This window comes from Erpetoichthys calabaricus, chromosome 9 (assembly GCF_900747795.2).
Source record: "Erpetoichthys calabaricus chromosome 9, fErpCal1.3, whole genome shotgun sequence".
Classification (NCBI taxonomy): Eukaryota; Metazoa; Chordata; class Cladistia; order Polypteriformes; family Polypteridae; genus Erpetoichthys; species Erpetoichthys calabaricus.
The window spans coordinates 181,372,510-181,444,598 of record NC_041402.2 but is presented as its reverse complement, the minus strand read 5'-3'; the positions used below and the strand labels follow the sequence as shown (position 1 = coordinate 181,444,598).

General features: G+C 41.6%; 1 protein-coding gene across 1 annotated transcript; it reads right to left on the bottom strand.

Annotated features, from left to right (window-relative positions):
- Nucleotides 1–45,989: 45,989 nt before the first annotated feature.
- On the bottom strand, nt 45,990–70,586 carry LOC114657696 (ATP-binding cassette sub-family G member 4-like). Its single transcript, XM_028809572.2, has 14 exons — nt 70,351–70,586; nt 69,581–69,698; nt 63,849–63,981; nt 63,722–63,772; nt 56,803–56,948; nt 56,592–56,715; nt 56,344–56,458; nt 56,062–56,222; nt 55,875–55,973; nt 51,310–51,478; nt 51,128–51,228; nt 50,884–51,042; nt 46,404–46,522; nt 45,990–46,325 (listed from the first exon to the last, which is right to left on the bottom strand). Exons 1-14 carry the CDS (start codon nt 70,577–70,579, stop codon nt 46,100–46,102), a joined length of 1,950 nt encoding a protein of 649 aa, XP_028665405.2. The 5' UTR covers nt 70,580–70,586; the 3' UTR covers nt 45,990–46,099.
- Between the last annotated feature and the right edge of the window lie 1,503 nt (nt 70,587–72,089).

Below are 72,089 nucleotides of genomic sequence, written 5' to 3'. Positions count from 1 at the left end.
TTACATGGCCCCATTTAAGAGAATCTTCAGGATTGGGACAATTGGCGTCACAGGTGTTTGTGACTTCTCAGGTGGGTTTCATGGCTTCATAAGATACCTCGGCTTGCTTCTACCCTTTGGAGTGTGTAGTTGCCATTGTTCAACACGAGGACAGGAGCTGTGCCAATGAAAGTCAAAGAAGCCATTATGAGGCTGAAAAACAAGAATCAAACCATTAGAGACATCAATGAAACTTTAGGATGACCAAAATCAACTATCTGGAGGAAGGAAGACCTCCAACTGCAGAAAAATGACAGAAAAATCCACACGATGGCAAAGAAAAAGCCCCCAAACACCTGTCTGACAGATTGATGCATCGCCACGGATTATCTTAAAGGGTTTGGACTCCCCCCATCGTAGTTTTACAAAATAGGGGCCCCCAAACAGAATCTGGCATAGACTCTCTAAAAAGCTAGAAACAGCTGTGCAAGTACATGCCGCACCCTGAGTGCACACGTCGCAAGTCAACCATTCCGAGGGAGGAACAGAGGCCTTGGAAAGTCATGGGGCATGTTTCTCTAAAAAAGTACACTTTTGTTTATTAAAGTTTTGAAACATTTATCTTTCATAGCTTGCATATTTTCTGTAATGTTGAAGGTCGTTTGTGGCTTTCAAAGGAGAATTGTCTGGAATCAAAGAGCATTGATATAATTAACCCTAACTATACAGGGAGTTCAGAGCCCCAATACTTTGCTCACCCTTAAATGTCTTTTAGATTTAATTTTAAATTGATCAATTTGCTATTTTTACCCATCAATCTACACTCAGTTTCCCATAATAACAAATTGAAGACATGTTTTCAGAAAGTTTTGCAAGTGTATTCAAAATCAAAAAGTGAAATCTCTCTTTCATAGAAATATTCAGACCCTCAGTTCAGCACTTTGTAGAAGCCCCTTTAGGCGGCAATTCCAGCATGGAGTTGTCTTAGGTAAATCTCCACAAGCTTTACACCCCTAGATTTGTTCAGTTTATCTCATTCTTCCTGGCAGATCCTCTCAAACTGGCATCTTCAGGCCTCTCCACACATGTTCTATGGGATTTAAGTCTGGACTTAATGACACTCAGTGCCACTCACAGACATGTCCTAAAGTCACCCTAGCCAGCATTGTCTTGTTTGTATGCTTCGGGTCATGGTCATGCTGGTCACCCCATTCCGAGGTGGTGTGCTCTCTGAAGTAGGTGTTCTTCAAGGACCTTTCTGTGTTTGATTGCATTCATCCTCAGTTCGGACCTGCTGTGAAGCACCTCCATACCATCAAGCTGTCACTACCATCTGTCATGAACCTCCTGGACTCTTTTGATTTGAGCCAGCACGTTAGTCAGCCAACACACAAAGCAGTGCATATGTTGGACCTAGTAATTAGTAAAGGACTAAAAGTTGATGTGAAGCAGATCATTGATATTGGTTTATCAGACCATTTTCTTTTACTATCTCTCTATTATAAAAAAAAAATCTTTGGGAGGGAGACTAGGGAGACAAGACGTGATCTCCTCTGAAGACAATTTGAAGTCCCACGAGAGACACTTTAACTTGCTTCCAGCTCTTAAAACAATGACAAGCGACAGGCAAAACACGCTCGCCAGCAGCAGAAAGCCAGCAGATGATCCGACCGCTTCACCTTGTGTGCGTTCAGCTACCCTAACCCCACCCTCCCCACCCCCAACGCGAGTGGCAGAGACGGGAAGTGCCAAAAAGACAGCTGTGGTACAGGCTTTGACATGATCGATGGGCAGCGCGGCAGCAGCAGAAAGATGGCAGATGATCCGACAGCATCTCCTTAGCATGCATTCAGCCGCCCCCCCTTCACAAAGCGAGCAGCATTATACGTCCTGTGAGAAAGAGATTTAACCACACCCGGGGCTGGAAATAAAGGACAAGTATTGTTTTTACAACGTCACACGAGACAAGGCAGTGAGACATCATTTAAAACAAGTCCATGGACATCTAACCAAGCAGTTTTTGAATTGCTTTTGGCAGACACGCTTCATGTTCTCCCAGCTCTTAAAACAACGACAAGTGACAAGCAAAACACACAGCTTGCCAGCAGCAGAAAGCCAGCAGATGAACCAACTGCTTCTCCTTAGTGTGCGTTCAGCCACAAAAAAACGGCAGAGACACGAAGTGGCAAAAGAACAGCTGCTGTACAGGCTTTGAAATGATCGGGCAGCAAGACAAGCAGAACAGGCAGCTCGCCAGCAGCAGAAAGACAGCAGATGATCCGATGGCATCTCCTTACCGTGCGTTCAGCCGCCACCCCCTTTGCTACACGAGCAGCATTATATGTTCTGTGAGAAAGAGATGTAACCACTCCCAGTGCCGGAAAAAAAGGACAAGTATTGTTTTTACAAAAGTTTTAAAGTAAAAGTGAAAATAATACATATGTAACAATTCTCATGAAAATAACATCTCTATAAATTGTATATCTGGTAAACCAAACCCAGGGGAGGGCGAGCGAAGCGAGCAGGCCCCCTAGTTTAATATAAAAATAATGATAGAAAAGAATCACGAGAAGCATCAGCAGCTTCAAAGTTTACAAACATTCTAAGCAACCAGTCCATTTGTAGTGCTAACTACAATAGTGAGAATAATGTAAATAGTAAGGTGGAAACTTTTCATACTAAGGTGAGAGCTGCTGCTGACATAGTCACACCTGAAAAGATAGTTAAAAAATCTTCTAGCACTAGTATACCATGGAAAACTCAAAGAGTGTCTGATCTAAAGAGAACATGCCAGAGAGCTGAGCGTAAATGGAGAAAAACTAAACTGATTATCCACTATGAGAAATTGAATGCTAAAATAAGAGAATAGAACAACATAGTCCGTCTTATTTCTCTAGAATTATAAATAACAATGCTAGTAATCCCAGGGTTTTGTTCTCTACAATTGATCATCTGCTAAACTCAGGTCACTCAATGGAATGCCTTCAAAAAACTTCCAGTGAAACTTGTGAGGCTTGTGAGGGGTGGGGGGGGCGACTTGTTTTTCAATCCTATCTTTTGTAAAAATTGATCTATTTGTATGGAATTATTATAATAAAATTAAAAAAAAAAAACTTGTGAGGCTTTTGCTGTATTTTTTAATCACAAAATTAATGATATTAGAAATAATATAGTACATCTCCCCAATAGTGATCCTCCTAAACCCCGTTTCTCCATTATAATCAAATTAAATTCTTTCACCTGGATAGATCTACCTGATTTATATAAAATAATTTCTCAACTGAGACCCTCCACATGCATCCTTGACCCAATACCAACAAGTTTTTTCAAAGAAGTATCCGGCGTGTTAATTGATAGTATTCTTGACATACTGTAGTAAACTCGTCATTAGATACGGGGGTCTTCACAGACTGTCTTAAGACTGCAGTATTTAAACCCCTGCTCAAGAAAAATAATCTCGACTCCTCTGCTCTTGACAAATTTAGACCTATTTCTAATCTGCCTTTCTTAAGTAAAATCCTAGAGAAGGCAGTCATTATGTAGCTAAATGACCACCTCAATAAACATGCTATTCTTGATAAGTTTCAGTCGGGTTTTAGAACAAATCACAGTACAGAAACTGCACTCGTTAAAGTTTTAAATGACTTTTGGATAAATGCAGACAGAGGCTGTTGATCTGTTCTCATCCTCTTAGATCTGAGATCTTGATACCATTGATCACAATATTCTTAGAAATCACCTTTGTCAATGGATGGGCCTCTCTGGCAGTGTCTTAAATTGGTTTGAGTCCTACCTGGCATGTAGAACATTCTTTGTTAATTGTGGTAATTGTACTTGAAAGACACATGATATTCAATATGGTGTTCCACAAGGCTCTATCCTGGGTGCGCTGCTCTTTTCGATCTCCATGCTTCCGTTAGGTCAGATTATTTTGGGGCATAACATGAGCTACCACAGCTATGCTGATGACACACAACTGTATTTATCAAAAGCGCCTGATGACCCCGACTCTTTTGATTCACTGACCCCAAATGTCTCACTTGTGTTTCTGAATGGATGAGTAGAAATTATCTCAATCTAAATAAGGAGAAAACAGAAATTGTAGTGATTGGCAAAAATGGATTTAATGAGGGTATTAGAAATAAACTTGATGCATTAGGATTAAAAGTCAAGACAGAGGTAAAGAATTTAGGGGTAATTATTTACTCTGACCTAAATTTTAAATAACATATTAATCAGATTACTAGGACAGCATTTTATCACTTAAGAAATATAGCAAAAGTTAGAGCTCTTATAACATTACAAGATGCTGAGAAATTAGTTCACGCTTTTGTTTTCAGTCGACTAGATTACTATAATGCACTCCTCTCAGGACCACCAAAAAAAGACATCAATCGATTACAACGAGTGCAGAATGCAGCTGTCAGAATCTTAACTTTGATGTCGCTACATTGGTTACCTGTGTCATTTAGAATTGACTTTAAAATACTGCTTATGGTTTACAAAGCCTTAAATAATCTCGCTCCATCTTATATTTCGGAATGTCTTACACCTTACATTCCAAATTGTAACCTTAGTTCTTCAAATGAGGGTCTGCTAAGAATTCCAAGAGCTAAACTTAAAAGAAGTGGTGAGGCAGCCTTCTGCTGTTATGCACCTAAAATCTGAAATAGCTTATTGATAGAAATTTGCCAGGCTAATACAGTGGAACACTTTAAAAAACTGCTAAAAACTCATCATTATAACATGGCTTTCTCATAGCTACATTTTAGTTTAATCCGGATATTCTGTATATGCATTTAATTATCATTATCAATTATGGTGGCCTCGAAAGCAATACTAACCCCTACTTTCTCTGCTGTTCTTTTTCTAGTTTTCTGTGGTGGCGATCTGCGCCACCACCTCCTAATCAGGGCACCGTGCAGTCCCTACATCGATGGATTGACGGCCAGAGGTCCACATGAGCCTCCATATGAAGCCTGAAAACCCTGAGGACTGATTGACATCATTTATGTTAGGTAGAATGCCTAGAGGGTTAGGCTTAGGGTCTCATGGCATCAGAACCCCTGCAGATTTGATTTTTTTTCCCCAGCCATCTGGAGGTTTTTATTTTTCCATTTTTTCTGTCCTCCCTGGCCATCGGACTTTACTTTATTCTATATTAATTAGTATTGCCTAATTTGATCTTTTGTATATATTTTGTCTTTTTTCTCTTTCTTCATCCTGTAAAGCACTTTGAGCTACATCATTTGCATTGAAATCCATCCATCCATCCATTATCCAACCCGCTATATCCTAACTACAGGGTCATGGGGGTCTTCTGGTGCCAATCCCAGCCAACACAGGGCACAAGGCAGGAAACAAACCCTGGGCAGGGCGGCAGCCCACCAAAGGGTGCACACACACCAAGCATACACTAGGGACAATTTAGGATCCCCAGTGCACCTAACCTGCATGTCTTTGGACTGTGGGAGGAAACCGGAGCACCCTGAGGAAACCCACGCAGACACGGGGAGAACATGCTGTCACATCATTATTGTAGTAATCTGCAAAGGCTGAACATTGCTTTTTTAATCTCTCTCTTTCTTTTTGTCTTCAATTGTGACTGAATGCAAATCCAGAAGAAATGTAAATCGGTTTCGAAGGTCTTGAAGATGAACACTGTGGCCTTCAATTTCAGTTTTCAGTTGGTTCAGTGTGTTTATAAAGATCGCATGTGAAAGGTCAAGAACCTCGACTAAACTCCTGTACATGAATGATTGTAACATGACCCAGATTTACTCTGGCTACACAGACTACATATTTCTCCGACTTAACTTAGTGGACTACCTAGAAAAAGAACATGAGAGATGAAATAAGTGAGGTAAGCTCGGTCTCAGAAAAACACTTCACTGCACCACCAATCTTAGACAAATGACCCTTAACACGTTCACTGCATTTTTGGGACTGAGGGAGGGACAGGGAGCGGAGCATCTCTCAAGTCGTGCTGAAGCCATTTTCAAAGTTGTTTGACTTGTGGGTTCAATTTTCTGTCCCATGTGAAATAAATATAATTTTTATAATGTTTTTAAGGGAAGGCCTCTTTTCGCTGTGCAGGGCCCGGTCAGGCCCGGTGCGAGCACTTCTAGTGCTTGGAAGTCACAGTGCTTCACTGAGAACGAGCTATAATAATTTAAATTTCTTCATATTAAATTAAAATTATTTCACAAACAGGGAACTCCTAGAGAGCAAGACTCTTTGGATTGGATCCCCCTCTAGATGTGGATGCCCGGGGCCTTTGCCTCCTCGGCCCAAGTCTGCATGCCACTGACCACACTTTTTTTACATGGCCCCGTTTAAGAGAATCTTCAGGATTGGGACAATTGGCGTCACAGGTGTTTGTGACTTCTCAGGTGGGTTTCATGGCTTCATAAGATACCTCGGCTTGCTTCTACCCTTTGGAGTGTGTAGTTGCCATTGTTCAACACGAGGACAGGAGCTGTGCCAATGAAAGTCAAAGAAGCCATTATGAGGCTGAAAAACAAGAATCAAGCCATTAGAGACATCAATGAAACTTTAGGATGACCAAAATCAACTATCTGGAGGAAGGAAGACCTCCAACTGCAGAAAAATGACAGAAAAATCCACACGATGGCAAAGAAAAAGCCCCCAAACACCTGTCTGACAGATTGATGCATCGCCACGGATTATCTTAAAGGGTTTGGACTCCCCCCATCGTAGTTTTACAAAATAGGGGCCCCCAAACAGAATCTTGCATATGGCCTCTAAAAAGCTAGAAACGTGCGTGCAACTACATGCCGCACCCTGAGTGCACACGTCGCAAGTCAACCATTGCAAGGGAGGAACAGAGACCTTGGAAGTCATGGGGCATGTTTCTCTAAAAAAGTACACTTTTGTTTATTAAAGTTTTGAAACATTTATCTTTCATAGCTTGCATATTTTCTGTAATGTTGAAGGTCGTTTGTGGCTTTCAAAGGAGAATTGTCTGGAATCAAAGAGCATTGATATGATTAACCCTAACTATACAGGGAGTTCAGAGCCCCAATACTTTGCTCACCCTTGATTGTCTTTTAGATTTAATTTTAAATTGATCAATTTGCTATTTTTACCCATCAATCTACACTCAGTTTCCCATAATGACAAATTGAAGACATGTTTTTAGAAAGTTTTGCAAGTGTATTCAAAATCAAAAAGTGAAATCTCTCTTTCATAGAAATATTCAGACCCTCAGTTCAGCACTTTGTAGAAGCCCCTTTAGGCGGCAATTCCAGCATGGAGTTGTCTTAGGTAAATCTCCACAAGCTTTACACCCCTAGATTTGTTCAGTTTATCTCATTCTTCCTGGCAGATCCTCTCAAACTGGCATCTTCAGGCCTCTCCACACATGTTCTATGGGATTTAAGTCTGGACTTAATGACACTCAGTGCCACTCACAGACATGTCCTAAAGTCACCCTAGGCAGCATTGTCTTGTTTGTATGCTTCAGGTCATGGTCATGCTGGTCACCCCATTCCGAGGTGGTGTGCTCTCTGGAGCAGGTGTTCTTCAAGGACCTTTCTGTGTTTGATTGCATTCATCCTCAGTTCGGACCTGCTGTGAAGCACCTCCATAGCATCAAGCTGTCACTACCATCTGTCATGAACCTCCTGGACTCTTTTGATTTGAGCCAGCACGTTAGTCAGCCAACACACAAAGCAGTGCATACGTTGGACCTAGTAATTAGTAAAGGACTAAAAGTTGATGTGAAGCAGATCATTGATATTGGTTTATCAGACCATTTTCTTTTACTATCTCTCTATTATAAAAAAAAAAATCTTTGGGAGGGAGACAAGACGTGATCTCCTCTGAAGACAATTTGAAGTCCCACGAGAGACACTTTAACTTGCTTCCAGCTCTTAAAACAATGACAAGCGACAGGCAAAACACGCTCGCCAGCAGCAGAAAGCCAGCAGATGATCCGACCGCTTCACCTTGTGTGCGTTCAGCTACCCTAACCCCCCCCCCCCCCCCCCCCAACGCGAGTGGCAGAGACGGGAAGTGCCAAAAAGACAGCTGTGGTACAGGCTTTGACATGATCGATGGGCAGCGCGGCAGCAGCAGAAAGATGGCAGATGATCCGACAGCATCTCCTTAGCATGCATTCAGCCGCCCCCCCTTCACAAAGCGAGCAGCATTATACGTCCTGTGAGAAAGAGATTTAACCACACCCGGGGCTGGAAATAAAGGACAAGTATTGTTTTTACAACGTCACACGAGACAAGGCAGTGAGACATCATTTAAAACAAGTCCATGGACATCTAACCAAGCAGTTTTTGAATTGCTTTTGGCAGACACGCTTCATGTTCTCCCAGCTCTTAAAACAACGACAAGTGACAAGCAAAACACACAGCTTGCCAGCAGCAGAAAGCCAGCAGATGAACCAACTGCTTCTCCTTAGTGTGCGTTCAGCCACAAAAAAACGGCAGAGACACGAAGTGGCAAAAGGACAGCTGCTGTACAGGCTTTGAAATGATCGGGCAGCGAGACAAGCAGAACAGGCAGCTCGCCAGCAGCAGAAAGACAGCAGATGATCCGATGGCATCTCCTTACCGTGCGTTCAGCCGCCACCCCCTTTGCTACACGAGCAGCATTATACGTTCTGTGAGAAAGAGATGTAACCACTCCCAGGGCCGGAAAAAAAGGACAAGTATTGTTTTTACAAAAGTTTTAAAGTAAAAGTGAAAATAATACATATGTAACAATTCTCATGAAAATAACATCTCTATAAATTGTATATCTGGTAAACCAAACCCAGGGGCGGGCGAGCGAAGCGAGCAGGCCCCCTAGTTTAATATAAAAATAATGATAGAAAAGAATCACGAGAAGCATCAGCAGCTTCAAAGTTTACAAACATTCTAAGCAACCAGTCCATTTGTAGTGCTAACTACAATAGTGAGAATAATGTAAATAGTAAGGTGGAAACTTTTCATACTAAGGTGAGAGCTGCTGCTGACATAGTCACACCTGAAAAGATAGTTAAAAAATCTTCTAGCACTAGTATACCATGGAAAACTCAAAGAGTGTCTGATCTAAAGAGAACATGCCAGAGAGCTGAGCGTAAATGGAGAAAAACTAAACTGATTATCCACTATGAGAAATTGAATGCTAAAATAAGAGAATAGAACAACATAGTCCGTCTTATTTCTCTAGAATTATAAATAACAATGCTAGTAATCCCAGGGTTTTGTTCTCTACAATTGATCATCTGCTAAACTCAGGTCACTCAATGGAATGCCTTCAAAAAACTTCCAGTGAAACTTGTGAGGCTTGTGAGGGGTGGGGGGGGGGGGGGGGGGGGGGGGGCGACTTGTTTTTCAATCCTATCTTTTGTAAAAATTGATCTATTTGTATGGAATTATTATAATAAAATTAATAAAATTAAAAAAAAAAACTTGTGAGGCTTTTGCTATATTTTTTAATCACAAAATTAATGATATTAGAAATAATATTGTACATCTCCCCAATAGTGATCCTCCTAAACCCCGTTTCTCCATTACAATCAAATTAAATTCTTTCACCTGGATAGATCTATCTGATTTATATAAAATAATTTCTCAACTGAGACCCTCCACATGCATCCTTGACCCAATACCAACAAGTTTTTTCAAAGAAGTATCCGGCGTGTTAATTGATAGTATTCTTGACATACTGTAGTAAACTCGTCATTAGATACGGGGGTCTTCACAGACTGTCTTAAGACTGCAGTATTTAAACCCCTGCTCAAGAAAAATAATCTCGACTCCTCTGCTCTTGACAAATTTAGACCTATTTCTAATCTGCCTTTCTTAAGTAAAATCCTAGAGAAGGCAGTCATTATGTAGCTAAATGACCACCTCAATAAACATGCTATTCTTGATAAGTTTCAGTCGGGTTTTAGAACAAATCACAGTACAGAAACTGCACTCGTTAAAGTTTTAAATGACTTTTGGATAAATGCAGACAGAGGCTGTTTATCTGTTCTCATCCTCTTAGATCTGAGATCTTGATACCATTGATCACAATATTCTTAGAAATCACCTTTGTCAATGGATGGGCCTCTCTGGCAGTGTCTTAAATTGGTTTGAGTCCTACCTGGCATGTAGAACATTCTTTGTTAATGGTGGTAATTGTACTTGAAAGACACATGATATTCAATATGGTGTTCCACAAGGCTCTATCCTGGGTGCGCTGCTCTTTTCGATCTCCATGCTTCCGTTAGGTCAGATTATCTTGGGGCATAACATGAGCTACCACAGCTATGCTGATGACACACAACTGTATTTATCAAAAGCGCCTGATGACCCCGACTCTTTTGATTCACTGACCCCAAATGTCTCACTTGTGTTTCTGAATGGATGAGTAGAAATTATCTCAATCTAAATAAGGAGAAAACAGAAATTGTAGTGATTGGCAAAAATGGATTTAATGAGGGTATTAGAAATAAACTTGATGCATTAGGATTAAAAGTCAAGACAGAGGTAAAGAATTTAGGGGTAATTATTTACTCTGACCTAAATTTTAAATAACATATTAATCAGATTACTAGGACAGCATTTTATCACTTAAGAAATATAGCAAAAGTTAGAGCTCTTATAACATTACAAGATGCTGAGAAATTAGTTCACGCTTTTGTTTTCAGTCGACTAGATTACTATAATGCACTCCTCTCAGGACCACCAAAAAAAGACATCAATCGATTACAACGAGTGCAGAATGCAGCTGTCAGAATCTTAACTTTGATGTCGCTACATTGGTTACCTGTGTCATTTAGAATTGACTTTAAAATACTGCTTATGGTTTACAAAGCCTTAAATAATCTCGCTCCATCTTATATTTCGGAATGTCTTACACCTTATATTCCAAATTGTAACCTTAGTTCTTCAAATGAGGGTCTGCTAAGAATTCCAAGAGCTAAACTTAAAAGAAGTGGTGAGGCAGCCTTCTGCTGTTATGCACCTAAAATCTGAAATAGCTTATTGATAGAAATTTGCTAGGCTAATACAGTGGAACACTTTAAAAAACTGCTAAAAACTCATCATTATAACATGGCTTTCTCATAGCTACATTTTAGTTTAACCCGGATATTCTGTATATGCATTTAATTATCATTATCAATTATGGTGGCCTCGAAAGCAATACTAACCCCTACTTTCTCTGCTGTTCTTTTTCTAGTTTTCTGTGGTGGCGATCTGCGCCACCACCTCCTAATCAGGGCACCGTGCAGTCCCTACATCGATGGATTGACGGCCAGAGGTCCACATGAGCCTCCATATGAAGCCTGAAACCCTGAGGACTGATTGACATCATTTATGTTAGGTAGAATGCCTAGAGGGTTAGGCTTAGGGTCTCATGGCATCAGAACCCCTGCAGATTTGATTTTTTTTCCCCAGCCATCTGGAGGTTTTTATTTTTCCATTTTTTCTGTCCTCCCTGGCCATCGGACTTTACTTTATTCTATATTAATTAGTATTGCCTAATTTGATCTTTTGTACCGGTATATATTTTGTCTTTTTTCTCTTTCTTCATCCTGTAAAGCACTTTGAGCTACATCATTTGTATGAAAATCCATCCATCCATCCATTATCCAACCCGCTATATCCTAACTACAGGGTCATGGGGGTCTTCTGGTGCCAATCCCAGCCAACACAGGGCACAAGGCAGGAAACAAACCCTGGGCAGGGCGGCAGCCCACCAAAGGGTGCACACACACCAAGCATACACTAGGGACAATTTAGGATCCCCAGTGCACCTAACCTGCATGTCTTTGGACTGTGGGAGGAAACCAGAGCACCCGGAGGAAACCCACGCAGACACGGGGAGAACATGCTGTCACATCATTATTGTAGTAATCTGCAAAGGCTGAACATTGCTTTTTTAATCTGTCTCTTTCTTTTTGTCTTCAATTGTGACTGAATGCAAATCCAGAAGAAATGTAAATCGGTTTCGAAGGTCTTGAAGATGAACACTGTGGCCTTCAATTTCAGTTTTCAGTTGGTTCAGTGTGTTTATAAAGCTCGCATGTGAAAGGTCAAGAACCTCGACTAAACTCCTGTACATGAATGATTGTAACATGACCCAGATTTACTCTGGCTACACAGACTACATATTTCTCTGACTTAACTTAGTGGACTACCTAGAAAAAGAACATGAGAGATGAAATAAGTGAGGTAAGCTCGGTCTCAGAAAAACACTTCACTGCACCACCAATCTTAGACAAATGACCCTTAACACATTCACTGCGTATTCGGGACTGAGGGAGGGACAGGGAGCGGAGCATCTCTCAAGTCGTGCTGAAGCCATTTTCAAAGTTGTTTGACTTGTGGGTTCAATTTTCTGTCCCATGTGAAATAAATATAATTTTTATAATGTTTTTAAGGGAAGGCCTCTTTTCGCTGTGCAGGGCCCGGTCAGGCCCGGTGCGAGCACTTCTAGTGTTTGGAAGTCACAGTGCTTCACTGAGAATGAGCTATAATAATTTAAATTTTTTCATATTAAATTAAAATTATTTCACAAACAGGGAACTCCTAGAGAGCAAGACTCTTTGGATTGGATTCCCCTCAAGATATGGATGCCCGGGGCCTTTGCCTGCTCGGCCCAAGTCTGCATGCCACTGACCACACTTTTTTTACATGGCCCCGTTTAAGAGAATCTTCAGGATTGGGACAATTGGCGTCACAGGTGTTTGTGACTTCTCAGGTGGGTTTCATGGCTTCATAAGATACCTCGGCTTGCTTCTACCCTTTGGAGTGTGTAGTTGCCATTGTTCAACACGAGGACAGGAGCTGTGCCAATGAAAGTCAAAGAAGCCATTATGAGGCTGAAAAACAAGAATCAAGCCATTAGAGACATCAATGAAACTTTAGGATGACCAAAATCAACTATCTGGAGGAAGGAAGACCTCCAACTGCAGAAAAATGACAGAAAAATGCACACGATGGCAAAGAAAAAGCCCCCAAACACCTGTCTGACAGATTGATGCATCGCCACGGATTATCTTAAAGGGTTTGGACTCCCCCCATCGTAGTTTTACAAAATAGGGGCCCCCAAACAGAATCTTGCATATGGCCTCTAAAAAGCTAGAAACGTGCGTGCAACTACATGCCGCACCCTGAGTGCACACGTCGCAAGTCAACCATTGCAAGGGAGGAACAGAGACCTTGGAAGTCATGGGGCATGTTTCTCTAAAAAAGTACACTTTTGTTTATTAAAGTTTTGAAACATTTATCTTTCATAGCTTGCATATTTTCTGTAATGTTGAAGGTCGTTTGTGGCTTTCAAAGGAGAATTGTCTGGAATCAAAGAGCATTGATATAATTAACCCTAACTATACAGGGAGTTCAGAGCCCCAATACTTTGCTCACCCTGGATTGTCTTTTAGATTTAATTTTAAATTGATCAATTTGCTATTTTTACCCATCAATCTACACTCAGTTTCCCATAATGACAAATTGAAGACATGTTTTCAGAAAGTTTTGCAAGTGTATTCAAAATCAAAAAGTGAAATCTCTCTTTCATAGAAATATTCAGACCCTCAGTTCAGCACTTTGTAGAAGCCCCTTTAGGCGGCAATTCCAGCATGGAGTTGTCTTAGGTAAATCTCCACAAGCTTTACACCCCTAGATTTGTTCAGTTCATCTCATTCTTCCTGGCAGATCCTCTCAAACTGGCATCTTCAGGCCTCTCCACACATGTTCTATGGGATTTAAGTCTGGACTTAATGACACTCAGTGCCACTCACAGACATGTCCTAAAGTCACCCTAGCCAGCATTGTCTTGTTTGTATGCTTCGGGTCATGGTCATGCTGGTCACCCCATTCCGAGGTGGTGTGCTCTCTGAAGTAGGTGTTCTTCAAGGACCTTTCTGTGTTTGATTGCATTCATCCTCAGTTCGGACCTGCTGTGAAGCACCTCCATAGCATCAAGCTGTCACTACCATCTGTCATGAACCTCCTGGACTCTTTTGATTTGAGCCAGCACGTTAGTCAGCCAACACACAAAGCAGTGCATACGTTGGACCTAGTAATTAGTAAAGGACTAAAAGTTGATGTGAAGCAGATCATTGATATTGGTTTATCAGACCATTTTCTTTTACTATCTCTCTATTATAAAAAAAAAAATCTTTGGGAGGGAGACTAGGGAGACGAGACATGAACTTCTCTGAAGACAATTTGAAGTCCCACGAGAGACACTTTAACTTGCTTCCAGCTCTTAAAACAATGACAAGCAACAGGCAAAACACGCTCGCCAGCAGCAGAAAGCCAGCAGATGATCCGACCGCTTCACCTTGTGTGCGTTCAGCTACCCTAACCCCACCCTCCCCACCCCCAACGCGAGTGGCAGAGACGGGAAGTGCCAAAAAGACAGCTGTGGTACAGGCTTTGACATGATCGATGGGCAGCGCGGCAGCAGCAGAAAGATGGCAGATGATCCGACAGCATCTCCTTAGCATGCATTCAGCCGCCCCCCCCTTCACAAAGCGAGCAGCATTATACGTCCTGTGAGAAAGAGATTTAACCACACCCGGGGCTGGAAATAAAGGACAAGTATTGTTTTTACAACGTCACACGAGACAAGGCAGTGAGACATCATTTAAAACAAGTCCATGGACATCTAACCAAGCAGTTTTTGAATTGCTTTTGGCAGACACGCTTCATGTTCTCCCAGCTCTTAAAACAACGACAAGTGACAAGCAAAACACACAGCTTGCCAGCAGCAGAAAGCCAGCAGATGAACCAACTGCTTCTCCTTAGTGTGCGTTCAGCCACAAAAAAACGGCAGAGACACGAAGTGGCAAAAGGACAGCTGCTGTACAGGCTTTGAAATGATCGGGCAGCGAGACAAGCAGAACAGGCAGCTCGCCAGCAGCAGAAAGACAGCAGATGATCCGATGGCATCTCCTTACCGTGCGTTCAGCCGCCACCCCCTTTGCTACACGAGCAGCATTATACGTTCTGTGAGAAAGAGATGTAACCACTCCCAGGGCCGGAAAAAAAGGACAAGTATTGTTTTTACAAAAGTTTTAAAGTAAAAGTGAAAATAATACATATGTAACAATTCTCATGAAAATAACATCTCTATAAATTGTATATCTGGTAAACCAAACCCAGGGGCGGGCGAGCGAAGCGAGCAGGCCCCCTAGTTTAATATAAAAATAATGATAGAAAAGAATCACGAGAAGCATCAGCAGCTTCAAAGTTTACAAACATTCTAAGCAACCAGTCCATTTGTAGTGCTAACTACAATAGTGAGAATAATGTAAATAGTAAGGTGGAAACTTTTCATACTAAGGTGAGAGCTGCTGCTGACATAGTCACACCTGAAAAGATAGTTAAAAAATCTTCTAGCACTAGTATACCATGGAAAACTCAAAGAGTGTCTGATCTAAAGAGAACATGCCAGAGAGCTGAGCGTAAATGGAGAAAAACTAAACTGATTATCCACTATGAGAAATTGAATGCTAAAATAAGAGAATAGAACAACATAGTCCGTCTTATTTCTCTAGAATTATAAATAACAATGCTAGTAATCCCAGGGTTTTGTTCTCTACAATTGATCATCTGCTAAACTCAGGTCACTCAATGGAATGCCTTCAAAAAACTTCCAGTGAAACTTGTGAGGCTTGTGAGGGGTGGGGGGGGCGACTTGTTTTTCAATCCTATCTTTTGTAAAAATTGATCTATTTGTATGGAATTATTATAATAAAATTAAAAAAAAAAAACTTGTGAGGCTTTTGCTGTATTTTTTAATCACAAAATGAATGATATTAGAAATAATATAGTACATCTCCCCAATAGTGATCCTCCTAAACCCCGTTTCTCCATTATAATCAAATTAAATTCTTTCACCTGGATAGATCTATCTGATTTATATAAAATAATTTCTCAACTGAGACCCTCCACATGCATCCTTGACCCAATACCAACAAGTTTTTTCAAAGAAGTATCCGGCGTGTTAATTGATAGTATTCTTGACATACTGTAGTAAACTCGTCATTAGATACGGGGGTCTTCACAGACTGTCTTAAGACTGCAGTATTTAAACCCCTGCTCAAGAAAAATAATCTCGACTCCTCTGCTCTTGACAAATTTAGACCTATTTCTAATCTGCCTTTCTTAAGTAAAATCCTAGAGAAGGCAGTCATTATGTAGCTAAATGACCACCTCAATAAACATGCTATTCTTGATAAGTTTCAGTCGGGTTTTAGAACAAATCACAGTACAGAAACTGCACTCGTTAAAGTTTTAAATGACTTTTGGATAAATGCAGACAGAGGCTGTTTATCTGTTCTCATCCTCTTAGATCTGAGATCTTGATACCATTGATCACAATATTCTTAGAAATCACCTTTGTCAATGGATGGGCCTCTCTGGCAGTGTCTTAAATTGGTTTGAGTCCTACCTGGCATGTAGAACATTCTTTGTTAATTGTGGTAATTGTACTTGAAAGACACATGATATTCAATATGGTGTTCCACAAGGCTCTATCCTGGGTGCGCTGCTCTTTTCGATCTCCATGCTTCCGTTAGGTCAGATTATCTTGGGGCATAACATGAGCTACCACAGCTATGCTGATGACACACAACTGTATTTATCAAAAGCGCCTGATGACCCCGACTCTTTTGATTCACTGACCCCAAATGTCTCACTTGTGTTTCTGAATGGATGAGTAGAAATTATCTCAATCTAAATAAGGAGAAAACAGAAATTGTAGTGATTGGCAAAAATGGATTTAATGAGGGTATTAGAAATAAACTTGATGCATTAGGATTAAAAGTCAAGACAGAGGTAAAGAATTTAGGGGTAATTATTTACTCTGACCTAAATTTTAAATAACATATTAATCAGATTACTAGGACAGCATTTTATCACTTAAGAAATATAGCAAAAGTTAGAGCTCTTATAACATTACAAGATGCTGAGAAATTAGTTCACGCTTTTGTTTTCAGTCGACTAGATTACTATAATGCACTCCTATCAGGACCACCAAAAAAAGACATCAATCGATTACAACGAGTGCAGAATGCAGCTGTCAGAATCTTAACTTTGATGTCGCTACATTGGTTACCTGTGTCATTTAGAATTGACTTTAAAATACTGCTTATGGTTTACAAAGCCTTAAATAATCTCGCTCCATCTTATATTTCGGAATGTCTTACACCTTATATTCCAAATTGTAACCTTAGTTCTTCAAATGAGGGTCTGCTAAGAATTCCAAGAGCTAAACTTAAAAGAAGTGGTGAGGCAGCCTTCTGCTGTTATGCACCTAAAATCTGAAATAGCTTATTGATAGAAATTTGCCAGGCTAATACAGTGGAACACTTTAAAAAACTGCTAAAAACTCATCATTATAACATGGCTTTCTCATAGCTACATTTTAGTTTAACCCGGATATTCTGTATATGCATTTAATTATCATTATCAATTATGGTGGCCTCGAAAGCAATACTAACCCCTACTTTCTCTGCTGTTCTTTTTCTAGTTTTCTGTGGTGGCGATCTGCGCCACCACCTCCTAATCAGGGCACCGTGCAGTCCCTACAATCGATGGATTGACGGCCAGAGGTCCACATGAGCCTCCATATGAAGCCTGAAAACCCTGAGGACTGATTGACATCATTATGTTAGGTAGCATGCCTAGAGGGTTAGGCTTAGGGTCTCATGGCATCAGAACCCCTGCAGATTTGATTTTTTTTCCCCAGCCATCTGGAGGTTTTTTTTTTTTTCCATTTTTTCTGTCCTCCCTGGCCATCGGACTTTACTTTATTCTATATTAATTAGTATTGCCTAATTTGATCTTTTGTACCGGTATATATTTTGTCTTTTTTCTCTTTCTTCATCCTGTAAAGCACTTTGAGCTACATCATTTGTATGAAAATCCATCCATCCATCCATTATCCAACCTGCTATATCCTAACTACAGGGTCATGGGGGTCTTCTGGTGCCAATCCCAGCCAACACAGGGCACAAGGCAGGAAACAAACCCTGGGCAGGGCGGCAGCCCACCAAAGGGTGCACACACACCAAGCATACACTAGGGACAATTTAGGATCCCCAGTGCACCTAACCTGCATGTCTTTGGACTGTGGGAGGAAACCAGGAGCACCCGGAGGAAACCCACGCAGACACGGGGAGAACATGCTGTCACATCATTATTGTAGTAATCTGCAAAGGCTGAACATTGCTTTTTTAATCTGTCTCTTTCTTTTTGTCTTCAATTGTGACTGAATGCAAATCCAGAAGAAATGTAAATCGGTTTCGAAGGTCTTGAAGATGAACACTGTGGCCTTCAATTTCAGTTTTCAGTTGGTTCAGTGTGTTTATAAAGCTCGCATGTGAAAGGTCAAGAACCTCGACTAAACTCCTGTACATGAATGATTGTAACATGACCCAGATTTACTCTGGCTACACAGACTACATATTTCTCTGACTTAACTTAGTGGACTACCTAGAAAAAAAGAACATGAGAGATGAAATAAGTGAGGTAAGCTCGGTCTCAGAAAAACACTTCACTGCACCACCAATCTTAGACAAATGACCCTTAACACATTCACTGCGTATTTGGGACTGAGGGAGGGACAGGGAGCGGAGCATCTCTCAAGTCGTGCTGAAGCCATTTTCAAAGTTGTTTGACTTGTGGGTTCAATTTTCTGTCCCATGTGAAATAAATATAATTTTTATAATGTTTTTAAGGGAAGGCCTCTTTTCGCTGTGCAGGGCCCGGTCAGGCCCGGTGCAAGCACTTCTAGTGCTTGGAAGTCACAGTGCTTCACTGAGAATGAGCTATAATAATTTAAATTTTTTCATATTAAATTAAAATTATTTCACAAACAGGGAACTCCTAGAGAGCAAGACTCTTTGGATTGGATTCCCCTCAAGATATGGATGCCCGGGGCCTTTGCCTGCTCGGCCCAAGTCTGCATGCCACTGACCACACTTTTTTTACATGGCCCCGTTTAAGAGAATCTTCAGGATTGGGACAATTGGCGTCACAGGTGTTTGTGACTTCTCAGGTGGGTTTCATGGCTTCATAAGATACCTCGGCTTGCTTCTACCCTTTGGAGTGTGTAGTTGCCATTGTTCAACACGAGGACAGGAGCTGTGCCAATGAAAGTCAAAGAAGCCATTATGAGGCTGAAAAACAAGAATCAAGCCATTAGAGACATCAATGAAACTTTAGGATGACCAAAATCAACTATCTGGAGGAAGGAAGACCTCCAACTGCAGAAAAATGACAGAAAAATGCACACGATGGCAAAGAAAAAGCCCCCAAACACCTGTCTGACAGATTGATGCATCGCCACGGATTATCTTAAAGGGTTTGGACTCCCCCCATCGTAGTTTTACAAAATAGGGGCCCCCAAACAGAATCTTGCATATGGCCTCTAAAAAGCTAGAAACGTGCGTGCAACTACATGCCGCACCCTGAGTGCACACGTCGCAAGTCAACCATTGCAAGGGAGGAACAGAGACCTTGGAAGTCATGGGGCATGTTTCTCTAAAAAAGTACACTTTTGTTTATTAAAGTTTTGAAACATTTATCTTTCATAGCTTGCATATTTTCTGTAATGTTGAAGGTCGTTTGTGGCTTTCAAAGGAGAATTGTCTGGAATCAAAGAGCATTGATATAATTAACCCTAACTATACAGGGAGTTCAGAGCACCAATACTTTGCTCACCCTGAATGTCTTTTAGATTTAATTTTAAATTGATCAATTTGCTATTTTTACCCATCAATCTACACTCAGTTTCCCATAATGACAAATTGAAGACATGTTTTCAGAAAGTTTTGCAAGTGTATTCAAAATCAAAAAGTGAAATCTCTCTTTCATAGAAATATTCAGACCCTCAGTTCAGCACTTTGTAGAAGCCCCTTTAGGCGGCAATTCCAGCATGGAGTTGTCTTAGGTAAATCTCCACAAGCTTTACACCCCTAGATTTGTTCAGTTTCATCTCATTCTTCCTGGCAGATCCTCTCAAACTGGCATCTTCAGGCCTCTCCACACATGTTCTATGGGATTTAAGTCTGGACTTAATGACACTCAGTGCCACTCACAGACATGTCCTAAAGTCACCCTAGCCAGCATTGTCTTGTTTGTATGCTTCGGGTCATGGTCATGCTGGTCACCCCATTCCGAGGTGGTGTGCTCTCTGGAGTAGGTGTTCTTCAAGGACCTTTCTGTGTTTGATTGCATTCATCCTCAGTTCGGACCTGCTGTGAAGCACCTCCATAGCATCAAGCTGTCACTACCATCTGTCATGAACCTCCTGGACTCTTTTGATTGAGCCAGCACGTTAGTCAGCCAACACACAAAGCAGTGCATACGTTGGACCTAGTAATTAGTAAAGGACTAAAAGTTGATGTGAAGCAGATCATTGATATTGGTTTATCAGACCATTTTCTTTTACTATCTCTCTATTATAAAAAAAAAAATCTTTGGGAGGGAGACTAGGAGACGAGACATGAACTTCTCTGAAGACAATTTGAAGTCCCACGAGAGACACTTTAACTTGCTTCCAGCTCTTAAAACAATGACAAGCAACAGGCAAAACACGCTCGCCAGCAGCAGAAAGCCAGCAGATGATCCGACCGCTTCACCTTGTGTGCGTTCAGCTACCCGAACCCCACCCTCCCCACCCCCAACGCGAGTGGCAGAGACGGGAAGTGCCAAAAAGACAGCTGTGGTACAGGCTTTGACATGATCGATGGGCAGCGCGGCAGCAGCAGAAAGATGGCAGATGATCCGACAGCATCTCCTTAGCATGCATTCAGCCGCCCCCCCCCTTCACAAAGCGAGCAGCATTATACGTCCTGTGAGAAAGAGATTTAACCACACCCGGGGCTGGAAATAAAGGACAAGTATTGTTTTTACAACGTCACACGAGACAAGGCAGTGAGACATCATTTAAAACAAGTCCATGGACATCTAACCAAGCAGTTTTTGAATTGCTTTTGGCAGACACGCTTCATGTTCTCCCAGCTCTTAAAACAACGACAAGTGACAAGCAAAACACACAGCTTGCCAGCAGCAGAAAGCCAGCAGATGAACCAACTGCTTCTCCTTAGTGTGCGTTCAGCCACAAAAAAACGGCAGAGACACGAAGTGGCAAAGGACAGCTGCTGTACAGGCTTTGAAATGATCGGGCAGCGAGACAAGCAGAACAGGCAGCTCGCCAGCAGCAGAAAGACAGCAGATGATCCGATGGCATCTCCTTACCGTGCGTTCAGCCGCCACCCCCTTTGCTACACGAGCAGCATTATACGTTCTGTGAGAAAGAGATGTAACCACTCCCAGGGCCGGAAAAAAAAGGACAAGTATTGTTTTTACAAAAGTTTTTAAAGTAAAAGTGAAAATAATACATATGTAACAATTCTCATGAAAATAACATCTCTATAAATTGTATATCTGGTAAACCAAACCCAGGGGCGGGCGAGCGAAGCGAGCAGGCCCCCTAGTTTAATATAAAAATAATGATAGAAAAGAATCACGAGAAGCATCAGCAGCTTCAAAGTTTACAAACATTCTAAGCAACCAGTCCATTTGTAGTGCTAACTACAATAGTGAGAATAATGTAAATAGTAAGGTGGAAACTTTTCATACTAAGGTGAGAGCTGCTGCTGACATAGTCACACCTGAAAAGATAGTTAAAAAATCTTCTAGCACTAGTATACCATGGAAAACTCAAAGAGTGTCTGATCTAAAGAGAACATGCCAGAGAGCTGAGCGTAAATGGAGAAAAACTAAACTGATTATCCACTATGAGAAATTGAATGCTAAAATAAGAGAATAGAACAACATAGTCCGTCTTATTTCTCTAGAATTATAAATAACAATGCTAGTAATCCCAGGGTTTTGTTCTCTACAATTGATCATCTGCTAAACTCAGGTCACTCAATGGAATGCCTTCAAAAAACTTCCAGTGAAACTTGTGAGGCTTGTGAGGGGTGGGGGGGGGCGACTTGTTTTTCAATCCTATCTTTTGTAAAAATTGATCTATTTGTATGGAATTATTATAATAAAATTAAAAAAAAAAAACTTGTGAGGCTTTTGCTGTATTTTTTAATCACAAAATGAATGATATTAGAAATAATATAGTACATCTCCCCAATAGTGATCCTCCTAAACCCCGTTTCTCCATTATAATCAAATTAAATTCTTTCACCTGGATAGATCTATCTGATTTATATAAAATAATTTCTCAACTGAGACCCTCCACATGCATCCTTGACCCAATACCAACAAGTTTTTTCAAGAAGTATCCGGCGTGTTAATTGATAGTATTCTTGACATACTGTAGTAAACTCGTCATTAGATACGGGGGTCTTCACAGACTGTCTTAAGACTGCAGTATTTAAACCCCTGCTCAAGAAAAATAATCTCGACTCCTCTGCTCTTGACAAATTTAGACCTATTTCTAATCTGCCTTTCTTAAGTAAAATCCTAGAGAAGGCAGTCATTATGTAGCTAAATGACCACCTCAATAAACATGCTATTCTTGATAAGTTTCAGTCGGGTTTTAGAACAAATCACAGTACAGAAACTGCACTCGTTAAAGTTTTAAATGACTTTTGGATAAATGCAGACAGAGGCTGTTTATCTGTTCTCATCCTCTTAGATCTGAGATCTTGATACCATTGATCACAATATTCTTAGAAATCACCTTTGTCAATGGATGGGCCTCTCTGGCAGTGTCTTAAATTGGTTTGAGTCCTACCTGGCATGTAGAACATTCTTTGTTAATTGTGGTAATTGTACTTGAAAGACACATGATATTCAATATGGTGTTCCACAAGGCTCTATCCTGGGTGCGCTGCTCTTTTCGATCTCCATGCTTCCGTTAGGTCAGATTATCTTGGGGCATAACATGAGCTACCACAGCTATGCTGATGACACACAACTGTATTTATCAAAAGCGCCTGATGACCCCGACTCTTTTGATTCACTGACCCCAAATGTCTCACTTGTGTTTCTGAATGGATGAGTAGAAATTATCTCAATCTAAATAAGGAGAAAACAGAAATTGTAGTGATTGGCAAAAATGGATTTAATGAGGGTATTAGAAATAAACTTGACGCATTAGGATTAAAAGTCAAGACAGAGGTAAAGAATTTAGGGGTAATTATTTACTCTGACCTAAATTTTAAATAACATATTAATCAGATTACTAGGACAGCATTTTATCACTTAAGAAATATAGCAAAAGTTAGAGCTCTTATAACATTACAAGATGCTGAGAAATTAGTTCACGCTTTGTTTTCAGTCGACTAGATTACTATAATGCACTCCTCTCAGGACCACCAAAAAAAGACATCAATCGATTACAACGAGTGCAGAATGCAGCTGTCAGAATCTTAACTTTGATGTCGCTACATTGGTTACCTGTGTCATTTAGAATTGACTTTAAAATACTGCTTATGGTTTACAAAGCCTTAAATAATCTCGCTCCATCTTATATTTCGGAATGTCTTACACCTTACATTCCAAATTGTAACCTTAGTTCTTCAAATGAGGGTCTGCTAAGAATTCCAAGAGCTAAACTTAAAAGAAGTGGTGAGGCAGCCTTCTGCTGTTATGCACCTAAAATCTGAAATAGCTTATTGATAGAAATTTGCCAGGCTAATACAGTGGAACACTTTAAAAAACTGCTAAAAACTCATCATTATAACATGGCTTTCTCATAGCTACATTTTAGTTTAATCCGGATATTCTGTATATGCATTTAATTATCATTATCAATTATGGTGGCCTCGAAAGCAATACTAACCCCTACTTTCTCTGCTGTTCTTTTTCTAGTTTTCTGTGGTGGCGATCTGCGCCACCACCTCCTAATCAGGGCACCGTGCAGTCCCTACATCGATGGATTGACGGCCAGAGGTCCACATGAGCCTCCATATGAAGCCTGAAAACCCTGAGGACTGATTGACATCATTTATGTTAGGTAGAATGCCTAGAGGGTTAGGCTTAGGGTCTCATGGCATCAGAACCCCTGCAGATTTGATTTTTTTTCCCCAGCCATCTGGAGTTTTTTTTTTTTTCCATTTTTTCTGTCCTCCCTGGCCATCGGACTTTACTTTATTCTATATTAATTAGTATTGCCTAATTTGATCTTTTGTATATATTTTGTCTTTTTTCTCTTTCTTCATCCTGTAAAGCACTTTGAGCTACATCATTTGTATGAAAATCCATCCATCCATCCATTATCCAACCTGCTATATCCTAACTACAGGGTCATGGGGGTCTTCTGGTGCCAATCCCAGCCAACACAGGGAACAAGGCAGGAAACAAACCCTGGGCAGGGCGGCAGCCCACCAAAGGGTGCACACACACCAAGCATACACTAGGGACAATTTAGGATCCCCAGTGCACCTAACCTGCATGTCTTTGGACTGTGGGAGGAAACCGGAGCACCCGGAGGAAACCCACGCAGACACGGGGAGAACATGCTGTCACATCATTATTGTAGTAATCTGCAAAGGCTGAACATTGCTTTTTTAATCTCTCTCTTTCTTTTTGTCTTCAATTGTGACTGAATGCAAATCCAGAAGAAATGTAAATCGGTTTCGAAGGTCTTGAAGATGAACACTGTGGCCTTCAATTTCAGTTTTCAGTTGGTTCAGTGTGTTTATAAAGCTCGCATGTGAAAGGTCAAGAACCTCGACTAAACTCCTGTACATGAATGATTGTAACATGACCCAGATTTACTCTGGCTACACAGACTACATATTTCTCTGACTTAACTTAGTGGACTACCTAGAAAAAGAACATGAGAGATGAAATAAGTGAGGTAAGCTCGGTCTCAGAAAAACACTTCACTGCACCACCAATCTTAGACAAATGACCCTTAACACGTTCACTGCATATTTGGGACTGAGGGAGGGACAGGGAGCGGAGCATCTCTCAAGTCGTGCTGAAGCCATTTTAAAAGTTGTTTGACTTGTGGGTTCAATTTTCTGTCCCATGTGAAATAAATATAATTTTTATAATGTTTTTAAGGGAAGGCCTCTTTTCGCTGTGCAGGGCCCGGTCAGGCCCGGTGCAAGCACTTCTAGTGCTTGGAAGTCACAGTGCTTCACTGAGAACGAGCTATAATAATTTAAATTTCTTCATATTAAATTAAAATTATTTCACAAACAGGGAACTCCTAGAGAGCAAGACTCTTTGGATTGGATCCCCCTCTAGATGTGGATGCCCGGGGCCTTTGCCTCCTCGGCCCAAGTCTGCATGCCACTGACCACACTTTTTTTACATGGCCCCGTTTAAGAGAATCTTCAGGATTGGGACAATTGGCGTCACAGGTGTTTGTGACTTCTCAGGTGGGTTTCATGGCTTCATAAGATACCTCGGCTTGCTTCTACCCTTTGGAGTGTGTAGTTGCCATTGTTCAACACGAGGACAGGAGCTGTGCCAATGAAAGTCAAAGAAGCTATTATGAGGCTGAAAAACAAGAATCAAGCCATTAGAGACATCAATGAAACTTTAGGATGACCAAAATCAACTATCTGGAGGAAGGAAGACCTCCAACTGCAGAAAAATGACAGAAAAATCCACACGATGGCAAAGAAAAAGCCCCCAAACACCTGTCTGACAGATTGATGCATCGCCACGGATTATCTTAAAGGGTTTGGACTCCCCCCATCGTAGTTTTACAAAATAGGGGCCCCCAAACAGAATCTTGCATATGGCCTCTAAAAAGCTAGAAACGTGCGTGCAACTACATGCCGCACCCTGAGTGCACACGTCGCAAGTCAACCATTCCGAGGGAGGAACAGAGACCTTGGAAGTCATGGGGCATGTTTCTCTAAAAAAGTACACTTTTGTTTATTAAAGTTTTGAAACATTTATCTTTCATAGCTTGCATATTTTCTGTAATGTTGAAGGTCGTTTGTGGCTTTCAAAGGAGAATTGTCTGGAATCAAAGAGCATTGATATAATTAACCCTAACTATACAGGGAGTTCAGAGATCCAATACTTTGCTCACCCTTAAATGTCTTTTAGATTTAATTTTAAATTGATCAATTTGCTATTTTTACCCATCAATCTACACTCAGTTTCCCATAATGACAAATTGAAGACATGTTTTCAGAAAGTTTTGCAAGTGTATTCAAAATCAAAAAGTGAAATCTCTCTTTCATAGAAATATTCAGACCCTCAGTTCAGCACTTTGTAGAAGCCCCTTTAGGCGGCAATTCCAGCATGGAGTTGTCTTAGGTAAATCTCCACAAGCTTTACACCCCTAGATTTGTTCAGTTTATCTCATTCTTCCTGGCAGATCCTCTCAAACTGGCATCTTCAGGCCTCTCCACACATGTTCTATGGGATTTAAGTCTGGACTTAATGACACTCAGTGCCACTCACAGACATGTCCTAAAGTCACCCTAGCCAGCATTGTCTTGTTTGTATGCTTCAGGTCATGGTCATGCTGGTCACCCCATTCCGAGGTGGTGTGCTCTCTGGAGCAGGTGTTCTTCAAGGACCTTTCTGTGTTTGATTGCATTCATCCTCAGTTCGGACCTGCTGTGAAGCACCTCCATAGCATCAAGCTGTCACTACCATCTGTCATGAACCTCCTGGACTCTTTTGATTTGAGCCAGCACGTTAGTCAGCCAACACACAAAGCAGTGCATACGTTGGACCTAGTAATTAGTAAAGGACTAAAAGTTGATGTGAAGCAGATCATTGATATTGGTTTATCAGACCATTTTCTTTTACTATCTCTCTATTATAAAAAAAAAAATCTTTGGGAGGGAGACAAGACGTGATCTCCTCTGAAGACAATTTGAAGTCCCACGAGAGACACTTTAACTTGCTTCCAGCTCTTAAAACAATGACAAGCGACAGGCAAAACACGCTCGCCAGCAGCAGAAAGCCAGCAGATGATCCGACCGCTTCACCTTGTGTGCGTTCAGCTACCCTAACCCCACCCTCCCCACCCCCAACGCGAGTGGCAGAGACGGGAAGTGCCAAAAAGACAGCTGTGGTACAGGCTTTGACATGATCGATGGGCAGCGCGGCAGCAGCAGAAAGATGGCAGATGATCCGACAGCATCTCCTTAGCATGCATTCAGCCGCCCCCCCTTCACAAAGCGAGCAGCATTATACGTCCTGTGAGAAAGAGATTTAAACCACACCCGGGGCTGGAAATAAAGGACAAGTATTGTTTTTACAACGTCACACGAGACAAGGCAGTGAGACATCATTTAAAACAAGTCCATGGACATCTAACCAAGCAGTTTTTGAATTGCTTTTGGCAGACACGCTTCATGTTCTCCCAGCTCTTAAAACAACGACAAGTGACAAGCAAAACACACAGCTTGCCAGCAGCAGAAAGCCAGCAGATGAACCAACTGCTTCTCCTTAGTGTGCGTTCAGCCACAAAAAAACGGCAGAGACACGAAGTGGCAAAAGGACAGCTGCTGTACAGGCTTTGAAATGATCGGGCAGCGAGACAAGCAGAACAGGCAGCTCGCCAGCAGCAGAAAGACAGCAGATGATCCGATGGCATCTCCTTACCGTGCGTTCAGCAGCCACCCCCCTTTGCTACACGAGCAGCATTATATGTTCTGTGAGAAAGAGATGTAACCACTCCCAGGGCCGGAAAAAAAGGACAAGTATTGTTTTTACAAAAGTTTTAAAGTAAAAGTGAAAATAATGCATATGTAACAATTCTCATGAAAATAACATCTCTATAAATTGTATATCTGGTAAACCAAACCCAGGGGAGGGCGAGCGAAGCAAGCAGGCCCCCTAGTTTAATATAAAAATAATGATAGAAAAGAATCACGAGAAGCATCAGCAGCTTCAAAGTTTACAAACATTCTAAGCAACCAGTCCATTTGTAGTGCTAACTACAATAGTGAGAATAATGTAAATAGTAAGGTGGAAACTTTTCATACTAAGGTGAGAGCTGCTGCTGACATAGTCACACCTGAAAAGATAGTTAAAAAATCTTCTAGCACTAGTATACCATGGAAAACTCAAAGAGTGTCTGATCTAAAGAGGACATGCCAGAGAGCTGAGCGTAAATGGAGAAAAACTAAACTGATTATCCACTATGAGAAATTGAATGCTAAAATAAGAGAATAGAACAACATAGTCCGTCTTATTTCTCTAGAATTATAAATAACAATGCTAGTAATCCCAGGGTTTTGTTCTCTACAATTGATCATCTGCTAAACTCAGGTCACTCAATGGAATGCCTTCAAAAAACTTCCAGTGAAACTTGTGAGGCTTGTGAGGGGTGGGGGGGGGTGGGGGGGGGGGCGACTTGTTTTTCAATCCTATCTTTTGTAAAAATTGATCTATTTGTATGGAATTATTATAATAAAATTAAAAAAAAAAACTTGTGAGGCTTTTGCTGTATTTTTTAATCACAAAATTAATGATATTAGAAATAATATAGTACATCTCCCCAATAGTGATCCTCCTAAACCCCGTTTCTCCATTACAATCAAATTAAATTCTTTCACCTGGATAGATCTATCTGATTTATATAAAATAATTTCTCAACTGAGACCCTCCACATGCATCCTTGACCCAATACCAACAAGTTTTTTCAAAGAAGTATCCGGCGTGTTAATTGATAGTATTCTTGACATACTGTAGTAAACTCGTCATTAGATACGGGGGTCTTCACAGACTGTCTTAAGACTGCAGTATTTAAACCCCTGCTCAAGAAAAATAATCTCGACTCCTCTGCTCTTGACAAATTTAGACCTATTTCTAATCTGCCTTTCTTAAGTAAAATCCTAGAGAAGGCAGTCATTATGTAGCTAAATGACCACCTCAATAAACATGCTATTCTTGATAAGTTTCAGTCGGGTTTTAGAACAAATCACAGTACAGAAACTGCACTCGTTAAAGTTTTAAATGACTTTTGGATAAATGCAGACAGAGGCTGTTGATCTGTTCTCATCCTCTTAGATCTGAGATCTTGATACCATTGATCACAATATTCTTAGAAATCACCTTTGTCAATGGATGGGCCTCTCTGGCAGTGTCTTAAATTGGTTTGAGTCCTACCTGGCATGTAGAACATTCTTTGTTAATTGTGGTAATTGTACTTGAAAGACACATGATATTCAATATGGTGTTCCACAAGGCTCTATCCTGGGTGCGCTGCTCTTTTCGATCTCCATGCTTCCGTTAGGTCAGATTATTTTGGGGCATAACATGAGCTACCACAGCTATGCTGATGACACACAACTGTATTTATCAAAAGCGCCTGATGACCCCGACTCTTTTGATTCACTGACCCCAAATGTCTCACTTGTGTTTCTGAATGGATGAGTAGAAATTATCTCAATCTAAATAAGGAGAAAACAGAAATTGTAGTGATTGGCAAAAATGGATTTAATGAGGGTATTAGAAATAAACTTGATGCATTAGGATTAAAAGTCAAGACAGAGGTAAAGAATTTAGGGGTAATTATTTACTCTGACCTAAATTTTAAATAACATATTAATCAGATTACTAGGACAGCATTTTATCACTTAAGAAATATAGCAAAAGTTAGAGCTCTTATAACATTACAAGATGCTGAGAAATTAGTTCACGCTTTTGTTTTCAGTCGACTAGATTACTATAATGCACTCCTCTCAGGACCACCAAAAAAAGACATCAATCGATTACAACGAGTGCAGAATGCAGCTGTCAGAATCTTAACTTTGATGTCGCTACATTGGTTACCTGTGTCATTTAGAATTGACTTTAAAATACTGCTTATGGTTTACAAAGCCTTAAATAATCTCGCTCCATCTTATATTTCGGAATGTCTTACACCTTACATTCCAAATTGTAACCTTAGTTCTTCAAATGAGGGTCTGCTAAGAATTCCAAGAGCTAAACTTAAGAGAAGTGGTGAGGCAGCCTTCTGCTGTTATGCACCTAAAATCTGAAATAGCTTATTGATAGAAATTTGCCAGGCTAATACAGTGGAACACTTTAAAAAACTGCTAAAAACTCATCATTATAACATGGCTTTCTCATAGCTACATTTTAGTTTAATCCGGATATTCTGTATATGCATTTAATTATCATTATCAATTATGGTGGCCTCGAAAGCAATACTAACCCCTACTTTCTCTGCTGTTCTTTTTCTAGTTTTCTGTGGTGGCGATCTGCGCCACCACCTCCTAATCAGGGCACCGTGCAGTCCCTACATCGATGGATTGACGGCCAGAGGTCCACATGAGCCTCCATATGAAGCCTGAAAACCCTGAGGACTGATTGACATCATTTATGTTAGGTAGAATGCCTAGAGGGTTAGGCTTAGGGTCTCATGGCATCAGAACCCCTGCAGATTTGATTTTTTTTCCCCAGCCATCTGGAGGTTTTTATTTTTCCATTTTTTCTGTCCTCCCTGGCCATCGGACTTTACTTTATTCTATATTAATTAGTATTGCCTAATTTGATCTTTTGTATATATTTTGTCTTTTTTCTCTTTCTTCATCCTGTAAAGCACTTTGAGCTACATCATTTGTATGAAAATCCATCCATCCATCCATTATCCAACCCGCTATATCCTAACTACAGGGTCATGGGGGTCTTCTGGTGCCAATCCCAGCCAACACAGGGCACAAGGCAGGAAACAAACCCTGGGCAGGGCGGCAGCCCACCAAAGGGTGCACACACACCAAGCATACACTAGGGACAATTTAGGATCCCCAGTACACCTAACCTGCATGTCTTTGGACTGTGGGAGGAAACTGAAGCACCCGGAGGAAACCCACGCAGACACGGGGAGAACATGCTGTCACATCATTATTGTAGTAATCTGCAAAGGCTGAACATTGCTTTTTTAATCTCTCTCTTTCTTTTTGTCTTCAATTGTGACTGAATGCAAATCCAGAAGAAATGTAAATCGGTTTCGAAGGTCTTGAAGATGAACACTGTGGCCTTCAATTTCAGTTTTCAGTTGGTTCAGTGTGTTTATAAAGCTCGCATGTGAAAGGTCAAGAACCTCGACTAAACTCCTGTACATGAATGATTGTAACATGACCCAGATTTACTCTGGCTACGCAGACTACATATTTCTCTGACTTAACTTAGTGGACTACCTAGAAAAAGAACATGAGAGATGAAATAAGTGAGGTAAGCTCGGTCTCAGAAAAACACTTCACTGCACCACCAATCTTAGACAAATGACCCTTAACACGTTCACTGCATATTTGGGACTGAGGGAGGGACAGGGAGCGGAGCATCTCTCAAGTCGTGCTGAAGCCATTTTAAAAGTTGTTTGACTTGTGGGTTCAATTTTCTGTCCCATGTGAAATAAATATAATTTTTATAATGTTTTTAAGGGAAGGCCTCTTTTCGCTGTGCAGGGCCCGGTCAGGCCCGGTGCAAGCACTTCTAGTGCTTGGAAGTCACAGTGCTTCACTGAGAACGAGCTATAATAATTTAAATTTCTTCATATTAAATTAAAATTATTTCACAAACAGGGAACTCCAAGAGAGCAAGACTCTTTGGATTGGATCTCCCTCTAGATGTGGATGCCCGGGGCCTTTGCCTCCTCGGCCCAAGTCTGCATGCCACTGACCACACTTTTTTTACATGGCCCCGTTTAAGAGAATCTTCAGGATTGGGACAATTGGCGTCACAGGTGTTTGTGACTTCTCAGGTGGGTTTCATGGCTTCATAAGATACCTCGGCTTGCTTCTACCCTTTGGAGTGTGTAGTTGCCATTGTTCAACACGAGGACAAGAGCTGTGCCAATGAAAGTCAAAGAAGCCATTATGAGGCTGAAAAACAAGAATCAAGCCATTAGAGACATCAATGAAACTTTAGGATGACCAAAATCAACTATCTGGAGGAAGGAAGACCTCCAACTGCAGAAAAATGACAGAAAAATCCACACGATGGCAAAGAAAAAGCCCCCAAACACCTGTCTGACAGATTGATGCATCGCCACGGATTATCTTAAAGGGTTTGGACTCCCCCCATCGTAGTTTTACAAAATAGGGGCCCCCAAACAGAATCTTGCATATGGCCTCTAAAAAGCTAGAAACGTGCGTGCAACTACATGCCGCACCCTGAGTGCACACGTCGCAAGTCAACCATTCCGAGGGAGGAACAGAGACCTTGGAAGTCATGGGGCATGTTTCTCTAAAAAAGTACACTTTTGTTTATTAAAGTTTTGAAACATTTATCTTTCATAGCTTGCATATTTTCTGTAATGTTGAAGGTCGTTTGTGGCTTTCAAAGGAGAATTGTCTGGAATCAAAGAGCATTGATATGATTAACCCTAACTATACAGGGAGTTCAGAGCCCCAATACTTTGCTCACCCTTGATTGTCTTTTAGATTTAATTTTAAATTGATCAATTTGCTATTTTTACCCATCAATCTACACTCAGTTTCCCATAATGACAAATTGAAGACATGTTTTCAGAAAGTTTTGCAAGTGTATTCAAAATCAAAAAGTGAAATCTCTCTTTCATAGAAATATTCAGACCCTCAGTTCAGCACTTTGTAGAAGCCCCTTTAGGCGGCAATTCCAGCATGGAGTTGTCTTAGGTAAATCTCCACAAGCTTTACACCCCTAGATTTGTTCAGTTTATCTCATTCTTCCTGGCAGATCCTCTCAAACTGGCATCTTCAGGCCTCTCCACACATGTTCTATGGGATTTAAGTCTGGACTTAATGACACTCAGTGCCACTCACAGACATGTCCTAAAGTCACCCTAGCCAGCATTGTCTATGCTTCAGGTCATGGTCATGCTGGTCACCCCATTCTGAGGTGGTGTGCTCTCTGGAGCAAGTGTTCTTCAAGGACCTTTCTGTGTTTGATTGCATTCATCCTCAGTTCGGACCTGCTGTGAAGCACCTCCATAGCATCAAGCTGTCACTACCATCTGTCATGAACCTCCTGGATTCTTTTGATTTGAGCCAGCACGTTAGTCAGCCAACACACAAAGCAGTGCATACGTTGGACCTAGTAATTAGTAAAGGACTAAAAGTTGATGTGAAGCAGATCATTGATATTGGTTTATCAGACCATTTTCTCTTACTATCTCTCTATTATAAAAAAAAATCTTTGGGAGGGAGACTAGGGAGACGAGACATGAACTTCTCTGAAGACAATTTGAAGTCCCATGAGAGACACTTTAACTTGCTCCCAGCTCTTAAAACAACGACAAGCGACAGGCAAAACACGCAGCTCGCCAGCAGCAGAAAGCCAGCAGATGATCCGACCGTTTCTCCTTGCGTGCGTTCAGCCACCCTAACTACCCCAACGAACCCACACCCCCCCCTCACAACGCAAAAGTGGTAGAGACGGGAAGTGCCAAAAAGACAGGCTTTGACATGATCGATGGGCAGCGCGGCAGCAGCAGAAAGACGGCAGATGATCCGACAGCATCTCCTTAGCATGCATTCAGCCGCCCCCCTTCACAAAGCGAGTAGCATTATACGTCCTGTGAGAAAGAGATTTAACCACACCCGGGGCTGGAAATAAAGGACAAGTATTGTTTTTACAAAAGTTTTAAAGTAAAAGTGAAAATAATGCATATGTAACAATTCCCATGGAAAAAACATCTCTATAAATTGTATATCTGATAAACCAAACCTGGGGGTGGGCGAGCGAAACCAGAGCACCCTGAGGAAAACCATGTAGACACGGGGAGAACATGCAAATTCCATGCAGGGAGGACCTGGTAAGTGAACCCAGTTCTCCTAACTGTGAGGCAGCAGCACTACCTACTGCGCCACCGTGCTGCCCCTTGTATGAAAATCTGCTACAGAATAAATATTTTTGTTGCTGTTGTCACCATAGTGAAGGTGTTACAAAGGGGATGAGCAGTGCCTGGTCATTCCCAGGCATAGTGCTTGAAGTTCTGCCCAAAGAGTTCATTTTTTGTCTCAACAGATAGGAATATATGGAGAAAGATGATCTGCTGTGGTGACCCCTAATCGGAGCAACCAAAAGAGGAAAAAAGAAGGGATCCAATGGTCAGGTAGTACATGGCTGGTGAAACAACTCCTCCAGATTGTGACACTGGCCGATAGATAAGAGAAGCCATTCTTTCGTAGAATTTTTTTGTGATTCGACCACAATAAGTGATGCCAAGAATCCACAGCCGGTAAAATTGGTAAAATATGTTGAGTTGGTGGGTGATTCTCTGCGTCATCCTCCACATCTTGCAGATGTATATTTCCGTCACCACTACAATGCTATGGTAGAGATGGAAGTTGGCCACTCGATTGCCACTCAAATTCAATGTAGTCAAAACAATTATCGCTTGGCCAGTCTGTCACCATGCATCTTCATCAGAGCCTACGCTTACTGTGATGGTGCAGCCGATCATCTGCCTGCCATCGTGATTTACAGCTTTGTTGTCCAGAGAACTTGTATGACTTTTAGACAGTAGAAATGAGAAATTAAGCAAAGCAGTCTGGGTTGGTGGTGGAGACTGAACTGATTAACTGTTCAAAGCCTTAGCCATGGGGACCATGCTGCTGGCCCCCACTCTTCACAGTGTGTCAGTGTTTAGCAGTGATTTAATGGGGGAGGTGGCATGTACTGTATGGTCAGTAGCTTGGGGGCAACAGAGCCCCCAAACACAACTAAATGGAACAGTCTTGGGTTTAAACACGAGATGTTTATTCAACACAGCACCATCACAGGTTCAAATTTCCTCCTTTTCAGGCAGTACAGCAAACTAACAAGTTCTCCTTCCACATCTAACTCATAGTCCCATCAGCCCCCTCCTGACTCTGACTACCCGGCCAGGCAAAACCAGCTTCTCTTATTCCGGACCTGGGAGTATATCCAGTGATACACCCTTCCACCAGGTCAGGCAGAAGCCCCTAATAGAAGGTACTCTGTTCTCCTGCAGCTCCCCACTGGTGTCATTCATGAACCCCAAAAGGTTCAACTACCAGTTTGCTCTGTGGGAATTCGTACCACTAGTGAGATGGTGCTATCTTGTGCACGGGGTGGGGGAGACATAACTCTGGGACCAGCCACCTTATATCTTCCCATTATGGCCTCCTGCCCTGGCAAGGAAGGCCGTATCCATCCTGGATAGGGACGCCAACATAGCACTTACAACTGTTTGACACCTTTGGGCGACAAGGTGGCACAGTGATGAGGGAGGCTCGTTTATAACTCCAGATGTCAATTCCATAGGGGTGACATTTGCTTCAGGTAGCTCAGTTGCTTTTTAGTATTCTAAGGGTTGTATTAGTCATGGTCACTATGATGGACTGGTTGGTTCCTAATTTGCTGCTTTGATCAACTCCAATAGATGTAGTAAGTCAGTGATATAGATAGAAATGAACCCATTTATAAATGTAATTATTCATTCAATAGCATGTCTTCTATACTTCTGATTTAAGAAAAGGGTTAATGCTTTAAGAATACATTTACAATTTGATCATTATAACTCAGTGAAACCAAATGCTTTCACAATCAGATACAGATATGCATAAAGAACATCAGTACAGTGCTTTGTTCTCATGAAGGAATTTCACGCTCGAGATGCCATGCAGAGCTGCCCTGTCTTACCTCAAGCGTTGCCTGTACTCACCGCCCCTGCATGCCTTCCTCCCTTTTTTCCTGAATGTCTTTGAGACAATGTGGTTTGTACTTCATCAGAGTACAACTTGTGTCTCCTCTTGTATCTGTAATTAAAAGGGGAATTTGAATGAACTCTGAATGCCCCTGTGGAAACTGGTGCAATGATATGCAGTCAGGAGAAGGGCGTTAGTATTTGATGATTTGTGAAAATCAATACATTGGTCAATATACAATCACCTTCATTGAAATGTAATGATAAATGATGATCAATCGTTTATCGATCAGAAATGCTTTACTGGCATGACTATACGTTGTAATTTTTCTATTGCACTATTGTATTGAGGATTACTTGTGTTCTGTTCTGTGGATCGTATTGTATTGTATTGACCCCCCTTCTCTTTGACACCCACTGCACGCCCAACCTACCTGGACAGGGGTCTCTCTTTGAACCGCCTTTCCCAAGGTTTCTTCCATTTTTCTCTACAAGGGTTTTTTTTGGGGGGGCAGTTTTTCCTTGTCTTCTTAGAGAATCAAGGCTGGGGGACCTGTCAAAAGGCAGGGTCTGTTAAAGCCCATTGCGCCCTTCCTTGTGCGATTTTGGGCTATACAAAAATAAATTGTATTGTATTGTATTGTATACATCCACTGAGCAAATTCTTAGCACCACTATACTAATACTTGGCAGGACCCCTTTTTGTCTTAAAACAACCTCGGTTCGTTGTGGCTGTTTCCGGGGAAGCTGATCTCACTGCGTGGCGATGTCAGGTGGCTTTCTCGTTCGCCTGATCTTGCTCCGTGGGATTTCTTCTCAAGTCGAAGGTATACGCACACCGACCTCAAAACCTTGAAGCCCTTTGCCACGAAATCTCCACTACTCACCTTGAAATGGCCGAACGAATCATGCGAGCGTTCAGAATTCGTCTCGAAGAGTGTATCGCTAATGATGGCCACCACCTTGAAGACATCATTTTTAAAACACAGTCAAAAAAATCTATTTTGTATCCCCTTTCTTGTGTCATAATGAAATTTATTTGATCTTGTAGTGCTTTTGTAGAATAAACGTATGAAATGTGGTATTCTTTTTGGCTCACCCTGTATAACTAAAATGACTAAAAAGTGATTCCTTAGAGAGAGAACTATAAATGAAACTCCATCATTTAGTGCACAGTACAAAACAAGATAAAATGAAAGCGTTTCGAGAATACGTTTAGGAATCCTTTGGAATGATCTGCATGAATTACTCCTAAAATGTAGTCTGATCTCAGCAAAGCCCCAATAATTGACCACCACAACCAGTGGTTGAAGGCGTGGAGGTGCCCTGCTCATCACCAAGACACACAAAGTTTAGTTACTGTCATAGTCGGCTCCTCTCCGAAACAACCTGCTTATGTGAACCATAAAATACACGTGGAGAAGAACGGTAGAGATGCTTAAAGTTGGAAGAGGCATTTTTGAAAGTCCTGGGCGGTTCATCAACATCCACAAACTGTTTACAAATGGAGGAAATTCAGTACTGTTTGTGCTCTCCCTAGGAACTGGTGCCCTGCAAAGATCACAGCAAGAGAACATCACTGAGTAAGGGTGGACACCGTGAAGGAAACCCACTGCTCTCTGAAAGAACCATTGCTGCACGTCTCAAGCTTGCAAAAAGACCACCTGAATGTTCCAGAATGCTCCGGGACAATGCTCTGTGGGTGGATGATACAAAAGCTGAACTTTTGAAAGGTACAGTGCATCCAGAAAGTATTCACAGCGCATCACTTTTTCCACATTTTGTTATGTTACAGCCTTATTCCAAAATGGATTAAATTCATTTTTTTCCTCAGAATTCTACACACAACACCCCGTAATGACAACATGAAAAAAGTTTACTTGAGGTTTTTGCAAATTTATTAAAAATAAAAAACTGAGAAATCCCATGTACATAAGTATTCACAGTCTTTGCTCAATACTTTGTTGATGCACCTTTGGCAGCAATTACAGCCTGAAGTCTTGTTGAATATGATGCCACAAGCTTGGCACACCTATCCTTGGCCAGTTTCGCCCATTCCTCTTTGCAGCACCTCTCAAGCTCCATCAGGTTGGATGGGAAGCGTCGGTGCACAGCCATTTTAAGGTCTCTCCAGAGATGTTCAATCGGATTCAAGTCTGGGCTTTGGCTGGGCCACTCAAGGACATTCACGGAGTTGTCCTGCAGCCACTCCTTTGATATCTTGGCTGTGTGCTTAGGGTCGTTGTCCTGCTGAAAGATGAACCGTCGCCCCAGTCTGAGGTCAAGAGCGCTCTGGAGCAGGTTTTCATCCAGGATGTCTCTGTACATTGCTGCAGTCATCTTTCCCTTTATCCTGACTAGTCTCCCAGTCAATGCCACTGAAAAACATCCCCACAGCATGATGCTGCCACCACCATGCTTCACTGTAGGGATGGTATTGGCCTGGTGATGAGCGGTGCCTGGTTTCCTCCAAACGCGACGCCTGGCATTCACACCAAAGAGTTCAATCTTTGTCTCATCAGACCAGAGAATTTTCTTTCTCATGGTCTGAGAGTCCTTCAGGTGCCTTTTGGCAAACTCCAGGTGGCTGCCATGTGCCTTTTACTAAGGAGTGGCTTCCGTCTGGCCACTCTACTATACAGGCCTGATTGGTGGATTGCTGCAGAGATGGTTGTCCTTCTGGAAGGTTCTTCTCTCTCCACAGAGGACCTCTGGAGCTCTGACAGAGTGACCATCGGATTCTTGGTCACTTCCCTGACTAAGGCCCTTCTCCCCCAATCGCTCAGTTTAGATGGCCAGCCAGCTCTAGGAACAGTCCTGGTGGTTTCGAACTTCTTCCACTTACGGATGATGGAGGCCACTGTGCTCATTGGGACCTTCAAAGCAGCAGAAATTTTTCGTAACCTTCCCCAGATTTGTGCCTCGAGACAATCCTGTCTCAGGTCTACAGACAATTCCTTTGACTTCATGCTTGGTTTGTGCTCTGACATGAACTGTCAACTGTGGGACCTTATATAGACAGGTGTGTGCCTTTCCAAATCATGTCCAGTCAACTGAATTTACCACAGGTGGACTCCAATGAAGCTGCAGAAACATCTCAAGGATGATCAGGGGAAACAGGATGCACCTGAGCTCAATTTGGAGCTTCACAGCAAAGGCTGTGAATACTTATGTACATGTGCTTTCTCAATTTTTTTATTTTTAATAAATTTGCAAAAACCTCAAGTAAACTTTTTTCACGTTGTCATTATGGGGTGTTGTGTGTAGAATTCTGAGGAAAAAAATGAATTTAATCCATTTTGGAATAAGGCTGTAACATAACAAAATGTGGAAAAAGTGATGTGCTGGGAATACTTTCAGGATGCACTTTATATACAATGCTGTGTTTGCAGTAGAAATAAAAAAGCACTGCACACCAACATGATATCCAGTAATGTTACTGCATCTCATGGTCAGTCTGTTCACTGGTACTGTGAGTGGTTGTGCAGAGTGGACGCAGGACCTCTGCGTTTTTCCCAGTTGATTCTGGGGTTCGTCAGGGGTTTGTTCTGCTCCTACTCTGTTCTGTGCTTGTATGGACTGGGTGTTGGGTAAGATCGTGCGGTCCAGCAGCTGTGGGGCATCTGTTGGTGAAGAAAGATTCACGGATCTTGACTTTGCTGACGATGCTGTGATCTTCGCAGAGTCAATGGAGGCTCTGGTCAGGACGCTCGAGAGACTGAGTGAGGGGTCTGAGTGTCTGGGCTTGTGAGTGTAATGGATAAAAACCAACATCCAGGCCTTTCGTGACCTCTTGGGCACAGCCATCAGCAGTGTGTCTGTTTGTGGAGAGAGTGCTGACCTCGTCGAGTGGTTTACTTGCCTTGGCTGTGACATTCATTTCTCTGGTGACTCTTCCTATGAAGTCAGTAGATGGATTGGCAGAGCATGGGGGGTCATGAGGTCGCTGGAAAGGAGTGTGTGTTGCCCCTGATATCTTTATAAAAGGACAAAAGTCCAAGTCTTTAGAGTCCTAATAATTCCTGTCTTGCTATATGATTGCAATGGACATGGACGCTATCCAGTGTCCTGAGACGAAGACTGGACTCCTTTGGTACTGTGTCTCTCCGGAAAATCCTTGGGTACCATTGGTTTGACTTTGTGTTGCTCATGGAGTCCCGGATGAGGCACATTACTGGCATTGTGAGGGAGTGTCAGTTACAGCACTACGGCCATGTGGCGCGTTTCCCCAAGGCTGATCCAGCTCGTAAGATCCTCATTGTTGGGGACCCGTGTGGCTAGACCAGGCCAAGAGGTCTCCCATGTAACACCTGGCTGCGGCAGATAGAGGGCCATTTCCAGAGGGTGGGACTGGACCGCCTGTCTGCCTGGATGATTGCCAACTGGGATCCTGAGTTGTTTCGTGAGTGCGGCAATGCACTGTACCAGTGCCTGCTCTCCAACTTGACTTGACTTGCACACCAACACTGAGACCTTATCATGGTGGAGGGAAGATCATGATTTGGGGCTGCTTTGCCTGGGAGCTTACTGTCATAGAGGGAACAATGAATTAAAAACATTACAAATTATTGTTTTACAAGACAGTGTCAGGGTAGCTGTCAATTGCTGGAAATTATTTGTAGAACTTGGGTGATGAGCCAAAACACAGGAAGAAATCGACAACAAAATGGCATTAAAAAGGAGGAAAATGTATGTTCAGGGTCAAGACCTCAGTCCAGTGGAGAGATCTGCAGCCCGGAAGATGTTCATGCAAGAGATTCCCACCAATGTCAGTAAGCTCAAGCTAATAAGGAGGGATGATCTAAAATTCAGGGGGAAAGGGGGACAGTGTGACCAACGCACACCTTCAGCCACCTCAGCTCCAGGGAAAGGACCCAACGCTAAAGAAACACACGCCCAAGATATCAGCTGATGCATGTTATTAAAAGCCCCTTCGCTCACCTCCAACCCGGCCCCTGCCTCTGCTGTGTCCCTTTCTCTCCAGTCGAGTCCTCTCAAGAAAAAAACCTATGAGTTCCGAGGCAAATAGGAAGTTGTCTGTCTTGCTGTGAATGAAGGCGCTGTTGCTGAATGGAAGTTGGGTACTGTTCCTGCAGCAGCTGAAGTTAAAGTTCTGGTGGCGCTGTTGTTTCCAGCCCATCTTTTATACAACTCTGTGCAGCCCAGACACATTCATGGTGAATGTCTGATCAGCAGCTGTAGGAACTGTTTGGTGGAGGTTACTGCTGGGAAAGGAGGTTGGGTCCATATATCCATTTTCCTTAACCCGCTTATCCAGGGCAACACCCAGAAAGGGCATCAGCCCAAAAATAGGGAAACAGGCAGAAAATTCACTTATCATGCATCTCTTTGGATTGGAATAGGGAAAATCAGACAAGAGCTCCCAGTGGAAACCCACACAGACATGAGGAGAACACATAAACCTTGCTCTCCTTACGGCAAGGCAGAAGAGCTACCACCGCATCACCATGACACCCTAAAGGAGATTCAACCAGTTTCTAAGTAACTGGGTTTGCAGGCTTTGCCAGCCAGGGCTGTGAACGTTTAAGACTGCCATTACTTGTGTTCTCATTAGTTTTAGCAGATTGTGTTTGGTTGTTATCGTGACTCAGCTGCAGAACAGACCACATTCTTATGCCAGAATCTATGGAATGGCCTTGAGCAACAGACTATCAAATGAACTTTTTGAGCCTGTTACAGAAGCATTGCAGAACAGATTTTTAAAAGAAGGAACCTCAGAAAGATAAAGGTGCACCTCAAAGACTGATTGAATGAATGAATGAATAAAATTATAAGCCCTTAAAACTAAAAACAATGAGTCCACATTGCATGGCACTTGGTGCCACTGTTCTGCTGCATATGGAATAGTCCTCTCAGATAAAGGAGCATTTGAATCATCAGATGAAAAGATTCTCTCATTTGATTGGACAGCCAGCACAGACTCTAGAAGACCCAGGAGTGGGTAGGCTGCCAGTTAGCCGAGGTCACCAGGACTGGGACTTTGTTTTTGACTTCCTCTTTTACAATTTTAATCTCCACTGCTGTCAGCTGGCCATAGGACATTAATTTGTTAATGGTCAGATATTGTTGGTTTCCATTTATGTTTAATCAGTTGCTACCTTGTGCTTTGTATGTTTTAACAAATCTGCATTTATATGCATACCAGTTCTGTATTTAGTAATTAGTATAATCCACGGGTGGGCAAAGTCAGTCCTGGAGGGCCGCAGTGGCTGCAGGTTTTTGTTCCAACCCAGTTGCTTAATTAGAAAATGATCCTTGACAATAATTTACTTTAATTGCTTAGTTAGTGCTTTAAATCTGCCATCTGATGTCATTCTCATATTCTGGGTTTTTTTTCCTATCTAAGGATTTCAACTAAATGATCTGTGGCCTTAAATGAATGAGTAATTCTCAGTCCTTCACATTTTTTCTCTTCTCTTTCCTTCCAAGTATTTAATTAAACTAATTAGGGCATGATAAATACACAGAGGTGTAAATGGAAACAAGCAAAATGGATAACTGCTGGTTTCTTTTGTCATTTGCATCTTATTGCTAATAAGGAACAATTAAAAACTGAGGATACAGCTGTTTGAGACTAAAATAAGCAATAAGGGTTCAAAATCTTAACAAGCGAGATAACTAAGATAAAGCAGAAGTGTTACTTGAGCAATAAGTGCTTCTTATTAAGCAATTGGGTTGGAACAAAAACCTGCATCCACTGCGGCCCTCCAGGAACGACTTTGCTCACCCCTGGTATAATCTATATTATGACTGAGTATTTTTTACAGTGCTCTGCACTGCAGTGAAAAGGTGCTATACAGTTGTACCGCACTGTATTGTATTCTTAAACCCTTAAGTTTTGCTTCATTTTTTCCCATTTTTCTCTGTTTACAGAAATTCACCAGGCTAATACGGTGGAGCACTTTAAAAAACTGCTAAAAACTCATTATTTAAACATGGCTTTCTCATAGCATCACTTTAGTTTAACCTTGATATTCTGTATATACTTTTATCTTTTTTTTGTGGCTCCAAAATCCATACTAACCCCTAATTTCTTTGCTGTTCTTTTTATGGTTTTCTGTGGTGGTGATCTGTGCCACCACCACCCAATCAGGTCACCATGCAGTCCCTACATTGAGGGATTGAAGGCCAGAGGTCCACATGACCATCATCATCTAATTCTTCCACATGAAGCCTGAAAACCCTGAGGACTGATTGAGATCATTTACTGTATGTTAGCTGGAATGCCCAGTGGGGACTGCTGGGTGGTCTTGTGGCCTCGGTACCCCTGCAGATGTTGTTTTTTTCTCCAGCCGTCTGGAGTTGTTGTTTTTTTCTGTCCTCCCTGGCCATCGGACCTTACTTTTATTCTATGTTAAATAGTATTGCCTACGTTTATTTTTATACATTTTTTTTTCTTTCTTCATCCTGTAAAGCTACTTCATTTGTATGAAAATGTGCGATAGAAATAAATGTTGTCGTTGTTTTGATTTAATTGGCTATATCATCATCATCATCATCCTGCACTCAATATCCATGTTCTACACCTCAAAATTAAGGTCAGATATTTCTTTTTCAGATTTTTTCTACTTGGGAGTTGTATAGTTCTGCTACAGCGCAATAAGCTGCAAAATTCAGTAATGTCAGTCAGTCAGTCATTATCCAACCCGCTATATCCTAACTACAGGGTCACGGGGGTCTGCTGGAGCCAATCCCAGCCAACACAGGGCGCAAGGCAGGAAACAAACCCCGGGCAGGGCGCCAGCCCACCGCAGGGCACACACACCCATACACCAAGCACACACTAGGGGCAATTTAGAATCGCCAATGCGCCTAACCTGCATGTCTTTGGACTTTGGGAGGAAACCCACGCAGACATGGGGAGAACATGCAAACTCCACGCAGGGAGGACCTGGGAAGCAAAACCAGGTCTCCTTACTGCGAGACAATTCAGTAATGTTTTTAACCAAAAAATACATGTTGAACATTTTTTTTTTTTCCATGGGTCATGGAATAAGCTATCACATGCTATAAAATGGGAAGTAAAGGTGTCAGGTACACCCAGAAAAGAAATTGCTATGAAATATCTTCAAGTAATATCAGTAGTGTCATGCGTGCGCACGTAGAGGACAACTGAAGGTCTCTGGTGACTGCAGTTCTCCCACCACTCCAGGAGATGGCACTGTGTCACAATGCCTTTTTTTACTTCCTCCCTCATCAGAATGGATGATTGACAGCCATACCACCTCTGACGTCACTGGGGTGTCTGCCCAACTGGACTAAACCTCTTCCTGCCAGAAAGACTGAAAACCGGAAACTCCACCATTCAGTCCTGAACTCATATCTGGAACGATGTCTGCACAATTATTGCGCGCGTTTCTTTTTGTTTTACAACTCAGTTACAGTAAATGGGGTGACCAGATAGGTGACCCCAACTGCTTATCTTGACACCTCTTTTTGCAACTAGTGCAGAATGCAGCTGCTAGAATCCTTACCAGGAAAAGAAAATCCAAACACATTTCTCCAGTTTTGATGTCACTACACTGGTTACCTGTGTCATTCAGAATTGACTTTAAAATTCTGCTTATGGTTTATAAAGCTTTAAATAATCTCGTCCCGTCTTATATATTGGAATGTTTGACACCTTATATTCCAAATCGCAACCTCAGATCCTCAACTGAGTGTCTCCTTAGAATTCCAAGAGCAAAACTTAAAAGAAGTGGTGAGGCGACCTTCTGCTGTTATGCACCTAAAATCTGGAATAGCCTGCCAGTAGGAATTTGCCAGGCTAATACAATGGAGCGCTTTAAAAAACTGCTGAAAACACATTACTGTAACATGGCCTTCTCATAACTTCACTTTAATTTAATCCTGATACTCTGTATATCCAATTCATTATAATAACTATTCATTCAAAATCTGTACTAACCCCTACTCTCTCTTCTGTTTCCTTTTCCGGTGTCCTTTGGTGGTGGCTTGCGCCACCACCATCTACCCAAAGCACCATGATGTTCCAACAATGATGGATGGATTAAAAGCCAGAAGTCTGTATGACCATCAGCATCAAGTGACTCCGTGAGAACCCTAACTACAAAGAGGACTATTTCATTTATGTTAGGTAGAATGCCCAAAGGGGACTGGGCGGTCTCGTGGCCTGGAACCCCTACAGATTTGATTTTTTTCTCCAGCCTTCTGCAGTTTTTTTTGTTTTTTCTGTCCCCCCTTACCATCGGACCTTACTCCTTTCTATGTTAACTAATGTTGTCTTATTTTAATTTCTTATTTTGTCTTTTATTTTTCTTCTCTTCATTATGCAAAGCACTTTGAGCTACTTTTTGTATGAAAATGTGCTATATAAATAAATGTTGTTGTTGTTTTTATTTTAAACTCGTTTTACTGTTTAAGAAGCAGTTAAAAAAGAAAAAAAAGATGACTATTTTTCCACTTTTACTGTTTTTAAGTATCCATTTGTTTTACAACTCAGTTACAGTAAATGGGGTGACCAGATTGGTGACCCCAACTGCTTATCTTGACACGTCTTTTTATTTTACACTTGTTTTACTGTTTAAGAAGCAGTCAAAAAAGAAAAAAAAGATGACTATTTTTCCACTTTTACTGTTTTATAAGTATCCATTGCAAACACATCCATTTACTGAAGACCCATAGCCCATGGATCAATTTAAAGGGCTGGAAAATATATGGTTGGTAAGGAAATGATACTGTGGATCCCCAATAGTCCCAGGATTTAAAAACAACTACACAAAAAAAATGAAATTTAGAAAGTAGAGAACATCAAAAGTGGAATGTGGACTCATCTCAAAATGCTTAAACACCTCGTTACTCAGTAGATAATAGTCTGTGAGTCAAATTGTTTGCTAATTGAATCAGGACACTCAAGAACACCAAACTGGGGCAGATATTGCTGTGATACAACAAGTCAGCCAATTTTCACGGAAAAAAGAAATTTGGTATTGAGTAGGCGATATGGCATTTTAATGACAAGACACTGTACTTTGTAACAATGAAGAAACAGTTGATTTTATGCAGTTTTTTTTTTTTTTACCTTGCAGTATTGTTTGTTCTCGCCGGTGGGTCCAAAACAATGGGGCTGAGTTTAAAAGGTTAATTTTGCCTCTGTAATAAGAAACGCTTGCCATAAACCTTCCTAAAAAAAAAAGCAAAAGTCGACCGACTCCTGGCTCCATTTGCAGCTGTCAGCAGAAGTATCATACGAGATGGTCCAGCTGCAGACTTCCGCAGCTCTGGGAATCATGAGCTCCACTGGAGAGCCAATTGGATTGTCACCTGATTTACTCACCTTGAGACAGATAACCCTCTACCAACCATACTGTCATCACTGACGTGTAATGTAAGGTGACAACCTCCTCAGTGGAGCAGAGCTCTGGAGGTTTGCAGCTTGTATCATTCACCAACAGAACCGTGGCAATCACTTGAGGGCAATCAATTCATGTACAGGCTGTGCAACAGAGACAGCAATTCAACTCAAAGTTGTCCTTTAAACGGATCCATTTGGGCATAGACTGACCATTCTCGTGCTGCAGCGGACTTCATTTTCCTTTTTGTTTTCTTTCTTACTCTACCTTTGTGATCTGAGCCTGTGACGCAGAGCAAAATACGTTGCCAGCCGCAAGAAGAGGAAGATGATGACTAATGCAATGATATCTAAGTACACTTTGGCATCTTCCATGTCCAGCCCTTGCAGAATTGTCTCAGTTTTTTGTCGTAGGCAGTGCTCCACAGCACAATCCAAGTCAGGCCGGCCCATCCCATAGACGGACACTATGGCTCCTTCAAAGCTGTACCTGGGAGAGCAAACAGAATCAGAGGCCATCCCTTGACTCCAAAGATCCCTGCTACTAAATGCTCTGCACTCCACTCACCTCATGTAGGACACATACGTAGCCCACCGCAGGTATATAGGAATTGTGTTATAAGAGACAAAGAAGCCACTGAAGATGGACGCTTTAATGGCTATGCTAGGAGCTATAACGACGGCGACCTGGGAGAAAGAAGAAAGACCATCGAATGACAGCTGAGCTTACTGCCTCCAATAACACATCACTCCAGATTTAAGAGTTGAGTGAGTGACACAAAAGGTTTGAAGTGTGCCACTGTGATCTGTGACATTTATCCCGTACACATTATTTTACAGTGTTTAAAACAGAGAGTTGTGGCCCTAGATAAATACAAGCTGAAACTGAACAAATCGGCTAACAGGGAAATCCATTTCTGCCATGTAAGCAACCTGATAAGGAGATGGGAAAAGATGGGGACAACTGTTAAAACATGCTGATGTGCTCTCTGTTTGGTGATGGTCAATAGATATGGACAGGGGGTCACTGTCTGCTATTTAAGGTGTCCCTGGGAATGAATCCCATGTTTGACAAATGCATGTTGTTATTTTGTAACCTAAAAAAAAGTATAAAGCTCGGGTAACTTCACTGAACAGCAGGGCCTACCCCATGGACAGATGGCAGACATCACTGCTGCCCTCACCGAGGAAATATGCCTCCTGCACCCTCTCTTGAAGTGGCCAGAGCAGACTGCGGGGACCCCACGATTGCCTCACACATTCGCCAGTAGCTCTCCTTCGAAAATTGTATTAGGGTGAGTGTACGGCCGATATTAAAAAGAAGCTAAGTGCGTTTTTACTTTAGTGTTATTTTTTCTTTCCTCATCTTGAAATCACCACTGTACCACTAGGGAAGGGTATAATATTTAACAGTGGAACCTTGGATTGTGAGCATAATTCGTTCCGGAAACGTGCTTGTAATCCAAAGCACTCATACAGTTAGGTCCATAAATATTTGGACAGAGACGTTTTTCTAATTTTGGTTCTGTACATAACCACAATGAATTTTAAATGAAACAACTCAGATGCAGTTGAAGTGCAGACTTTCAGCTTTAATTCAGTGGGGTGAACAAAACGATTGCATAAAAATGTGAAAACAATTTTTTGAACACAATCCCTTCATTTCAGGGGCTCAAAAGTAATTGGACAATTGACTCAAAGGCTATTTCATGGGCAGGTGTGGTCAAGTCCGTCGTTATGTCATTATCAATTAAACAGATAAAAGGCCTGGAGTTGATTTGAGGTGTGGTGCTTGCATGTGGAAGATTTTGCTGTGAACAGACAACATGCGGTCAAAGGAGCTGTCCATGCAGGTGAAAGAAGCCATCCTTAAGCTGCGAAAACAGAAAAAACCCATCCGAGAAATTGCTACAACATTACGAGTGGCAAAATCTACAGTTTGGTACATCCTGAGAAAGAAAGCAAGCACTGGTGAACTCAGCAACGCAAAAAGACCTGGACGTCCACGGAAGACAACAGTGGTGGATGATCGCAGAATCATTTCCATGGTGAAGAGAAACCCCTTCACAACAGCCAACCAAGTGAACAACACTCTCCAGGGGGTCGGCGTATCGATATCCAAGTCTACCATAAAGAGAAGACTCCATGAAAGTAAATACAGAGGGTGCACTGCAAGGTGAAAGCCACTCATAAGCCTCAAGAATAGAAAGGCTAGATTGGACTTTGCTAAAGAACATCTAAAAAAGCCAGCACTTTTCTGGAAAAACATTCTTTGGAAAAATGAAACCAAGATCAACCTCTACCAGAATGATGGCAGGAAAAAAGTATGGAGAAGGTGTGGAACAGCTCATTATCCAAAGCATACCACATCATCTGTAAAACACGGTGGAGGGAGGCAGTGTGATGGCTTGGGCGTGCATGGCTGCCAGTGGCACTGGGACACTCGTGTTTATTGATGATGTGACACAGGACAGAAGCAGCCGAATGAATTCTGAGGTGTTCAGAGACATACTGTCTGCTCAAATCCAGCTAAATACAGTCAAATTGATTCATGATACAGATGGACAATGACTCAAAACATACAGCCAAAGCAACCCAGTAGTTTATTAAAGCAAAGAAGAGGAAAATTCTTGAATGGCCAAGTCAGTCACCTGATCTTAACCCAATTGAGCATGCATTTCACTTGTTGAAGACTAAACTTCAGACAGAAAGGCCCACAAACAAACAGCAACTGAAAGCCGCTGCAGTAAAGGCCTGGCAGAGCATTAAAAAGGAGGAAACCCAACATCTGGTGATGTCCAGGAGTTCAAGACTTCAGGCTGTCATTGCCAGCTAAGGGTTTTCAACCAAGTATTAGAAATGAACATTTGATTTCCAGTTATTTAATTTGTCCAATTACTTTTGAGCCCCTGAAATGAAGGGATTGTGTTCTTAAAATGCTTTAGTTGCCTCACATTTTTATGCAATCGTTTTGTTCACCCCACTGAATTAAAGCTGAAAGTCTGCACATCAACCACATCTGAGTTGTTTCATTTAAAATTCATTGTGGTAACGTACAGAACCAAAATTAGAAAAAAGTTGTCTCTGTCCAAATATTTATGGACCTAACTGTATATCAAAGAGAATTTCCCCATAAGAAATAATGGAAACTCAGATGATTCGTTCCACAACCCAAAACTATTCATATAAAAATGATTAATACAAAATATAAGTAAAAATACATAAAACAAATTAACCTGCACTTTACCTTTGAAAAGAATCATGGCTGGTGTTAGGGAAACGAGAGAGAAGAGGGTTATTGTGTATAATGACTTTCACTCTAACTACCGGAATCCCTGCTATCTGTTGTCTCACTGGAATCTTCTTCTTTTTTTGTGACATTAACGAGGAAACCTCTCCAGTGACAGTTGTTTTTGCCTGAAGAGTTACTACAATTGGACACAAGATTAAAAAAAAATGTTTTACGCACTAGAAGGTTTCTAAACTCTTTTGCGATTCCACCCAACAGGATGGCACGCGGAAGAGCGTCCCGAAGCAACCGCAGGCTCCCAACACTGTAGCAGTTTGCCGTAAAAGCGAATCCGAAAAGATCGCGGACATGCAGTAAGCACCTGCCATTGATGGGTGATACAAGGAACATTATAAATGCAGGGCACGGTATTACTTGCCCACTAACCTGGCCATGACCCTGCTTGACTGCTGTGTCTGTGTATAGGAGAGCGGCAGATCCAGCTACAATAAATAACCGTGCTGTTCCTGTTTCAAGCAAAATAAAGCTGTTATTGCTAAAGTACTGAGACTCAGCCTCGTGTTTTGGGGTGCAAGACAGGGACTCACACGTTGCAACACACACACGTGGTCACCATGCTATAGTAAACAGTATACGCTCGTACAGATGTTGACTGAGTGAGGCACGCAGAATAAGACAGAGAAGGGGAGACGATTACCCACAATCGAGAGAGAGAAGAACCATCGGCTCATTTGTGATCACGTGATGCTCGGCAGACAAAGTGTAGATAGACTACTCATATTGTAAGACCTCCCTCGTTTATCAAGTTAAAATTTACGCTCATCTTGCAAAACACTTGCAAACCAAGTTACTCACAATACAAGGTTTTACTGTATTTGCTGGATGCTTTACAAAGATAACAAATCCACCTTCAGCTCCAGTAAAAAGCTCCGCTGTAATAAAAACACTTGATAAGTGATACGATTAAGGGAACATTCAAGCAGCAGTCAAGGACAGAACACCGAGGAAATAAAGTTTAAAATGTATCAGTTTCAGGAATGTGTCTCTGATTACGGTGCAATAGACAGAGAAACACATATTATGGTTTGTTCTGGGAGCGCAGGAGTTATTAGTAGCACATGTCAGGAAGAAAATCTCAAGAGACCGACTGGGTGGTTTCTAAAAGTGTGCATTGGTTCACAATGTCAGGTGTTGTGCCAGGAAAAAGTGGAGAAAAATCGAAAATTAAATTTCGATTGCTCACTAAGTTTGGTGTGTAAATTGCACTAATAATTAAAATAATGGGTTGCATGTGTTCACCAGAAAGGCAATGAGTGTCAAGTCAGTCAAAGGAAATATGCCAAAGAGGCACAGTAGACTAATTAGGCAGCCATAACAGTGGATGTCTCTGGAAGAGAGAACGCCATCCCATGGAGCACATCACACTCAAGTTAAATACACTTCCAGATGAAAGCCCATCTTTACCCAGAGTCGGCCATTGGTCACAATAATCTCCTATCAAATATTTCTAAGCTTACCTTGCATTCTTGAAAAATTCAATGCCTTGGCCTAACATTGTCACAGCAATTGAGAGCTTGGCTGTAATTGTTAAAGGTTTAAGAGGGAAACCGATGGAAGGCAGAAAGCTGTGTGGTTTTGATTTCAATTTTGAGTTTTTTATCCTTGGTTTTATGTTTCTGCTTCTGTATGTGTCTGAATTTCCCCTTGGGATTCATAAAGATTATCAAATCTAATCAGATTTTGGCAGGGTGAGGTCAGCAGTAACATTTCTGTAAAGCTTACATGAAAAAGCACATACCAGCAAAGACTTGCACATGGCCCCAATGAGCTGACCCAGTGATTGGGCCATGAGTGCCGTGAGGGTTAATATAATAGTGAAGAGGAAGAAGCGTGTGGCCTCAGGAGGCTGGCCGGTCATCCAGTAGGCGATGCAGCAGTAGATGATTGGGCAGATGATCTATGAAAAAAAACCCATCATGAATTACCTTCAGAACACAGGATACTGTCTGCTCATGGGGATATTCTACTGGGTAGCAGTTCACCTGGATGGGCATATCTGACATGGTCTTGGCTAGGTAGTAGGCCTTGAGGCTGTACCAGTAGTTCAGGTATTCTCTTGTCAAAGCAGACATCTCCAGAGGAACTGAGAAAGCAAAAGCAAAGATCAACCACTTGTGTTTCTGCATTATGGCTGCCTTCTCCCCGTTTCATATGATGTTCTTACATGTGAGGACTGTAGGGGCTTGTGCAGTAAACACGATGAAAAGCACAGAGAGGAAGATGAAGCCCATATTATAAGAGACCTTCTGTGCGTTATTTCCAATGTTTAGGTACACCAATCCAAACAGGAGGCCAATCACAATGTGAAACACAAACCTCACAAGAGTCAGCATCTGGGCCAGACAGAGAAATAAGACCACGTTAGAAATCAAACTAAAGAGAGCGATGTGTAGAAGAGCTAAAAAAAACAAACAAATTAGAGTTTGAAAAAGGGGTGAATCTGCCAAAAAAAGGAAGAAGAATGGATAAGGGAGTTGTCAAATGGACTGGACTGAAATAAAGAGATGAAGTGAGCCCTGTTTATACTTTCTGTGCCGCCTGAAGCCGGCGTACAGACCACAATGTAAAGCACATGCTTCTTCAGTGACCAAAATGCATTTACACTTATGGCAGCTCGTTCAATCAGCATGTTGATATTCTCCTAATCAGTAGGTGACAGTGTTTAATCAATGTCATAGCAGAGAAGCTGAAACTCTGCTGATAGAACGATAGAAAGAGAATTGTGCCCGTGTCAGACACATTAACATAATGCAGAGTGAGTATAATATTCTCGTTGAGTGGGGTGACGTACCTGATGTGTCTTTCTTACACTTTGATGACCTCTTGTGTTATATTCAGCCCTCCCTTCATGATTCTGGCTTCTACCTATCCAGCCAGTCCTCAGAATTTATCATTTTGGATACACAGTTGTGTTTCCACAACTGCATTAGGGACGCCAGGCTAGGATTGCTACCAGCCCACTGCCTGGCCAGGAGACCAGGGGAAGGTAAAAGCAGGAATAAAGGAAGGATGTTCCCTGCCAGATATCTACTTATGCTGACATCCCTGCCAGGACAGTTTCAATATAATGTTAGAATTGGGGGAGCTCATTTGTTTGGACTATTTGTTACCCTGATATACTAGATGGCAGCGTCCCAGGGATATGATTCTCACACGTACACCTACAGGGCATGCTGGGACCTGTAGTCCTGTGGGGCAACCCTGTTGGACTCTATGGGGACTGCCAGGGATAGCTGCAGGGATACACAACCCCTACTTTCTGGGACTTGCTTTTGACCCAGAAGCACTTTCAGTGGATTATGCCTTAGCACCATAAATGCTCCCAGGTCATAGATAAAAGGTGCCACTTGACATCATCCAGGTGAATTGGGAGTCGGGAGTGGAGGATGGACAAAGCTCATCTGGGAGGTGTGGAGTAGGAAAATAGACAACAGAAAAAAAGAATATTGTGCTTGTGCATACATTCAGAAGCCTGCGCAGTTATTTATTAATAAAATAAATTATTATTTGAACCTGGAACTTGTTTTCTGTGGAATTATTTATGGAGTTTACTAGTGGCCCACAGTGTATAGTTAAGACACCTAGTTTATACTTGTCTTATAAACCCAGTTCAGCCAATGAAATGCCTCCTGAATACGTCTACCGAACTTTGTTGCCACATTTTGTAAACACAAAATAAATGTTATTAGAAGTAACATATTAGAAGCCCTCCAAAATGAATTCTGTTGAACCTTCAGCGTTGCTTTTTTTAGAGAATTAAATTCATTCTCTGAACTCTGTAGATTGTCATTGAACCAATCCCAACAGGATATCAGACGTGCTCATTGATAGTGTAGTTGACATAGTGAACTCATTATTAGGTGTGGGGGTCTTCCCAGATTGGCTACTAACCTGCCTTTTTGAAGTAAGACTCTAGGAAAAGTAGTTTTTCAGTGGTTAAATGACTATTTAAATAAACATTGTAGTCTTGATAAGTAGGTTCCGTCAGGTTTTAGAACAAATCACAGTACAGAAACTGCACTGGTTAAAGTAGTAAATGACTTGCGGGTAAATGCAGACAGAGGCCACGTATCTGTGCAGCATTTGACATGACAGACCTTGGTATTCTTATAAATCATCTTGGCCAATGGGTGGGCCTCTCCTCTGGTGTCTTAAATTGGCTTCAGTCTGATTTCACGGGTAGAAAATTCTCTGTTAGTTATGGTGAGTGTAGTTCAGAGATCCATGATATTGTTTAGGGTGTACCACAAGGATCTATTCTGGGCCTGCTTTTATTTTCAACCTCCATGCTCCCATCAGGCCAGATTATCTCAGAACACAAGTTGAACTACCACATGTATGCAATTGACATGTAGCTTTACTTATCTGTAACATCTGATGACTTTGATGCTCTGAACTCTCTGACTCAATGCCAGTCTTGCATTTCAGAATGGATAAGTAGTAATTTCCTGAAGCTAAATAAGAAAACAACTGAAATCTGAGTCACCAATAAAAATGGAAATACTGTAAGTGAGGGTGTAAGAAATAAACTTGACCCCTTAGCATTGAAAGTCAAGGTGGAGTTAAAGAATTTATGTGTAATCATGGACTCAGACCTAAATTTTAAATTGCATATGTTCTATAGTACAAAATCTGTAAATTTTGCTCTATATTTTCATTATATTTTGTTCAGGACAAAACAACAGATGAACTTAAAAACAGGTCACTAGCATGGACAGTTAACATCAAAGGCAATCTGTTTTCCTGAATCACGGTACCATTTGTTTGATCTGAGCAGGAATTCAGGAGACCCTCAAACTGTATTGATGATTTTATCACCTGTGAAGGGAAGGGAACCAGGACTAAATTTGGTTTACAGCTTGGGGAAGGAAGACATGCTATGGTTCAAGCTGTATCCGATTACTTTACAACCTGCAAACAGAAGGAGATGCCATAGGACTAGAAATTGTCAAATACGTTTAGAGCTCGAGAAAAGAGACTGGTAAAACATCAAAAACTTTATTGCTTGGGAAAATGGACATATTCAAATAGATTAAAGAGTCAGAGTCAATGGATTCATCATATTGATAGCCAGTCAATCGGAGTATGTAATAATCACGTGTTGGCAAAACCCATATGGGAATTTTATCATAAATATGCCTCATCTGAGAGCGACAGAAGAAGAGGACAAAGCAACGTCAGAAGAGGGTGCCAGCAACGTGCGGTCTTTTCCATCTGATTGTTGGCAATGCATCTCATGAACAACTATGAGTGCCAGATCACAAGCTGCCTGGGGCATTCATGCTTGACATCTTTACTGTTTCGTAAGCTTTTTCTAAAGACTATATATATTCAAACTTTGCCATCCATAATTTATTTTATGCTTTTCTCTACTAGTATTATTGCTCTTTAATGAATACCATGTTACTTTTAACTTTCTATACTTTGTCTTCATATTTAGAGTGATTGAGGTAAATAAGGTAATTTTTATTAAGGGCACTTTGCCATTACGCTCTGATCTGCAAGGTTTATTAAGGGCTGAGGGTGAGAGCTCCACCCAATAGAAGGGAACAGTACGTAAAATAAGGCATTCTTGGTTGATAAATGGCCTATAGCCAATGATGTTAAGCCTTTGTATGTTTAAATGTATTCCTAGAGACTGAAGTAATATTAAGGAGTGATAAGCATTGTATGTTGTTCGTGCCAATAATAAGTAAGTCTCTCGAAGTGCTAAAAGAATAACAAGTTGTGTTATTCATAGGGCACTTGTGTGATTTAAAGTGCCAGACATTAACCAGCTGTGTGTGTGTCATTAATAGGGCACTGTTGAGTTTCTGTGTATGCGTATTCAAGTATGCATATAGCTATGTATGTGTGTGTTAATCTTAAAGTGCAACAGTAGACCAACCTGGTAACGAACCTGATGAGTACATGTAACGCTAGGTAAAGGGTAAGTTGAGGGAAATATCACGATAACACAGCATATTAACCAGATTACTAGCAATGCATTTTTCCATTAAAGTAAAATTGCAAACGTTAGACTTCCTACAACAATGAAAGATGCTGCAAAATTGACTCTGATGAGAAAAGGTCAACCAGATCAAAAGGCCACAACAGAATCAGAAGACAGGCCTGTTAAAGTCAACAGATGGCTACATAGGTACCTCACAGGACCGCTGCTTCAACTACAGCTTCACAATGGTGCTGTGCCCATATCACAAATTGTTCATTAGTCTGATGCTTTAATTTCAGAGGACATCAAGACTCAGAGTAGTGCCCGACCCAGGCAGACCTCTTTTTCTTAGGCTGCAATTTTAGCAATGGCTGTCTTACTGCCTGTCAACTAGTCAAACCTGCAGCTTGATCTTTTCTTCACAGTTGAAGGTGCCACTTGCTTACTTCAACCACTGTCTGGTGAAGCACCCATCATACAAGTTGTTGACTCTCACAAATGTGTGTTCTGATTCTGTTGTGGCTTAGGGTCTGCCAGACCTGCTTCTGTCAGGGTCTCCTCCAGTTTCCAAATTCCTTATGATGGGGTAAGAAACTGTACTCACTGACACCTTGGTTTTCTTTTCAATTTCTCTAAAAAGAAATTCCTACAAGTTTTTAGAGTTAAAATGTTTATAATGGACAGAAGAAAGAGTATGGGAACAAGCTGGCAGTCAGAAAATGTGAAAATGTAATTTAGACAGGTAGAATTGAAGAGGATAAGAGAAACGTTAGGGACGTCCAATATGGGTGTCTTACCGGATCTCTGTAGTCAGAGATGAAGGACCTCTTGAACAGGATACAGAACTGGGTGAGGGTGCTGGCAACATACATATTATTCCCCATGGGGTCCAAGTCCTGCAGTGACACCACCAGAAAGACAATTAGCATTCATTCACAGTGCTTGAATCACAACAAGCTTATAACTTAGAGTTTACATGCATACTGTGGGGGTGCTCTCAATCTGATATTGACTGGGATTGGGGGAAATGGACTCTTTTCTGCTGTTAATGCTTTTCTGCTGCTCTGCGGTGCTCATGCCATTCTTCACAGCATTGACAAGGGCAGGAGTCATATCACCATATATTCCTGATGCCACTTTAATAACTAGAAGACATAAAGGAAATGGAAAAAGAAGACATTGAGAAGATTAAATAGAACATCTCAGTGATCTGACTGGCAAGTTAGACATAACTGTGGCAATCCAGGATCTGCGCAAGATGCCTACTGAAGTCAGCCGGGTTGTGGTGTGCAGGGCAGTGCAGACCGAGGCTCATAAGAAATGTGGTGAGGTGGGGTACGGTGCCATTGTAGATACACTGGCCTTGACATAGGATGTATACCTGCAGAAAGACACAAATCGAGGAAACTTCTGCTCCTGAACAAAGCTACCTTACAGTCTAAACAAAAGCGCCCTGTGGCTGAGGGGTAAATGCAGCATACAAAAAGGCCGCTGGAGGCAGCAGAGAGACTCACCTTGTCAAACATCTCAAAGATCTCAGCGCTTGGTTGGTGAATGGTACAGATGATTGTGCGCCCACCCTGTGCCAAAGTCTTTAAGAGGGAAACCACTTGGAAACAACAATTACTATCAAGACCACTGGAGGGATAATGGGAGAAGGGATAACATGTTACACCAAGGTGTTGAGGGGGCCACAAAAGTGAACACCTCCAATTCAGCACATACCTGGTTGGCTCATCCAAAAACATAACTGGGGGGTTCCTTATGTACTCCATTGCAACTGCAAGACGCTTCCTCTGTCCCCCAGAAAGGTACAAGATGCGAGTGTGCATGCACTCCATTAGATCGAGGGTGATAAGGATCTCATTCACCTGCAGGCAAGCGGAAACAACAAAAGCACAATCCTGTGGAGTGAAACATTGCAGTCCAACTCAGAGAAATGGGAATGTTTGTGTGTTTCTCTACAGTTTGGTGAGGTCTGATTTAATTATGGGTTTGTACGCACAAAAATCGGGAGTGTGCTCCCCTCGACTTTGTCGTATACTGAGATGGAGGAAGAGGTTATCAGAACCACTTCCAGTTGTGCAATATTTCTCAAATATCATATCTCTTTGTTTCTCATCATAACTAATTGATAACATCAATACACAATAATTTATCTCTATTTATTTTTTTAATTTTATTAATTTTATTGTAATCATTCCATACAAATAGATAAATTTTTACAAAAGATAGGATTGAAAACAAGTCGCCCCCCACCCCTGAGAGAGAGAGCATGGCCAACAGAGTAAAACTTAAGGCTTATAAACATACCTAAATTGATGAGTTTAATAGGGCAATAGAGATAAATGGAGAAGAAAAAGAAATGTGGAGATAATTGCTGCCTCGGTGCATTACAAGCTTATTCTAAGATATTATTGATTAGATCCTGCCAGGTTTTGAATAAATTCTGTACAGATCCTCTAACTGAATACTGTATTTGATTTTTTCCAATTTCAAATAGTATAAAACATCGGTTTCCCACTGACTTAAAAGAGGAGAGTTAGGATTCTTCCAGTTTAGTAAAATAAGTCTGCGTGCCAAAAGTGTAGTGAATGCAATCACAGTTTGTTTGTCCTTCTCCACTTTAAGCCCATCTGGGAGTACACCAAACACAGCTGTTAGTGGGTTAGGAGGGATTGGGACACCAAGGATGTCTGAAAGGCACTTAAACATTTTGGTCCAAAATGATGTTAATTTGGTGCAGGCCCAAAACATGTGACCTAGTGAGGCTGGAACTTGATTGATTTATCTCTATTTATAATCAAACTTTATATTTAAAATGATATTTTCACACTTAGGGAGGTTAGAAATGGTGGTGGAATTTTTTCATGATTGCATATGCATTACCTCAATTACGTGCAAAGTAAAAAGAATTATAGTCACCTAAAAACATAGAAGAAGTGTTAGTATTATATAATATTTGTTGTAATAAATTGCCATCAGTAAAACTGCATTTAGCTTCATTTAATTATAATAATGATGGCGGAAATAAAAAAAAATTATATATCATAAAATTAAATTTATTACCAGGCACACGACGGGGACGTATCAGCTTATTGTTCCCATTACATATTTATATTTATATGGCATGTTCAATGATTACACGTTATTGTTAAACTAATGATGTATGAATTAAAATAAAATTCTTCTTCTTTAGGCTGCTCCCGTTAGGAGTTGCCACAGCGGATCATCTTCTTCCATATCTTTCTGTCCTCTGCATCTTGTTCTGTTACACCCATCACTTGCATGTCCTCTCTCAACACATCCATAAACATTCTCTTAGGCCTTCCTCTTTTCCTCTTCCCTGGCAGCTCTATCTTTAGCATCCTTCTCCCAATATACCCAGCATCTCTCCTCTGCATATGTCCAAACCAACGCAATCTTGCCTCTCTGACTTTGTCTCCCAACCGTCCAACTTGAGCTGACCCTCTAATGTCCTCATTTCTAATCCTGTCCATCCTCGTCACACCCAGTGCAAATCTTAGCATCTTTAACTCTGCCACCTCCAGCTCTGTCTCCTGCTTTCTGGTCAGTGCCACCGTCTCCAGCCTATATACCATAGCTGGTCTCACTACCGTCCAGTAAACCTTCCCTTTCACTCTTGCTGATATTCGTCTGTCACAAATCATTCCTGACACTCTTATCCACCCATTCCACCCTGACTGCACTCTCTTTTTCACCTCTCTTCCACAATCTCCATTACTCTGCACTGTTGATCCCAAGTATTTAAACTCATCCACCTTCGCCAACTCTACTCCCTGCATCCTCACCATTCCACTGACCTCCCTCTCATTTACACACATGTATTCTTTCTTGTTCCTACTGACCTCCATTCCTCTCCTCTCCAGGGTCTCCTCAACCTGCTCCCTACTCTCACTACAGATCACAATGTCATCAGCAAACATCATAGTCCACGGGGACTCCTGTCTAATCTCATCTGTCAACCTATCCATCACCATTGCAAATAAGAAAGAGCTCAGAGCCAATCCCTGATGTAATCCCACCTCCACGTTAAATGTATCTGTCACTCCTACTGCAGACCTCACCACTGTCACACTTCCCTTGTACATATCCTGCATAACTCTTACTTACTTCTCTGCCACTCCCGACTTCCTCATACAATACCACAGCTCCTCTCGAGGCACCCTGTCATTTACTCCTTCTGGCCTTCTCTAAACTTTTCCATCAACACCCTCAGAGCAAACATCACATCTGTGGTGCTCTTTCTTGGCATGAAACCATCCTGTTGCGCACTAATCATCACCTCACTTCTTAACCGAGCTTCCACTACTCTTTCCCATAACTTCATGCTATGGCTCATCAATTTTATCCCCCTTAGTTACTGTAGTCCTGCACATCCACCTTATTCCTAAATATCGGCCCACAAGTACACTTCTTCTCCACTCCTCAGGCATCCTCTCACTTTCCAAGATTCCATTAAACAATCTGGTTAAAAACTCCACTGCCATCTCTCCTAAACACCTCCATGCTTCCATAGGTATGTCATCTGGACCAACGGCCTTACCATTCTTCATCCTCTTCATCGCTGTCCTTACTTCCTCCTTGCTAATCTGTAGCACTTCCTGATTCACTATCTCCACATCATCCAGCCTCTTCTCTCTCTTGTTCTCTTCATTCATCATCCTCTCAAAGTACTCTTTTCATCTGCTCAACACACTCTCCTCGCTTGTGAGTACGTTTCCATCTTTATCCTTTATCACCCTAACCTGCTGCACATCTTTCCCAGCTCGGCCCCTCTGTCTCGCCCACTGGTCCTTTTCTCCCTCCTTAGTGTCCAACCTCTCATACAACTCATCATACGCCTTTTCTTTAGCCTTCGCCACCTCTCTCTTCACCTTGCGCCTTATCTCCTTGTACTCATGTCTACTTTCTGCATCTCTCTGACTATCCCACTTTTTCTTTGTCATCCTCTTCCTCTGTATACTCTCCTGTATTTCCTCATTCCACCACCAGGTTTCCTTTTCCTCTTTCCTTTGTCCAGATGTCACGCCAAGCACCTTTCTTGCTGTCACCCTTACTACATCTGCTGTAGTTTCCCAGCTGTCTGGTAACTCTTCACTGCCACCCAGTGCCTGTCTCACCTCCTCCCTAAACTCAACCTTGCAGTCTTCCTTTTTCAACTTCCACCATTTGACCCTTGGCTCTGCCCTCACTCTCTTCCTTTTCTTGATCTCCAAAATAAATTTAAATTAAATAAAAATAAAATTAATGATAGTTATTGAAAGAATATGTGTTATATTGAATACAGTCTTTAATATCGTGTACACATTCATATTTACAGTCAGTCAGTCAGTCAGTCCAACCAGCTATATCCTAACACAGGGCCACAGGGGTCCGCTGGAGCCAATCCCAGCCAGCACAGAGCACAAGGCAGTTTAAATACTTGGGATCAACAGTACAGAGTAATGGAGATTGTGGAAGAGATGTGAAAAAGAGAGTGCAGGCAGGGTGGAATGGGTGGAGAAGAGTGTCGGGAGTGATTTGTGACAGATGGATATCAGCAAGAGAAACCTCGGGCAGGGCGCCAGCCCACCACAAGGCACACACACCCACACACCAAGGACAATTTAAGATCTCCAATGCACCTAACCTGCATGTCTTTGGACTGTGGGAGGAAACCGGAGCACCCGGAGGAAACACAGGCAGACACAGGGAGAACATGCAAACTCCACACAGGGAGGACCTGGGAAGAGAACCCAGGTCTCCTTACTGCAAGGCAGCAGTGCTACCCACTGTGCCACCGTGCCGCCCCATTCACATTTCCATGATACAAAAAATTAAAATGGTTGTTTAAATAAAATACTACTTCTGGTTGAGTAATTTTTCTCAATTTTCATATCTGTTTGCTTTTTATTATTATAAATATTGATACAAAATTTGAATCATCTATCTGTAATTATAACCATAGTTTACTTGAAAATTTGAGAAAGTATTCAGTTAGTGTACCACTACCACATTAGGGACTGCATTGCGTTAATAAAGTAAGGTGCTCCGGCATCCACCAAAAGCACACCTGGGGTCCTGTGTGGTTCCTTCAAGGGTCGCTACAGTATTATTAGTTGCTCTAATTTATATTGCTATGCTCCACTTAGATCATGCTCATTCTTGGCCGGTAGCGTGGCATAGATGTTAAGACTTTGGAAATCAAACCCTGAGGTGGTGTGGATCAAATCCCACTACTGACACCTGTGTGACCACAATAACCTCTCTTCACCGGCCTGGGCTCCAATTGGAAAAAAAAAAACCAAAAAGAAATGTAACGATTGTATCTCAAATGTCATAGGTCACCTTGGTAAAAGGAGTCAGTCCAATACTAAGCATACAAAAGTCTTGAAAGAGACTAAAACAAGATCTCACCAAATGTACCAGGCTTTTCCAAACAAAATCTCAATTTTCACTCATTTTCTCCTCAGGTGTATCTCATATCTCCTTTTTTCTTTAAAGCTATTGCTCCTAAGGAATTGTAAGGGAAACATCTGTGATGGAGCTGATTCTTAAATGAAACATAAATGAGGATCTCTGTGAAGTCTCATGAGCCATCAAAAATTTTCCTATGGATGATTTCTTTGACTACATCTTTTGGCTACGCTTTCATCTCCTGGTCTCCCAGTTTGTCACAAAAAAATGTCAGACACATTAACATGTCCTAAACATTACAGAACGAACTCCTTGGTATAGAAGGCATTCCTGGTAGGACAACTTGAGAGACCCGAATACCCTTTGAAGGTAATTACTAACCCTCATAAATCTATTGATTATCTATTTCTGTTATATAGTGTCTTTCAAATCTATCTATCATTCTATCATTTACACAAGTCTATCTAAGTCTATCTGTCTATCTAGTGCCTTTCAAATATATCTATCTGTCTGTTATATAGTGCCTTTCATATCTATCTATATATCATTCTATAATATAGCGCCTTTCAAATCTATCTATCTATCTGTTATATAGGGCCTTTCAACTCTATTTATCATATAGTGCCTTTCATCTCTACCTATCTATCATATAGTCCCTTTCAACTCTATCTATTATATAATGCCTTTCATATCTATCTATATATCATTCTATAATATAGTGCCTTTCAGATCTATCTATCTACCTATCTATTATATAGTGCCTTTCAACTCTGCCTATCTATCATATAGTGCCTTTCAACTATATCTAACTATCTTTTATATAGTGCCTTTCATATCTATCTATCTATAATATAGTGCCTTTCAACTCTATCTATCATATAGTGCCTTTCAAATCTATCTATCTATCTATCTATCTATCTATCTATCTATCTATCTATCTATCTATCTATCTATCTATCTATCTATCTATCTATTATATTGTGCCTTTCAAATCTATCTATCTATCTGTTATATAGTGTATTTCAAATCTATCTATCATTCTATCATTTACACAAGTCTATCTAAGTCTATCTGTCTATCTAGTCCCTTTCAACTCTATCTATCTATCTATTATATAGTGCATTTCCTATCTATCTATCTATCTATCTATCTATCTATCTATCTATCTATCTATCTATCTATCTATCTATCTATCTATCTATCTATCTATCTATCTATCATACAGTGCCTTTTAGCTCTATCTATCTATCTATTATATATCATTCTATAATATAGTGTCTTCATATCTATCTATGAGTTTCTGTAAAAGGCCACATTTCCCCCTGGGGACAAACAAAGTTCTATCTACCTAGCAACAAGTCAACAGAAAGGGCGCAGATCTCTTGACACCAGGTACAATTTTCTGGGTGGAAATCTGTGTGTATATTTATGTTGCCACGCATGTGCATTAGAGAATCTTCTTACAGGCTCTGTCGAGGTATGTAATAATGAGCCAAATGGGGGGGGGGGTTCGCTATCGCTAACATTGTTTTCTCCTTCTCTCCCCACAGCACAGAGACCCCGCCCAGTGAGGTCACCTGACTCCGCCCCTTCCAGTACCCTGTCCACATGGACCCCTACCGGTTTACAGAAGGAGGTGTCATTTTGACAAGCGTGAACCACCAGATGGCGCTCCCAAGCAAACTGACCCCACGGCTAAGAAGCCACATTTTCTTTTGTAATTTACAGTCCAGAGACAAGGGCAACGACACCCAAGGAGCGTTTTCTTTTGTTAATTTTTGACTTGTTCTTAAACAGGACAACCCAGTTGGTGCCTCAGATTTTCTTCTGGCAGCCTATCATTCCTGCTCCCAGCCATAATGTACATCATTTTTAATAACTGTGTTTATATAGGGGGCATATCTGGAGTGTGTGCATGCACTGAGTGTGTAGAGTGAGACAAGGGCTGATTCCATAACTGATTCAATACAGAATAAAATGCACTGTGCATCATTTTGTGTGAGGAGTGAGACATGGAATGGCAGTAGAAGGAGTGAATATAAGTGCGATTCTGAGTGAAGTTAAGGAGTGACCAACAGTATATGCTACATCATGTGAGCGTGTGAAGTGAGACGTAATATGAATGACGATTAGGTGCCAGGTGGATGCACACATGCTTGGAGTGAAGCTTCACCCCATCACCCCTTCATGTGTGTCACTTCTACACCTGCCATGACTGACTCACCAGGTCTCTCTTCTCAGCTGTGTTTTCCTTCAAGCTCAAGTTGGCAGACACCTGCAGGAATGAGAACACAAGCAACGAGTTATGGAACTTCACAAAAACGAGTGAGTGAGCACTGCAGATGGCCTACCATCATGGCCTCCAGTACTGTGAGATTCGGAAACAGGCTGTCATCCTGCGTTATGTAAGAAGACTTCTTCCTGAAGGTTCGGAGGTTCCGTTGCTGACCATTGATCAGGATCTCACCCTCCATCCCTGTCTCTCTGCGAGGAGAAAAAAATCAGATGAGAAGATACACAAATTATCTGTACATACAGTCCATGTATACACTTACTGTGAAAATTGTTTGGAACATCTGACCACCTGCTCATCCATGCAATGATCTAATCAGCCAATCATGTGGCAGCAGCACAATGCATAAAAATGTTGCAGATGGAGGTCAGGTGTTTCAGTTCATGTCAAACACCAGAATGGAGAAAAATGAGAATGCAGTGATTTTGACCGTGACATGAGTGCTGGTGCCAGTTGGGCTGGTCTGAGTATTTCTGGAACTGCTGATCTCCTGGGACTTTCACACACAACACTCTCTGCAGTTTGCTCAGAATGGTGTGACAAACACAAAACATTCAGAGAGTGCAGAAATGGCTTGTTGAGGAGAAGGGTCATGGAGAATGACCAGACTGGTTCAAACTGGCAGAAGGGCTACGGTAATTCAGAAATCCCCTCTGGGCAACTGAGGTGAGCAGAAAAGCAGCTCAGAATGAACTTGGAGGAGGGTGGGCTATAGCAGCAGAAGACCATGTTGGGTTTCACTCCTGTCAGCCAAGAACAGAAAGCCGAGGCTGCAGTCGCCTGAAGACTGGAAAAATGAAGCCAGGGCTGACGAATCTCAATTTTTGAGGAGCCACACAAGTGATGATCATAATTTGATGTCAACAGCTTGAATCCATACACCCAGCATGCCTTGTGTCAACAGTTCATACTGGTGGTGATGGGATTATGATGTGGAGAATGTTTTCTTGGCACACTTTGGGCCTGTTTACACCAATCATCATCATCCCTTGAATGCCATGGCCTATTTCAATATTATTGCCGACCAGGCGTATCCCTTCATGGCCACAATATGCCCATCTTCTAATAGCTCCTTCCAGCATGACGATACAACATAAAGCAAAAGTCGCCTCAAAATGGATACTCATGAACATGATGAAGAGTTCAAAGTACTTCAGTTACCTTCTGAGTCACGGGATCTGTATCAAATAGACCACCTTTGAGATGTGGTAGAAGGGGAGACGATCAATGTGCGGCTGACAAATCTGAAGAAATGCCGTTATGCAATCATGTCAACATGGGCCAGGATCTCAAAGGAATGGAATCCACGCCATGAAGAATTGGGTCTGTTTAGAGAGCAAAAGGAGGCTCTACCCAATATTAATACAGTGGCCCTAAGACTCTTGAGTGTACAGTTGTGGACAAAAGTTTTGAGAATGGCACAAATATTAATTTTCACAAAGTTTGCTGCCTCGGTTTTTATGATGGAAATTTGCATATAGGGTGGCACGGTGGCGCAGTGGTAGCTTCCCAGGTTCTCCCTGCATGGAGTTTGCATGTTCTCTCCGTGTCTGTGTGCGTTTCCTCCGGGTGCTCCGGTTTCCTCCTACAGTCCAAAGACATGCAGGTTAGGTGCATTGGTGATCCTAAATTGGCCCTAGTGTGTGCTTGGTGGGTGTGTGTGTGTGTGTGTGTCCTGCGGTGGGCTGGTGCCCTACCCAGGATTTGTTCCTTGCCTTGCGCCCTGTGTTGGCTGGGATTGTCTCCAGCAGACCCCGTGACCCTGTAGTTAGGATATAGCGGGTTGGATAATGGATGGATGGATGAATTTGCATATACTTTATGAAAAGTGATCAGATGAATTGTGATTAATTGCAAAGTCCCTCTTTGCCATGACAATGAACTTCATCCTAAAAAACCACTGCATGTCAGCCCTGCCACAGAAGGACCTGCTGACGTCACTTCAGTGATCCTCTCGTTCACACAGGTGAGACTGTCGACGACTGAAGGCTGGAGATCACTCTGTCAGGTTGATCGAGTTAGAGAGGTCAGGAAGGATTCAGGGCGCCCAAGAAAGTCCAGCAAGCACCAGGAGCGTCTCCTAAAGTTGATTCAGCTACGGGCACCACCAGGGCAGAGCTTGCTCAGGAATGGCAGCAGGCAGGTGTGAGTGCCAGGTCCCAGGTATCTGTTCCAGGTCCAGTACTAAAGGAGCTTGTTGCCTTACCTCAGGGAGTCGGAGTCTGGAGGGAGTGGACAACACTCAACAGGAAGTAGAAGGAGAGGAAAGAGTTTTATTATTTGTATGGTTATTGGCTGTGCTTCATTGTAAAAGTGCTGGGTGCATTAAAAATCCATTACTTGAAACCATAACTGTGTTTGGTATTATTGAGTCTGGCGTTAGGAGCTCGGTGGGACTGGTTACATTTTACATTATACATTATACAGGGGTCACATACGCGCCCCAAACCTTTTTCAGTGTTCGTCTTTTTTTATTAAATACAGTGCATCCGGAAAGTTTTCACAGCGCATCACTTTTTCCACCTTTTGTTATGTTACAGCCTTATTCCAAAAGGGATTAAATTTATTTTTTTCCCCAGAATTCTACACACAACACTCCATAATGACAACGTGAAAAAAGTTTACTTGAGATTATTGCATATTTATTAAAAATAAAAAAAACTGAGAAAACCCAATGCACCTTTGGCAGCAATTACAGCCTCATGTCTTGTTGAATATGATGCCACAAGCTTGGCACACCTATCCTTGGCCAGTTTCGCCCATTCCTCTTTGCAGCACCTCTCAAGCTCCATCAGGTTGGATGGGAAGCGTCGGTGCACAGCCATTTTAAGATCTCTCCAGAGATGTTCAATCAGATTCAAGTCTGGGCTCCGGCTGGGCCACTCAAGGACATTCACAGAGTTGTCCTGAAGCCACTCCTTTGATATCTTGGCTGTGTGCTTAGGGTCGTTGTCCTGCTGAAAGATGAACCATCGCCCCAGTCTGAGGTGAAGAGCGCTCTGGAGCAGGTTTTCATCCAGGATGTCTCTGTACATTGCTGCAGTCATCTTTTCCTTTATCCTGACTAGTCTCCCAGTTCCTGCCGCTGAAAAACATCCCCACGGCATGATGCTGCCACCACCATGCTTCACTTTAGGGATGGTGCCTGGTTTCCTCCAAACGTGACACCTGGCATTCACACCAAAGAGTTCAATCTTTGTCTCATCAGACCAGAGAATTTTCTTTCTCATGGTCTGAGAGTCCTTCAGGTGCCTTTTGGCAAACTCCAGGTGGGCTGCCAGGTGCCTTTTACTAAGGAGTGGCTTCTGTCTGGTCACTCTACCATACAGGCCTGATTGGTGGATTGCTGCAGAGATGGTTGTCCTTCTGGAAGGTTCTCCTCTCTCCACAGAGGACCTCTGGAGCTCTGACAGAGTGACCATCGGGTTCTTGGTGACCTCCTGAACTAAGGCCCTTCTCTCCCAATTGCTCAGTTTAGATGGCCAGCCAGCTCTAGGAAGAGTCCTGGTGGTTTTGAACTTCTTCCACTTACGGATGATGAAGGCCACTGTGCTCATTGGGACCTTCAAAGCAGCAGAAATTTTTCGTAACCTTCCCCAGATTTGTGCCTCGAGACAATCCTGTCTCAGGTCTACAGACAATTCCTTTGACTTCATGCTTGGTTTGTGCTCTGACATGAACTGTCAACTGTGGGACCTTCTATAGACAGGTGTGTGCCTTTCCAAATCATGTCCAACCAACTGAATTTACCACAGGTGGACTCCAATGAAGCTGCAGAAACATCTCAAGGATGATCAGGGGAAGCAGGAGGCACCTGAGCTCAATTTCGAGCTTCACGGCAAAGGCTGTGAATACTTACATACATGTGCTTTCTCAATTTTTTTATTTTTAATAAATTTGCAAAAATCTCAAGTAAACTTTTTTCATGTTGTCATTATGGGGTGTTGTGTGTAGAATTCTGAGGAAAAAAATGAATTTAATCCATTTTGGAATAAGGCTGTAACATAACAAAATGTGGAAAAAGTGATGCGCTGTGAATACTTTCTGGATGCACTGTAGATACTTTATTAATCCCAAGGGGAAATTCACATAGTAAAAAGATAAAGTCATACACGGAGCTGCTGGAAAGGCTGCCAACCGCGGTGGCGCCTGAGTCATTGATGTTGGCACTGTATCTGATCGCGTTCCCCGCGTGGGGAGAAAAGCACATGGCCCTGATATCTCTAGCAATCAGCAGATACCCTCTAAACACATGGAGCTCTGATCTCTCTCAAAAACGTCAAACGTTACTCCTTAACAATCTGTAGATGATAATGTCTGTTGAACAAACGAGCATCGCTAGCTAAGCGGAGGCAAGGTGCGCTCCAACACGTGGCGAGACGTAGACTAACTGGAACAGAGGCTGGCGAGTGAGTGAGGAAGGCCCCGCCCCCCTGCTCTCGGCCCACACATCGGTACCGCTAGCAAACTATGGTACTTAGCGCAATGACAGAAGTCACAAAATCAACTGGAATGTTCAAGCAAATCATAGAAAACAACCAGATCGAAATCTGATAAGTCAGTGGTTCTCAAACTGTGGGGCGGCCCCCCCTAGGGGGCGCGAAGATGTGAAAAAAAGAAAACAAGAATCGAAAATATGAAAAATACATCTATTGAAACGAAAACAAATGAACTTAAACTACATTCTGATACTAGAAAAATAAATATAGAGTTAGATAAATGTGGATAAAAGTTAAGTAGGTATAATAAAATATGCATCTATTATATATCATTAATTTAAAAAGAACAAATTGGTATTAGTGGGCTCCTTTCAAAAAAAGTTAGGGGGGCGCAATTAAAACTGCTATGAAAACTCGGGTCGCAAATACTTAAAAGTTTGAGAAACGCTGCGTTAAGTAATTCTCTCGTGAAAAGCGGACAGACAGACATACAGACAGAACGCGCTTGGACCACGAAATTTTTAAAACCATTTCTTAGCGAGCACCTTTGGGCCAAGGGTAACCTACATTCCAAATTTCAAGTCCCAAGTCCTCGTGTTTCGGGAGATATCGTGAAGAGTGAGTCAGTGGTATTTGGCTTTTATATATATAGATTTAGAAATATTTCCATTTTTGCTTTAGATTTAAATGCTTAACTCTCTTTTGTTGATTTCTCTGTGCAGTTTGCTCCCTTCGTTGTATCTTATTAATGACATTTAAAAACGAGCAGAGCAGACACCCAGGCAAACGACACTGGATAAGGAAAGGGTGCAACTACTTCAGGATTAGACCCACTAATTAGAACATAGTGGATTAATTAAACAATTAGAACACTCGGAAAAACAAAATGAAAATCAAAATGAAAATATTGTTAAAAAGAAAAAATACATTATTTCCATATAACAGCTTGGTACATTTTAATCTTTGTTTTTTTTGTGTTTTTTTTTACCAAACTTAATTTTCTAATTTCTATATTGTTCCCAAAACATAGAATCTGGGAAACAACAGTTCACTAAATTCGCCCAGGAGTCCAATTAAAAACAGAAGCTGGTTGGAACAAAAACCTGCTGCCATAGTGGGGTCCCCAGGATGGATTTTGAGATCCCCTGCTCTAGCATCTTGGGGAATATATATGTCTCTGTGTGTGTGGTCGGTCATAAAGGTCATTCAACTTATGGAAATCAATTATTTTTTCTGGTGGATTTTCTCGTTTTCTAAATTTCTAAACTCTCAAATGCACACACACCACAGACACATGTGCTCAAGCCCACCGTTACTCGCTGACACACACAAACACTTGTCACTAACTCACCGCATCCCAGCCAGGATATTCATGAAGGAGGACTTGCCAGCCCCAGAGGGTCCCATGATCCCTGTCAGCTCCCCACTGCAGAACTTCCCGGAGAGGCACTTGAGGATCGTCTTGTGACCTGTGATCAAACACCAAAGGCTTACTGAAAGCAACTGTTTGGCTGAAGCCTAAGATACCATTTGAAGTTCCTAACTGGGCACCATAGAGAGTATGGAAAGAGCATCTGGAGGCTGCACTTATCCAAGATGGAGTTAGATGGCACCCTGACCAGCTACTATAGTATAACCACAATTAATCTGTGAACAGTATGACCTCTGCCTAAAGGACTCCCCCAGAGGCTTACTGGTCCCAGTCCTCCCAGTGTCGGTGAGAATGTGCTCTGGGTACCCAGAGAAAAGCCAAACACATACAGCACCTGCTGTGACTCCATTAACCGACTTCATGTCAGTGAGTTGTGGGCCTGTGGCCATACAAGGTGTTAAGCTTTGGTTTCTGCCTTTTAGGTTTTTCATTTTTTGTCACCTGCATGATTCACCCTCACCACCTTGTCTGCCCCCCCCTCTCCATTTCTAGTGATATTTGCTCCTTCCCCCCCCCCCCCCAGAGTGACTTGTTTGAAGTTCTCAGATGCTACCTGAAAGAGTGCACAGAACACGTTACGATTTTCTTTTAGGATTTTTGCTGGCACTGCATGCCAGTCCAGCTTGGACACTTTATGACCTCGGCTGTGCACATATATGATCTATAAACAGATGTCAAATGGCACCTACTTTTCTTTTTGCAGTAAGGCCCCTCCAGCACAGAGTAGGAGAGATCCGTGAATTCCACATCCACTGCCAAACGTCTGTGCAGTTGTGACAAGCGCTGCCTCTCAACCTTAAACAGCTTATCCTCATTCTGGTGCGTGGCATCCATGACTGTGGTCACTTGGGTCACCTCAACGTGTGTGATGTCCACATGCGTGGTCTCCTGGGTCACTTCAACATGCGTGATGTCCATATGTGTGGTCTCTCCGAGGTTTGTGACATCCACATTTTTGGCCTGTTGGGTCACTTCGAGGTGAGTGACGTCCAGACGTGGGATTTCTTGAGTCGTTCGGATGCAAATGGAACCCACCGGCGGGATGCAAAAAGTCACAATTTTCAGACATTTCCTGGCCATTCTTGACTTGGCAGTGGCAGCTGAAACTTGTGGGTGTCCAGACAGTGGACCGCAGCAGTCTGACGTACGTCCAGGAGTCCAGCGGCCCAGCTAAACAAATCTCATGGCTGTCCCTCATAGACCGATGGAAGGGCAGGCCACTAAAGTGCAGAAGAGGAAACATGTTAGGTGTATCATAAAATCATGGACTAAAATAATACACAAGTATTTAAATCAAATAGGCATAGAAAGTTGCATAAAATATATGTAAAGAGAAAACAAAATATAACTATCACACAAAGCTATCAATATGCTTCCATGATGTTTTAAGCAAACAGGTCTAGATAGATAGATAGATAGATAGATAGATAGATAGATAGATAGATAGATAGATAGATAGATAGATAGATAGATAGATAGATAGATAGATAGATAGATATTACATTTGGTATAGTCTGCAGGACAGTGTTATCTCTATGATAGATAGATAGATAGATAGATAGATAGATAGATAGATAGATAGATAGATAGATAGATAGATAGATAGATAGATAGATAGATAGATAGATATTAAATTTGGTATAGTCAGCAGGATAGTGTTATCTTCATGATAGATAGATAGATAGATAGATAGATAGATAGATAGATAGATAGATAGATAGATAGATAGATAGATAGATAGATAGATATTACATTTGGTATAGTCTGCAGGACAGTGTTATCTCTATGATAGATAGATAGATAGATAGATAGATAGATAGATAGATAGATAGATAGATAGATAGATAGATAGATAGATATTAAATTTGGTATAGTCAGCAGGATAGTGTTATCTTCATGATAGATAGATAGATAGATAGATAGATAGATAGATAGATAGATAGATAGATAGATAGATAGATAGATAGATAGATAGATAGATATGAAAGGCACTATATGATAGATAGATAGATAGATATCACATTTGGTATAGTCGGCAGGACAGTGTTATCTCTATGATAGATAGATAGATAGATAGATAGATAGATAGATAGATAGATAGATAGATAGATAGATAGATAGATAGATATAGTGAAAGGTGCTATATGATAGATAGATAGATAGATAGATAGATAGATAGATAGATAGATAGATAGATAGATAGATAGATAGATAGATAGATAGATAGATATAGTGAAAGGTGCTATATGATAGATAGATAGATAGATAGATAGATAGATAGATAGATAGATAGATAGATAGATAGATAGATAGATAGATAGATATCACATTTGGTATAGTCGGCAGGACAGTGTTATCTCTATGATAGATAGATAGATAGATAGATAGATAGATAGATAGATAGATAGATAGATAGATAGATAGATAG

Coding starts and splice junctions, on each gene's coding strand:
- LOC114657696 (XM_028809572.2), bottom strand. CDS start 70,579: ATGGACATCACGCATGTTGAAGTGACCCAGGAGACCACGCATGTGGAC. Junction 69,699..70,350: donor GCCTTACTGCAAAAAGAAAA/GTAGGTGCCATT, acceptor GTTTGATCACAG/GTCACAAGACGATCCTCAAG. Junction 51,479..55,874: donor TCTCTGACTACAGAGATCCG/GTAAGACACCCA, acceptor TGTCTGGCCCAG/ATGCTGACTCTTGTGAGGTT.